Genomic DNA, 69,538 nt, shown 5'->3' with positions numbered 1-69,538 from the left:
CCTGTCACAGAGGAGGATTTAGGTATTGGCTAACAGTAGCATGCATGAGTAAATGCATGATTGAATTATGGTATGAATGCATGCTTGCTTGGATGGGTGGATGGATGGAAGGAAGGATGGATAGATGGTTGGGTGGACGGGTGGACGGGTGGACGGGTGGACAGGTGGACGGATGGACGGACAGATGGACGGACAGGTGGATGGGTAGGTGGGTGGGTAGATGAAAGCCATCTTAATTTTTTTCTTTTTTTTTCCACTTTGACAACTAAAGATGAAAAGATGAGGTTTGAATTCCATTTAAGAATCTACAAACCAGCTGACTCACTCTACAACTTGATAATTCTAAGAACTGAAGGTTCATAAACTCTAAGTCTTCATGATTCCAAGATACTAAGATTTTACAAAGGAAGGAACTTGGGTTTAGAAAGGTTCAGTAACTTGTCCAAGGTCAAGTGGCAAAGCTGGAATTACTCCAGAGGCAGCATGTTTTACTGCTATGCTTTTCTGATACCCAAACTGTAAGAGGATGAGCATTTACGATTTCAGGCTTCTGAAATTATGATCTAATGACTTCTAGAGTTTTTTCAACCAGATTTTCAGCTGTGCAATAGAATGTATTCATATTGAGAAATATTGGGATAGTGTTAAATACTATAAAACGTTAAATCTTTTATGGAAATAGTACGTTGTAGTCCTAACATTAATGAGGTCATACCAGAATAGGGTAGGTCCTCAACCTAACCATTTCTGAATTATGAAAAGAGCAGAGTAGACACAGAGACACACAGGGGGAAAACAGACCCCAAGGATCACCAGCAGACACCATAAACCAGGAGAGAGGCTCACAGATGAAATCTACATGGCTGAGATCCTGGTTTGGAATTTCAGCCTCCAGAACTGTGAGAAAACAAATTTCTCTTCTTTAAAGCAAATACTTGTAATATTTGTGTTACGGCAGCACAAGTTTACTAAAATGCCAACCCACCCAGATCTATAATTTTCTCTCAGTGATGCTGTTAATGGGTTGGAGAAAAAAAGGCAAAACACCATCCCTAGAAGCTCACTACCTGTACTCAGTCTTTCCCCATCAGCACAACAGACAGGGATTCTCAGTAATCAAAGAGCAGAACCCTGAGCAGAGAGGACCCAGGATTGTGAAGGCCTGGTAACTGGGTGGTGCCCAGGGAGAGTACAACAAGATAAGATACCACCAAGCAAGGGTGATAGGGGGCAGCAAGTCCAAAAAAAGGATAGGGAAACAGATGGCCCATTGGAGCCACCAGTGAGTTCTACTGGCTATACGGTATCTAGGAGCAGCGTCAGGGACACAGCTCATAGTAACTATTTCCATGCACTGAGTGGCAGTACTTGAGGCATTGTACATGTATTATCTCATTTAATCCTCACAAAACCAAATAAGGTGAATTACAGAAAGCTGCTGAGTATTGATTAGCTCCTGATGGAGCGGTGGTTAAGCACTCGGTTGCTAACCAAAAGTTTATTGGTAGGAACCCACTAGCCACTTTGTAGGAGAAAAATGTGGCAGTCTGCTTTTGTAAAGATTTACAGCCTTGGAAATCCTATACCTTGAAGTCCTGTGGGGCAGTTCTGCTCTGTCCTAGAGGCTCGCTATGAGTCAGAATCAACTTGGTAAATTGGGACAGTGAGGAAGTTGGTATAATTTTTTTTCCACAGAAACTCACACTCTGATACCAACGAATCCATTATTTTAAGTCCCATGTTCTCAGCGCAATCGTTGAAAGGTTATTTTTGAAGAAATATTTGAAATCATTTAGTGTTTTAGCAAATTTCACAGGGAAACTTTTTTTTTTACTGTACTTTAGATGAAGGTTTACTGAACTAGTTTCTCATTAAACAGTACACATATTGTTTTATGACATTGGTTAATAACCCAAGAACCTGTCACCACTCTCCCTTCTTGACCTTGGGGTCCCTATTACCAGCTTTCCTGTCCCCTCCTGCCTTCTAGTCCTTGCCCCTGGGCTGTTGTGCCCATTTAGGGTCATTTTGTTTTATGGCCTGTCCAATCTTTGGCTGAAGGGTGAACCTCAGAAGTGACTTCATTACTGAGCTGAAAGGGTGTCCAGGGGCCCTACTCTCAGAGTTTCTCCAGTCTCTGTCAGGCCAGTAAGTCTGGTTTTTTTTGTGTGTGTGTGAGTTAGAATTTTGTTCTACATTTTTCTCCAGGTCTGTTTGGGACCCTCTATTGTGATCCCTGTCAGAGCAGTCAGTGATGGTAGCCGGGCACCATCTAGTTGTTCTGGACTCAATCTGCTGAAGGCCATGGTAGTTGTGGTCCATTAGTCCTTTGGATTAATCTTTCCCTTGTATCTCTAGTTTTCCTCATTCTCCTTTGTTCCCAAAGTGGTTTGACCAGTGGGGTATCTTAGATGGCCACTCACAGGCTTTTAAGACCCCAGACACTACCCACCAAAGTAGAATGTAGAACATTTTTCTAATAAATGATGTTATGCCAATTGAGCTAGATGTTTCCTGACACCATAATCCCTACAGGCCTCAGCCCAGCAATTCAGTCCCTCAGGGAGTTTGAATGTGTCTATGGCTCTTCCATGACCTTGCCTTGTACAAGCTCTGCTGGCTTCCCCAGTATTGTGTGCTGTCTCACCCTTCACCAAAGTTACCACTTACCTATTGTCTATTTAGTGTTTTTCCATCCCCACTCATCCCCTCCATCATAACCATCAAAGATTGTTTCTTTTTGTGTGTAAACATTTTCATGAGTTATTACAGTAGTGGTCTCATACAATATTTGTCTTTGTGTGATTGACTTATTTCACTCATCATAATGCCCTCCAGATTCATCCATGTTATGAGATCCTTCTCAGATTCATCGTTGTTCTTTATCATTGCATAATGCTCTATTGTGTGCACTTACCATAGTTTGTTTATCCATTCACCTGTTGATGGGCATCTAGGTTGTTTCCATTTTTTTTGCTATTGCAAACAGTGCTACAATGAACATGGGTGTCCCTATGTCTATTTGTGTGAGGACTCTTATTTCTCTAGGATATATTCCTAAGAGTGGGATTGCTGGATCATATGGCATTTCTATTTCTAGCTTTCTTTTTTTTAGGGAAGCACCATATCGTTTTCCAAAATCGTTGTACAATTTTGCATTCCCACCAGCAGTGCATCAGAATTCTGATCTCCATGCAGCTTCTCCAACATTTGTTATTTCCTGTTTTTTTGATTCGTGCCAGTAATGCCTGGGTGAGATGGTATCTCACTGTGGTTTAGTTTTTCGTTTCTCTAACGGCTAGTGATTTCATTTCCTCATGTGTCTGTTGGCCACTTGAATGTCTTCTTTGGTGAAGTGTCTGTTCATTTCCTTTGCCCATTTTTTAACTGGACTATTTGTCTTTTTGTTATAGAGGTGTTGGGTTTTCCTCACAGGAACCTCTTTTAATCAAAGCATTCTCTTTTCAAGTGCCTACAGTATCATTATCATCGTAGATTTTGTTCTTCCGTTTTTTTTTTAGTCTGCTCAAAGATTTCGCCTGAGATCCCAGCACTTCCCCAACACTATTTGCATCAACTTTTTGAAACCCTACAACTTTTGCAAGATTTGTGATTTCACTTTACATCAGGTTTGGATTCTATTTCATGGTATCGTCTGGTGTTTACCACACTTCAATCAAGTGAGCCCCATGTCCTACAGCAGAGATTTCTGCGTCCCCACCACCTCCCCAGGCCAGCGATCTCGGGCCGCTGTGCTGGGCCATGCTGTATACACAGAGGCTCACCTTAAGCCCCTGCAATATCTCCCATCTTCTTCTCCATCTGAGGATTTCTCCAAAACCATGACCTGCCACCCCGCCCATGCAGACACAATCCCTATACCTGAGGTTATAATCCCATTTGGGAATGCATTTTCTCTGTTATGCTAATAAGGCAGTGTTAATGTGGGATGTGTCTTAAGCCAATCACTTTTTGAGATATAAAAACAGCAGATTGGGCACAGAGGGAGCAGAGCAGAGATGGGGGGGACGAGGGCAGGAGGGGATTAGAGACAGAAGCCAAGCCACATGAAGATAGCTGAGGAAGTAGAAAAGAGACAAGGGCCTTTCTCCAGAGCCAACAGAGGGAGAGAGCCTTCCCCTAGAGCCAGCACCCTGAATTCTGACTTACAGGCTCTTAACTATGAGAAAATAAATTTGTTTGTTAAAGCCATCCACTTGTGGCCTTTCTGTTATAGCGGCACTAGGAAACTAAGACAGTGACAGGAGGCAGTTGAGGAGGCCGTGAGAGCCTGTTCTCTTACCACCAAGCTCTGGTGCCTTCTGTGGGGTGCTTTCCTCTGAGCAGACGCTAATGGTACTCTCATCCCACCATGCACATTATCAAACACTTCCAGGTATGTGTGCTCATTTTCATCAGCGTCCCAACTGTGGGGTTGGTGTTATTGTCCCCACTCTCCAGAAGAGCAGAGGCTCAGAAAGGTTTAATGACTTGTTCAATGTCACACAGCCTGTCAGTAAAAGGAGGGATTTTAAGCAGGTCTGTCTGACTTTGGGTCCGAGACTCTTCCCTCAATGCCACAGGCTCCATCACTCAAAGGATTTCTCTCTCTCTCACTCTCTCTGACTTTCACACCCTCACAGCCTCTCTGACCCAGACCTGTTAGTTACCCAGACCAGAGCTAACATCAGAGAAGCTGGGTGGTAAGTAGGGCTCATCTTTCATCCCGGTCTTACCCCCCACCAAGCCCCTCACCTTAGTGTCACCTTTTCTACCTCCTGACCCCCAAGCTCTCATCATCTGTCTTTCCCCAAAAGATCCTCATTGAGAAGATGCAAACACCCTGGCATATGGGGAAATGGCACTGTGCCAGCCCCTGAGCCTCAGTAACACAAAGTGGCTGGGCACGATAATTGCTGAGGGCTTCCCTGCTTGCTCTGAGGGTCTCTGTGGGCAGGACTTACCTACAAACCCCAGGAGCAGGGTGGTCAGGTTGGCCCCCTGAGCCCACCCAGTTATGGCAGGCATGACAGGAGGCTCACGGTGTCACCAGCTCCTGGATGAGGCTCTGCTGAGCATGAATTCCGGCCTGGCTTACTGACAGCTTGGGGCGGGCCTTCCCTATTGCAGCTGCCCACCTACCCCAGGCCTGGGGCAGAGATTTGAGCCACAACGAGAGAAGTGAGCATTGTAGCCATGGCCTCCTTCCAATGCCCAAACCTTCAGGCTTGAGGTCTCCCTGGACCCCACACAGGGACCCCGGAAGGAACATGTTTGCTGCACTTCTGTACTGTCAATCCGGATACCCCATGAGCCAGAGTCCAAAGGGGCTGGGCTCTGCCTCTACTTTGCGCCATGGAACTTGCCTCAGGTGCTGTGAACCTCCGGGTCCCCTCTCCTGGGGCCTCCTCCACATTGAGCAGACGTCACTAGGAGCATGCTCTGTCCCAGGCCCAGGAATGGCTTCCAGGAATACAGAAATGGGTCTGGAGGGTTGGTGAAGTGACGAGCCTGGACATATATGACTAAAAGCTGAGAAAACAGCACAGACTCAGGAACTCAACCCCCACACTATAGGTAAGTAGGCTCCCACAGTGTCAGACCTGGCTTTTCCAGTTTCCCCAGAGATTGTCCACTGGAATCTGAGTTGGGGGAAAGTCAATTTTAAACAGAACTTCATTTCCCTGACTTCCCTGTTAAAACAGCCTCTCCCTTTGGCCACTCCCCTCCACTTGCTCTACCTACTTAGCTTCCTAATGCTTAGCCCTGACACGCGTACTTATTGTTTCTATCTTTTCCCATGAGAAACAATTTGCCATGAGGGCCGTTGCCTTTTGTTCAGTGCTCTAACCAGCACCCAGAATAGTACTGGACACACAGTAGGTCTTTGGTAATAATGAATGAAATTTTGGGGCCAGATATGTTCTTAGGACTGAGCAAGAACTAACTAAACCTGACCTACAATCAGGAGCCCTGGGTCATGAAAACAGTTAATGTGATCAGCAGCTAACAGAAAGGCTGGAAGTTCGAGCCCAGCCAGAGGCATCTTGGAAGAAAGGCCTGATGATGTACTTCCAAAAAATTAGCTGTTGAAAACCTTATGGAGCATAGTTGCACTCTGATACACATGGGGTCTGCATGAGTGAGAGTTGACTTGACAAGTAATTTTTCAACCCATCCAGCTCCCTAGCCATCCTGCCTTCCCCTTGATCGATGTTCTTAGCTATCTGTGGAGGAAGAGGATTGAAAAATGTGGTTGGTGTAGGGAGTTGTCAGCCATACAATAGAAATATAGTGTTATAAGTAGTTTTAAGTACTTTGGATGACTTTGGATGTGTTATCAGGAGGGACCAATCCCTGGGGAAGGACATCATGATAGGTAAAGTAGAGGCTGAGCAAAAAAAAAAAAAAGGAAGACCCTCAACGAGATGGAATGACACGCTGGCTGCAACAATGGGCTCAAATATAGGAAGGATTGTGAGGATGATGCAGGATCAGGCAGTGTTTCGTTCTGTTGTACTTAGGGTTGCTATAAGTCAGAGCTAATTAAAAAGCACCTAACACCAACATATAGTTTTAAATTTTTTCCAGTACCCACTTTAAAAACAAAAAAAAGTTAAATATGAATTAACATATTTTATTCAATGCAATAACAAAAATACTCTCATTTTAACATGTAAACAAGATAGAAATATTGAGATATTTTACATTCTTTTTTTCTTACTAAGTCTTTGAAATTTTCAACAGCTAAAGTGAAAATGTATTCCTACCACAACAAAAAGTTTTGTTTAACAAAAAAATCTTTTACACTGCTTCAGTTTTTCAATTTCAATTGAATAAAATTGGAATTTCAGTTCCTCGGAGGCACTAACTATATTTCAAGTGCTCCATAGCCACATGTGGCTTGTGGCTACCATGTTGGACAGCACAGTCTGGGATCAAACATTTCTTCCAGGAAAGCCTTCCCTACTCTGGCCACTGCTCTAAGTATAGATATTTTCCTTCCATAGCATTTATCACAGCTGTAATTAGATCTCTAATATGTAATTAGTTGCATAATGACTCTTTCTTGTTAGACTATAAGCTCCTCAGGGACCATGTCCTTGTTATTCGCTACTGTGGATAAACGCTTAGCGCATAGTAAACCAGTTGCTATTGAGTGGACTCCACTCATGGTAACCCCATGCATGACAGAGTAGAACTGTACTCTACAGGCTGACTTTTTTGGAAGTAGATTGACAGACCTTACTTCTGAGGTGCCTCTGGGTAGACTCAAATCTCCAACTTCTAGTAGCAGCCAAGTACATTAACCATCTGTGTTACCCAGGCCCTCCTGGAACATAGTAGGTGCTCAGTCAATGTTTGTTGAATGGATGGATGGATGGATGGACGGACGGACAGATAGATAAATGAATGAATAACCTGAAAGGCATAGACAGGTGCCTTGGCGTTAAGGGAAAAGAGGAAGCACTACCAATGAGAAAGCAGAGAAGGCTTCCTAGAGAAAATGAGTTTGCCTTCAAGGGTTCCTGCACTTGGCCTTCAGCTTCTGTCCCATCATCTGCATGAAAGGAGACTGGGGTCACCAGGACTGGGCTTCAGGCAGTGGAGAGCTATGGGTAGCCTGTCTTGTAAGGCTCAAGGAGAAGTGGGGAGACTAGAGCCCTTGTGGGGGTAGACTGAGGACTGCCAAGGAAACCACAGGCTCACGAGGCTGGGCCACGTGTCCACTGGGTGAGGCTCGGTTGCCATTGAGTGAAGCCAAGCCAACTTCTTCCTGATTCCAGCACCAACAGGAACTGAATCTCACAGCCTGTGAGCACAACCTCTTATGGGGCCCCTACTTGTAGTAAGTATGGGCCCAAATCCTGCCCTAATGATCTGAGGGTCAAGAGAGGGACAGAAAGTCCCTAGCTTCTCAGAATCTGTGTTATATGGGACATCAATGACCTCTAACATCCAACCCCTGGTTGAAAGGACCCCTGGGTCTTTCACCTTCGTCCCTCTTCTTAAGCTGGAGCTTAGACTCAGCTTAGCCCAGCCACTCATGCTATTCTGCCACTCTTTCAAACAGAGCTTGTCTTTCCCAAGGCGCTGCTCCACCTCCTTGAAGAAAGAGCCATCTCTTGTTCACTTGCTCCCAGTCCTCAGCACCTGGCACAGGACCTGATGCAAAACAGTCTCTTAACACATGTTCATTAAACAAATTTATTCCGTTGTCAGTTTATTCACTCATACAAATTTTCATAGAGTGCCAAGTATGTGCCGGACACCATTGGAGGCCCTGGGGTTACAGCAGTGAGCAAGACAGTCTCTACCCTCAGGGAGGGTACATTCTACAGGCGAGGCAGAAAATAAATGAATAACTATGAGATATAATTTCAGGTAGGGTTAACCTGTATGAAGAAAAATCAAGAAGGCAAGGGGTAGAGACTGACGCATTGTATTTTGGGAAGGTCTCTTTGGGGAGAGGATATGTGAGCTGAGACTTGAGTGAAGGAGAGAGGGAGCCATGGGGAGAACTGGAGGAAGTGTGTTCGAGAGAGAGGAGTATAATATGAAAGGCCAGTGTGAACTGGGTACATCTGTTCAACAGCAGGGCCACTGGGATGGGATCAGAGTGGTGGCAGGGAGGGCAGAGGTTCATGGGAGAAATGAGGGTCAAAGTCCGAGGTAGAGGTTAGAGTTTAGTCTGTATGCAATGCACTGGTGGGCTGAGATCAGGGCTATGGCACAATTAGATTGGCAACTGAAAGTGTACACTCTGGGGGCTGTATGGAGGTGCTGGAAGTGGGTTTGTAAGGAAATTTCAAAATTTGAGGTGTCTGAGAAGATCTGAAGTGGCCAACTCGTGGTTTGAGTGCAACTCCTTTGTGGCTAGCAACAGCCATTTTCTGTGCAGACATAATCATGAAACTAAGAAATGTCCAGCCATGATGATGTAACAACACTGCATCCCTCTCCACCCCATTCCTCTCTGCCCTGCCCCCCACCAGTCACATACCTTATTCATTGTCCAGGTTTTGCATGCATGTAAGACAGTTGAAAATATCATGATTTGGATCAGGCAGACCTTAGTCCTCATGGTGACATCTTTGCTTTTTAACACTTTAAAGAGGTCTTTGCAGCTGATTTGCTCAATGAATAATTTGTTTGATTTCGTGACTGCTGCTCCCATGGGCATTGATGGTGGATCCAAGTAAAATAAAATCCTTGACAATTTCAATATTTTCTCTGTTTAACATGATGTTGCTTATTTGTCCAAATGTGAGGATTTTTGTTTTCTTTATGTTGAGGTGTAATTCATACTGAAGGCTGTGGTCTTTTATATTCATCAGTAAGTGCTTCAAGTCCTCTTCACTTTCAGCAAGCAAGGTTGTGTTGTATGGCAGGTTGTTAATGAGTCTTCCTCCAATCCTGATGCCATGTTCTTCATATAGTCCAACTTCTCTGATTATTTGCTCAGCATACGGATTGAAAAAGTACTGTGAAAGGATATAACCCCGATGCACACTTTTCCTGATTTTAAACCAGGCAGTATCTCCTTGTTATGTTTGAAAGACTGCTTCTTGGTCTGTATACAGGTTCTGCATGATCACAATTAAACGTTCTGGAATTCCTGTTCTTCACAATGTTATTCATAATTTCTTATGATCCACACAGTCAAATACTCTTGCGTAGCCAATAAAACACAGGTAAGTATCTTTCTGGTACTCTCTGCTTTCAACTGAGATCCATCTGACACCGGCAGTGATATCCTTCCTTCCAAGTCCTCTTCTGAATCCTGCTTGAATATCTGACAGTTCACTGTCGATATACTGCTGTAACCATTTTAGAATTATCTTTAGCAAAAATTGCATGTATTATTTATTGTTCAATAATCCCCTCATTTTGTTGGATCATCTTTCTTTTGAATAAGTACAAATATGGATCTCTTCCAGCCTGTTAGCCAGGTAGCTGTCTTCCAAATTCCTTGGCACAGAAAAGTGAGTGCTTCTAGCATTGCACCCCTTTTGGAAATATCTTAAATTGTATTCTGTCATTTCCTGAAAAAAAAAAAAAAAACCAAACCCATTGCAACCCTATAGGAGAGAGGAGAGCTGCCCCATAGTGTTTCCAAGGAGTGTTTAGTGGATTCAAACTGCCAACATTTTGTTTAGCAGTGTAACACCTAACCACTGCACCACAGCCTTGTTTTCTGCGATGTCTTCACTGCAGCTTATTCTTCCTTCAGTACCATTGCTTCCTGATCATATGCTACCGTCTGAAATGGTTGAACATCAACCGATTGTTCTTGGTACATTGACTCTGTATATTCCTTCCATCTTCTTTGGTTGCTTTCTGCATCATTCAATATTTTGCCCATAGAATCCTTCAATATTGCAACTCGATGCTTGAATTTTTTCTTCAGTTCTTTCTGCTTGAGAAATGCCAAGCATATTCTTCCCTTTTGGTTTCCACTCTCCAATTCTTTACACATTTCATTACAATACTTTACTGTTTCTTCTACAGCTGCCCTTTGAAATCTTCTCTTCAGCCCTTTCAGTTCATCATTTCTTTCATTCCCTTTAGCTACTCTACATTCACGAGCAAGTTTAGAATCTCTTCATTGTTTTTTTTTTATTGTACTTTAGATGAAGTTTTATAGAACAAACTAGCATCTCATTAAACAGTTAGTACAAATATTGTTCTGTGACATTGGCCACTAACCACACGACATGTCAACACTCTCCTCTCTTGACGGGTTCCCTGTCACCAGCTTTCCTGTTCCCTCCTGCCTTGCAGTCCTTGCCCCTGGGCTGGTGTGCCCCTTTAGTCTTGCCTTGTTCCATGGGCCCATCCGATCTTTGGCTGAAGGGTGAACCCCAGGAGTGACCTCATTGCTGAGCTAAAAGGTTATCTGGAGGGCCATACTCTCAGGGTTTCTGCAGTCTCTGTCAGACCAGTACTAGTCTGGTCTTTTTTTGTGTGTGTAAGAATTTTGTTCTACGTTTTTCTCCAGCTCTGTTTTGGACTCTCTATTGTGATCCCTATTAGAGCAGTTGGTGGTGATAGCTGGGCACCATCTAGCTGTACTGGACTCAGTCTGGTGGAGGCTGTGGTAGTTGTGGTCCATCAGTCCTTTGAACTAATCTTTCCCTTGTGTCTTTGGTTTTCTTCGTTCTCCCTTGCTCCCGGTGGGGTGAGACCAATGGAGTATCATCCTAGATGGTTGCTCATAAGCTCCCAAGACTCCAGACAGATTCACCAAAGTCGAATGTAGAACACCTTTTCCACAAACTATGTTATGCCAGTTGAGCTAGGTGTTCCCTGAGACCATGGTCCCCATAGTCTTCAACCCAGTAATTTGGTCCTTCATGGAGTCTGGGTGTATCTATGGAACTTGTACAAGACAAAGTCATAGAAACTTCAGAATCTCATCTGACATCATTTTATTTCTTTCTTTCCTGCCTTTTAAATGATCTTTTGCTTTCTTCATGTATGATGTCCTTGCTGTCATCCCACAGCTTGTCTCGTTTTCTCTCATTAATGTCCACTGCATCAAATCTATTCCTTAGATGGTCTCTAAATTCAGTGGAATATACTCAAGTCATACTTTGGCTCTTGAGGAATTGTTTTAATTTTCTTCAGCTTCAACCTGAACTTGCATATGAGCAATTGATGGTCTGTCCCACAGCTGGCCCCTGGCCTTGTTCTGCCTGATGGTATTCAGCTTCTCTGTCATCTTTTTCCACAGGTGTAGTTGATTTGATTCCCATGTATTCCATTTGCCAAGGTTCATATGTGTAGTCACCATTTATGTTGTTGAAAAAAGGTATCTCAGTGCATAGGTCATTGGTCTTGCAAAATTTTATCATGCGATATCCAGCATCATTTCTACCAAGGCCATATTTTCCAACTACTGACACTTCTTTGTTTCCTACTTTTGCATTCCAATCACCAGTAACTATTAATGCATCTTGATTGCGTGTTTCCTCAATTTCGGACTGTAGAAGCTGGAAAAATCTTCAGTTTCTTAATCTTTGGCCTTAGCGGTTGGTGGTAAATTTGAAATGGTATTAAGTGGTCTTCCTTGTAGGCATGTGGATATTATCCTATCACTGAGAGCTTTGTACTTCAGGACAGATCTTGAAATGTTCTTTTTGACAATGAATGTGATGCTTTTCCTCTCATTTGTCATTCCCAGCATAGAAGACCACGATTGTCTAACTCAAAATGGCCAATACCAGTCCATTTCAGCTCACTAATGCCTAGAATGTTGATCTTTATTTATTCCATTTCATTGTAGAAGTCTTCCAATTTTCCTAGAATCATACTTTGTACATTCTATGTTCCAATTATTAATGGTTGTTCGCAGCTGTTTCTTCTCATTTTGAGTTGTGCCACATCAGCAAATGAAGGTGTCTTAGGTTGGGTTCTCTAGAGAAGTGAAACCAGTAAAGCGTATAAATATGTAGAGAGAGATTTATGTCAAGAAAACAGCTCATGCGATTGTAGTAGTTGGAACATGCCAAGTCCTTGGATCAGGATAGAGGACTTTCCCAGTTCACAGACCTGCAGAAGCTAGTGAACCCAAGATAAGCACATTGGAGAGGAGGCTCCCACTCAAAGGCTGTGAAGGTTGAGAAATCCCCAAGGTCGGCGGGCAAGACTGCAAGGTTTCTCCTGTGTCATGTAGCTGCAGGGTTTGGAGAACCCAAGATAGGCAGGCTGGGGAACAGGACTCTTGCTCGCAGGCTGTGAATATCGGCAAATCCCAAGATGGACAGGTAAGCTGCTCGCTCAAGTCCCAAGAACCAGAGGTCAGACAAGAGACAGCTGCTGGATCCAGAACAATCCAACAACTTTTGCAAGGTGAGCAGGAAGGAAGGAAAAGGCGGAAGGTGGAGACATGAAGACTGAGGGGGCAGTGAGCCACCACAGGTCCCACCCTCACCGGTACCACTCAGCAGATTCCATCATGGAGGTGATCACATATCATATTTCGACAGGGAAGTCATCACAATATTATACAACTGCCAAAACACTGAGAATCACGGCCCAACTAAGTTGACACACAATCTTAACCACCATAATATATGGAGGTCCCAAAAGCTTGACTCCATCCATCGCCATTAAGGTCGACTCTACTTTGGGAAAGCAACTCTTCTCTAGTCTTATTTTGAGTGCCTTCCAACCTGAGTGGCTCATCTTCTTACACTATGTCAGACAATGTTCAGCTGCTTTAGTAGGTTTTCACTGGACAATTTTTTCTGAAGTAGATCACCAAGTCCTTCTGCCCAGTCTGTCTTAGTCTGGAAACTCCACTGAAACCTGTCCACCATGAGTGATTGTTATTGATTGAATCGTGTCCCCCCAAAATATGTGTCACCTGGCTAGGCCATGATTTCCAGTGTTGTGTGGTTGTCCATCATTTTGTGATCTGATGTGATTATTCTTTGTGTTGTAAATCCTAACCTCTATGATGTTAATGAGGCAGGATTAGAGACAGTTGTGTTAATGAGGGAAGACTCAATCTACAGGATTAGGTAGTGTCTTGAGTCACTCTCTTTGGAGATACAAAAGGGAGAAGCGAGCAGAGAGGAGAGGGACCTCACACCACCAAGAAAGAAGCACCAGGCGCGGAAGGCTTCCTTTCAACATAGGGTCCCTGATGAGAAGCTCCTAGGCCTGAGGAAGATTGATGACGAGGATATTCCTCCATAACTGACAGAGAGAAAGACTTCTCTGGGAGCTGGTGCCCTGAATTTGGACTTCTAGACTCCTAAACTGTGAGAGAATAAACTTCTGCTTGTTAAAGTCATCCACTGTGGCATTTCTGTTATAGTGGCACTAAATAACTAATAAAGTGACCCTTCTGGCACTCAAAATACCGGTAGGTAACTTCCAACATCATAAAAAATTTTTTAACTTCCAACATCATAGCCACGTAAAAGCAACCACAGTACAACAAGCTGACAGATGAGTAGTGGTCTTTTGATTATGGTGCATATAAAAACATTTGCATATCCTTCAAAGATGACTTTTCTTTTATGTAAATTTAAATTAATCGGAAAGTAAGTAGGCAATCGCCAAGGCCTTTGTTAACTATGGTTAGCAGAAGTAGCTCTTAACCACTATACCACCAGAGTTTCCTTGCATCTCATAAATAGTATAAAACTTAAATAAAGGGTAGATCTTTCTGTTCCTTCACTGATTTGATAGGCCAGCCCTGAAGGTCTTCAGGGGCTGTGTAAGAGACACTCATAAACTCAGAAGTTCATCTGCCCTTCGTCAGGCTCAGATCACTGTTAAAGTTATTAATGTTTATAAAAATGTCCTTTAGAATGTTTCATCTTCAAGTTGAAAAATTCGTTCTTTGCAATCATATTGCTCATCAGTATCAGTGGGCTTCTTCGTTCCTGCAGCTGTTTTTGTTATCTGGCCAACATGTGCATATATTTATTCTGCTTCCTTTCCTGTCCGTGTTAAGTTGTGTCAAGGGTGATTTGAGGTGCATCAGGGAAGAACCCTACAGGGTTTTTCACAATGTACCATGTCAACCTTGGAGTGGTGCTTTCTTAATTTCATTATTATATCAAAATCATTTTGGTAGCCATTAACAACTTAAACATTTGTTTCCAGTATTTGCTCATTATAAATTCCTGTGCAGATTGATGTTTTTCCAGGAAGGCCCATCATTTTCTATTAATTTGATACATGTCTTTGATTTTTCTGTTTTCTTGACAGATTCCTGTTACTGTTGTGAACCGTGGTCAATGTCTTACAACTTTATTTTATTTTCGAATTTCTTCCTGAACCTGCTTCATCACTTCTACTCACTTGATGAGAGCTGTAGTTTTGGTAGTAGGAGATAGTGTTGCATTGTGGAATTTCTCAGTCTTTCCACAAGAGCTATGGCATCAGCAAATCCCTTCTCAATTGTGCAGTTCATTTCTAAGGAAATACCTGCGATCCTAGTATCATTCCTATAGCCTTCATACCTTTTTTGATTGTTGTAAAAAAATATGTCACAACATTAGCGAATTCAACAGTTTTCAAGAGAATATCTTTTTTTTTTTTTTTTTAAAGAAATAAATCGTATTGTTTTAAGCCACTGAGAATTGGGATTTATTCTTTAATGCAGCATAACCAAGCCTACCATGATTAATACAAGTAAGAGCAAGAAGTTACTCAGTGGCCATGGTAGATATATTGGTTTTGCCCCTTGTAGCCCAACAGTGACCTGCTACAAAGAGGTTAAGGCACTGGACTTTTAGTTTCTGTCCTGCCTGGAGGTTTCATTCATCCACTGTCAAGTTATACAATACACTGATGGACTTGCTCACAAGCAATAAGCAGGATTTCACTTTCCCATCCACCTTTTTGGTTCGTCCTTCATTTTCCATAAAAAGCTGTTAGCAAAGAGGCTACTGCATGAAGCTATCTCTTTGGAGACTCAAATTATAAAAGGATATGGCTTTCTATTTTCGGCAGGACTTTGCCCTTTTCTGTCCTGTTTGTGGTCCCTAGAGCATAGGGCTCTGGAATCGAATGCCTAATTATTTTTCTTTTGTTTTCTTTCTTCCCAGGTGACTTGACTGAACTTTAATTGAGTCACTTTATTTTCAGCAGAATTATAGCCTTGCATATTTGATTTATAAAGAACTTCTTTGAGTGTCTATACTAATTACAATTTTTTAAACTTTTTCTTTAGAGATAAATTGTAGATTCAAATGGAGTTGTAAGAAATTATGGACAGATATCCTGAACTCGTTATTCAGGTTTCTTCAAAAATAATACCTTGCCAAACTACAGTACAACATCACAATCAGAATATAATCCAGTGGCTGTGTTCAGGCTTCCTCAGTTATACTTGCACTCGTTTGTGATTGTGCCTGGGTGTATGTATTTTGTTCTATGAAATTTCATCACAAGTGTAGTGTCATGTATCCACCACCGCAATCAAGATATAGAACAGCCTATCAACACAAGAATCCTTCAGATTGCCCTTTTATAACCACACCCAATTCCCCCCTCCTCTGTCATTTTGTTGTTAGTGGCTGTCCACTGGATTCCAAATCATGGTGACCCGATGTGTGCAGATTAGAACTGCTCCATGGAAACCCCGTTGGCATAGTGGCTAAGTGCTGTGGCTGCTGAAGGAAGGGTCAGTGGTTCAAATCTACCACTTGCTCCTTGGAAACTCTATGGGGCAGTTCTGCTCTGTCCTATAGGGTCGCTATGAGTCAGAATTGACTCAATGGCAATGGGTTTGGTTTTTTTTTTTGGCATGGGGTTTTCAAGGCTGTGACTTTTTGTAAGCAGATCTCCAGGGCTCTCTTCCGAGTTGCCTCTGGGTGTGTCCAAAGCACTAACCTTTCAGGTAATAATCAAGTGCTTAACCATTTGCACCACCCAGGGACTCCTTCATACACCTGTTACCCATTAATCTATCCTCCATTTCTATAATTTTGTCATTTCATGAATGTTGTCAAAATGAAATCATAAGCATGTAACCTTTAGGGATTAGGTAATTCTTCACTCCTCATAATTCCTCAAAGATCCATGCAAGTTGGCATAAGAATCAATAGTTTGTTCTTTTTTTATTGCTGAGCAGTATTGCTTGGTATGGAGGTAGCATAGTTTAACCATTCACCCTTTGAAAGACATCTGGGTTGTTTCCAGTTTGGTGCTGTTATAAATAAAGACACTATAAACATTCAAGTACAGGTTTTTGTGTGAACATAAGTGGCTGTGTCATATAGTAGTTGCATGTTTAGTTTTTAAGAAACTGCTAATTTGTTTTCCAGAGTGGTTGTGCCATTTTACATTCTCATCAGCAATAAGTGGGTGATCCTCTTTCTCAAAATTCTTGTATTTGGTGTTATCATGTTTATTTTAGCCTTTTTGAAGGAAGTATAGCGATATCTCACTGTGGTTAGTGTGCTGTGCGTTTCCCTAACGGCTTGTGAGGTTGAACATCTGTTCGTGTGCTTATTTCTCATCTGCATTTCTTCTACAATGAAATGTCTATTCAAGCCTTTTGTCCATTTTCTCATTGTATTTCCTTTTTTTTTACTGTTGAATTTCGAGAGTTCTTTATATATTCTAGATAAAAATCTTTGTTGGATATACAGTTTGCAAATATTTTCTCCCAGTGCATAGCTTGTATTTTTGTCTTTGTTTCAGAAGCATTTTGTAATTTTCACAACTCAAATCTTGTTCATTTTTTAGGATTAAGTTAGATTAATTCCTAAGTATCTCTTTATCATTTGGGCGGTTGTATATGACACTGTTTTTTACTTGTTTGTTTTTAGTTTGTAGTAATGTAGTTGGTTTTTATGTGTTCATCTTGTATCCTACCATCTTGCTGATCTCACTTATTAGCTTTAGAGACTTTTTAGTAGATTTCTTGGGATTTTCAATGTAGACAATTATGTTATCTGCAAAGAGAGGAAATTTTATTTCTTCCATTCCAATCTATACGAGTTTTCTTTTTTTTTTTTTTTGTCTCATTGCAATGACTAGAACGTCCATCACAGTGTTGCCTTATTCTCAGTCTTAGGGAGAAAGTACACAGTCTTTCATCATTAAGTATGATGTTAGGTGTGGCATTTTCACAGATGCTCCTTACCAAGTTGAGGGAGTTTTCCTCTACTCCTAGTTTGCTGAGAGTTTTTATCATGAATGGGTGTTGGATTTTGTAAAACCCTTTATCTACTATAATTGCTATGATCATATAATTTTTCTTTTTAGCCTATTAATATGAAGGATTATGATGACTGATTTTCAAATGTTGAAACAGCCTTGCATGCCTGGGTTAAATCCCACTTGGTCATGGTGTGGAATTCTTTTCAACACTTCTTAATTTGATTTGCTAATATTTTATTAAGGATTTTTGCATCTAAGTTCATGAGATATATTGATTTGTAGCTTTCTCTTTTTTTTTGGATTGTCTTTGGTTTTGGTTTCAAGGTAATATTGGCCTCATAAAATGAGTTGGAAACTATTCTTCTATTTTCAGGAAGAGATGTGTCAAATTGGTATTCTTTAAATGCTTTGTAAAATTCTCCAATGGGACTGGGTGTCTAAGATCTTTTACTGTTCCTCAAATACCCACCTTCCTCGTACTCAGAAAATGGTCTTGCTTCCTGTTTCATCTGGTCTGAATCCCTCAAGATATGCACTGTGGCAATTGGTACTCAAAGCCTCTGCCAAAAACCAATGGCTCTAGGGGCGAGACAATACAGGCTTATTCAGCTTTTGTAGCAAGTACAGGCAGAACTGGGCAGACCCAGTAAGTAGCCTGTTGGGGCGCTAGTGGTGCTTAGCCCAGTCACTGACCTGGTGAAACTTCTATAGTGACCACTTCTGGCAAAGTGGTCTGTGAGCACATAAGCCTCTGCAACATATTAACAGTGAATATTTGTGGGTGGAGGCATTGTGGATTATTTTCTTGGTCTATAATTTCACATTTTCAAACATTTTTCTACATTGAGGAGGTAGCATTTGGGAGGTACAAACAGTTAAGCAGTCAACTACTAGCCAAAGGTTTAGTGGATCAAACCCACCCAGTGGCACCTGGTGATCTGCATTTGAAAAGCCACAGCCTTGAAAACTCTATAGACCAGCTCTACTCTGCATACATGTAGTCTGACGACTAGATGACAACTAACAACAACAATTAACTTAAAAGACAGATCCTCTGTTCCCAGGAACCTTTGAAATAGTGTGATAGCTGGGGTCAGGGTCTGTAGGACAGGAGTTGTAATGCGTGCTTTGCCCAGCCTTGTATCCATGGAAATGAGTCCATACTTGAACAAAGGGATGTGGAACAGGGGTGGCCATGGAAGATTTTGCAAGCTGGAAGTCATCAAAGTCTGAGTCCCCTAAATTCTGCCTTTTCTGGAATGACCTAGACTTCCAAAGGAAGTCTATGGCAATGGGTGAGGATAACACAGTAAATAGGCAGAGGGCTCCCACCACACGCACAGCCTGAGGCCCCCACTTAACTGTGAGTCCCAGGAACAGAGACTGGAGGAGAGAAGGCAGAGGAAGGTGGGGCAGGGGGTCAGGGATGGGGCATTGTGGTGGCCTGAGGGGATTTCTGTGTCTGAATGCCTTGGAAAGGCCTGGGACTCTGTGCTCTAAGGAGAGAGTACAGTTCCTGCCTCTGTGAAGTCAGAGAATGGGGATTGTGATGAGAGGAAAAGCCATTGGACTGTGGCACTTTCCCTTTGTGACTATAAATTAGACAGACAAGGTTGCTACAAGCTGAGAAGTTGCTGATGAAAGTGTCCTGGGGGCCAGAGCAGAGGTCTCGACACCCGCAGGCTTGTGCTCCTCCCAGAGCGTCTTCCCATCTCATGGCTTCTCTTCAATCTCACAGCCCTTGCTTATCCAGGAGCTCCAGAGACATAAGCTGGACCAAGGGCTTCTGGAACATTCTAATAGACAAGTGCTGGTCCAGCTTCTGGATGAGCCCAATACCTGGGCCACAGTGACCTGCACATCTGGAGGGAGAGGGCAGGATCTCTACACCTCACCTTCCTGGGGATAGAGTTGGACTCTGTAAGGACCCTTCCCTCCACCCTTTCTACCCCACCATTCTACTCTTTCTCCCACCCCACCGTGTCTTCTTACTTTCCATTGGACTCTAACAGTTGGAGGTGAAAAATGAGCCCGGTGCAATGCCTGCAGTGGGCCCCCAAGTTTACAGTGAATCCCTGCATACAATATGGAGAGCCACCTCCTTTCCCTCTCCTGCATAGGAATTAAGTTTGGTTGTGAAAGTGTTAGATTTTTGGAGATGGTGATGATTTGTGCTGTAGAAGATGGGGGGAGCTTGTGGGGGAAGGTGGGACTGTGGGTAACACTCTCCAGGAAGGAAAGCAACATACCTAGAGACATGCCTGGGAAAGTAAGAGGTGACTGGGTCTGGGGCTAGCTATGGGAAGAAGGGAGTGGAGGGGCCAAAGCAACATTCCCAGAAAGTGGGAGGAGCCAGCAAGTTGGCCTCCTTCTCTCTCACCTTTGGAATGGCTTTACCCAAGCACAAATGTGGTGTCCAGAGATTCTCAGACCATACTCAGTTGGTGACCTTTTAATGTCCAAGAGTCCATAGCCAGGCGCTGGTTGCCGTGGCTGGTTCCCTGCTCTCTCCTCCTCAGGGACAGACTGGATGTCAAAGCCAGAAGAGAAGAGGAAAAGGCAGAGTAGGACCTGAACGCCCTCATGAGATGACAAGATTCCCCTCCCATTGTTATGTCAGCATCTCATTCCATTGTTCTGGAATGATGAAATCCACACTGGGAGACCCATCCATGGCTCCTGCTGAGAATTGGACAGAAACTTTCCTCCAGCTTCTATCATTCTACCCTCCCTTCCACCCCAAGGAGTCTTCTCAATTTCTATTAGACTCTAAGCTCTTTGGAGGGTGGTATTCTTAGTGGCACAATTGTCAAAACACTGGCTTTGGAATCAGATACAATCCAGGTTCAAATTTTGCATCTACCTCTTAATAGTTAAGTAATCGCAAGACTATCACGTAGATCCATATATCCTACAATCTTTTTGATATCTTCATTTCTATGCCTCAGATATCCCAAACTGTGTTCATGATCTAGACTCACATTCTCTTCTCCCAAGAGGTAAAGTGCTAGTTTCATCACATCATATTTAGAGTACCTACTATAACCATGATTTAGGGCTGTTGATGTGGATTTTGATCACTTGGATGTGGTAGCGTTTGTCAGGTTTCTCCTCTGTAAATTTATACCCCCAGCCCCTTGCATTTTGTACTCTTTGGAAGGCATTCACAGCCCACATTTAAGGAGTAGTAGCTATGTCCTTCTCCTTTAGAGTGGAACATCTACATAAACGTTTATAAATAATTGGGTGGAATATTTGTCTCTTCTCACCAATTTACAGATTTATTCAATCATTTACTTATATCAGTATGGACTGGTGGATATTGACTATATACTTTGGGATACAATCCAATACTACTTCACTTATCTGTTGCACAAATTATCCTAGCTTTGGCCTGGGAACTCTTTCAGTTGGTTTTTGTGTCCCATTTGACATACCTCCATCAATGTAGGATTTGCTATTGTTGTTGTTGTTGTTGTTTTACATCTCCTTACTTTTGAAAGGATGTTGAATTTTTGATGGAATTTTTTTAAACACAAAGAAGAGAGCAGTCTTTATAGACAGGGCTTTAGAATTTAAGACCTAGGTGATTGAATGGGAAAAAAAGTTTAGTTTTGAAATCCAGCACCTAATATAAACCAATGTCTTGAATAAAATATTATTAATTTACTTATTTAAAAAAATCATAATCAGTGACCAGTCACTTCACTTCTTTCAAACTCTGTTGGTGATTGATTTGTGAATCATCTTCACTTTACACACAGGCAGCAAAGCATGGAGATCTGTTGCCTCGTTATCTCCCAGTCATGAACCCACATGATATTTTACAAAAATGAGTTATCTGAACTGGGAATTGGCCAATAAAGATTAGAGTATAAGAAGAAAGGAAAAGCGATAGCACTGGAAGTGAAATTCAAATCAAACATATAAGGAATTACAGAAGAAATAGTTGACCATGGAAATGCTGACATGGCTGCTGTTTGATACACTCTAGACATGCAGCCACAGGAACTTAGTGAAGGCAAACATATCAACATAATTGAGTAAAGTGGTAGTGATGAAAAGGGTGAAGATGTCCCACATGGGGTGATACCAGCAAAAAACTTCACATTAGAGGTACTCTTAGATTTTACAACATTGGAAGTGCAAAGGATAAAATATTGGAAGTGTATTCAATCTTCCAACGGAGTATGATAGCTCAACAAGGCAGGAGCAAGATGCTTCCTCTGTATTGTAAGTTATACAATGAGAAGAAGGCAAACTACTCTTAGGAAATTTTTTTTTTTTTTTTTTACCAAGAAGCAAAACACTGTAATTCCCAATGTTCCTAAGTTTTAAATTACAGTGTACTAAATAAATATGCTTTTTACTATTTTTTTTTCTCATTTCCCTGTATATGGATGGCCCAAGATGTTTGTGATAGGCTGCTAACCTAAAGGTTGGTTGTTCAAACCCACCCAGTGACTCCATGTAAGAAAGGTTAGTGAACTGCTTCTGTAAATATTGCAGCCTAGAAAGCCCTATGGAGCCGTTCTACTCTCTAACGCCTGTAGTCACCATGAGGTAGAATCAACTCAATAGCAATGGGTTTAATTTTTTTATGGATTTATAACTGACAGTAGGAAGGTTTTTAATGTTTTGACAAAAAATATATAAAGGTCATTGAGCAATCGTTATTTTTCCCATTTACTATTAAGATCACTTTCCATGGTTTTAATTCGCATGGTCGTTTTTATGATACAACACCTACCACACAAAGTGAAGACTGCTCACATTTACTACGTCAGATGGCAATAGTGCTATGACAAAAGACTAATCAGATTAAGACAAATTGTAATGCCAGGTGGGGGGGGGATTAATATTTTATATACTGCTGTTTACAGAAGGTGCTTTAATAAAGTAACATTTAAGCAGACACTTGAAAGAAGGGAGGGAGTGAGCCAGGCAGATATGTTGGAGAAGAAGCAGAGGAATGATAAGATCTGATTCACATTTCCAAAGAATCATTTTGGCATCTTCAGGAGCAAAGCTGAAACAGGGAAGCCAGTTAAAGAGTACCAATGACCTAGGAAGAGATGATGGTGGCTGGGCCCAGGGAGCGGTGGTGGACGTGAGGTGTACAGATGATAGATATAACTCAGTGATGTGCTGGACTCAGCTTGTACTGGCTCATGAAAGCCGGTTGTTAAATTTTCAGGAATTTTTCCATCTAGTTGCTAAACTGTTACTAGTTCGAAGTTGGCCATGATGGGAGTATTTGCACCTCAGAATTTGGCAAATGCCACAAATCAGGATTTTTTTCTTCTTCTTTTGAACAGTCAACTGTTAAACATTTATAAGTCTATCTCTGCATATAAGCATTTTAAAGGTAGAATTGAATGTGGAGTATAAAAAGCTCTTGGACAGTGACAACATGTTCACCATGAGCAACAGGGTAAGGAAGGATGCAGGATGTCTTAGTCATTTAGTGCTGCTATAACAGAAATACCACAAGTGGGTGGCTTTAAAAAAGAGAAATTCATATCCTCACAGTAAAGTAGGCTAAAAGCCCAAATTCAGGGAGTCAGCTCCAGGGCAAGTCTTACTCTCTCTGTCGGCTCTGGAGGAAGGTCCTTGTCTTCAATCTTCCCCTGGTGGTGCAGCTTCTCAGGCACAAGGACCCTAAGTTCAAAGGATGTACTCTGCTCCTGGTGCTGCTTTCTTGGTGGTATGAGGTCCCCGACTCTCTACTTCTTTCCCTTTCCTTTTATTTCTCAAGAGATAAAAGGTGGTGCAAGTCACACCCCAGGGAAACTCCTTTTACATTGGATCTGGGAGGTAAGCTGAGCAAGAGTGTTACATTCCACTCTAATCCTTTTAACCACAGGCAGAGATTATGATTTAAAACACATAGGAAAACCACAAAATGGAGGACAACCACACATGGCCTAACCAAGTTGACACATATTTTGGGGGGACACAATTCAATCCATTACACAGGATGATAGATGAACTAGCACTCCCATCACAGAGAGGGGAGGAAAAACTTCTTCTGGGTGTGAGTAGTAGGACACTTAGGCAAAAAGGGAGAAGAGAATAATTTTTCTTCTTTAAACAGATATAGGGATCCATTTATGCTCAGAAGGCAAGGCTGGGGAGTCAAGGGTTGGCAGGAATCTGGAAGACGAGAAGAATTTTGGCTTCACAAACTTCAGTATGTGGCATATGGTCGAACCGCACAGCAGTGGATGAGACATAACTCAATATGTTTAGGAAACCTCACTTTTTCTCATATCCTAGGGAAGTGGAGTGAGTCAGTCTTCAGAACCACTTATCAATACCTGGACCTGGAGGCACTAAGGGCTGTGAGAAGGAATAGCAAGAGGGTGTGGGCAGGCAGGTATCCAGAGCATTGAGGCACATGGAGAAGAGTCTGCAGAAGCTTCCATCAGGCATCTTCTCTCAGAGTGGGCCATCAGACGAGGAAGGAAGGAGCTGTGGGGAAACAGGCCACATTATCAAGAAAAGAGTGCATACTGTGTCCCCAGGGCTTCTCTCCTTCTGAGATGATAGTTGTGAGGGGAATAGGAAGCCTCTGGAATAAGACTGCTCGTATCTTCATCTTTCTCCCTGAGTCCTGACCCCCTTCCCCAGTCCTGTCCACTCAGTCATGTGGAGTGTCACTAGGACAACCCTCACAGCAGCCGATCCAGGGGTTCTCAACATTACTGTAACATGTGGATTCCTTTTGCTTCCATGGAGCCCCAGTGTTGAAATTATCTGGAGATGGTCTCCAAGGGAACCACCCACTCAGTTGCCAATTACTCAGAACCCTCTGCCATTTCCTCCACAGAACCTCTAGGACACTGAGGATGCCCTTTAAAAACGCTTGATCTTAACCACCTCCTGCAGGACCCCACGTGCTTCCTGGGAGCTGTGAACCTCTTAGAGGGTTCCATGAGGCTCCTGAGAGGAGGGGTGGGAGTGTCATCTCTCTTAACTCCAGGTGGTCCTGACGGAGACTTAGGACTTCCTGGGCTGGTCCTCCTTGATGACTTTGCCCCTTTGGGATATACATCGGACTGCCCTCCTCCCTGAAGCCTGAGTTTCTCCCAAAACTTACAGTCAGACCCTCTGTTTCCTGTAGACATAGACGGCAGAGACACCAACGACAAGCAGCGCCTTGAGGCCTAGAAGGAGACCTCCAAGGAGCAGGAATGGAGTTGACATCTCTGGAAGTCAACAGGCAAGAGGCACCATTAAAGAAGGCACACAGGAGTCCCCTTATTCCATCTGAGGCTCCCTGTGCCCACAGATGCTCTGAAGACTTTGAATCTATGTTCTGCCCGTCCTCATTCTCACTTACTTTCTCAGTGGCCAAGAGAGAAGGGGTGAGGAGAACATATACTCAGTGGCATCTATAAAAGTGTTATCTGCTTTACTTACTTGATCCTCATGAGCCTGTGGGACAGATATTATTATCCCCAGTCTGATGAGGAAACTGAGGCTCCAAGAGTTTATGGAGGGTCACAAGATGAATGGGATTCAATCTTTGGGATGTCCATCACTGTAGCCCCTTAGGATGGCCCCATAAACCCTGTTTTTGGAGTCAAGTCCAACCTCACAGTCATGGAAATGAATGTCAATGCTGCAGGCAAGGCTTTGAGGAGAGGTTTCAGTGCAAGAGCTTCAGCACCAAGGAGCTGAAGAGCCGTCAGGGTGGCCTGACCTAATGAAACCTGCTGGCTTGAAGCACCCTCCTAAGTCAAGGAAACACAGTCTCAGGCTTGGGAGGTGCCTCACACATGATCTAGTCCACCTGGCCCCAGAGCAGGTGTTGCCTGAACTCTTTCCGTTGGACACAGAAAGTTGGATCTGTGGAAGCATACTTTTAGATTGTTCATATTTTTCTAATGAGTAGTTTTTGCTTTTAAAATTAAACAAATAGAGATAGTAAACAATTCTTTTTTTTTAATAAATAAGGTAATGCTGGTGCCTCCTTAAAGAAGGAGTAGAGACCTCCCCATTTGTTACTGCTGGGGTATTGGAGGACAAGTCTTAGCTGAGTCACTTTCCAGAACTTTATCTCAGTTGAAGAGAGCTGCGTTGCTCAAGGTCACGTCTCCTTCTAGGGGGCAACTGAATCCAACAAACAGGCTGAATTGAAATATACAGGCTCAGTCCCAGCTCCTCAATTTGAAACAACTCTAAAAGTCCATCCTAGCTCTACAGCCCTCTGTAGCAATGGCCAAGTCTTTGGTTTTTCAACTGCAATTGTGGTTCCATTACAGTTCAATGTCCTTCCCCTAGTTCTGCTTTCTATACCCTCTCATGTGTATTGATCCTCACAGCACTCCCCAATGACCTTCCTGCATTCTTAGATCCATTTTGGAGTCTGTTGACCAGGGAAGCTGACCTATTTGTATTGGTCTGGGAGTGGTCTGAAAAGTAGACTCTAAAATGCAAATCTAGAATTGGATCACTCATGTTGAAAGGGACTTATGTCCCTCTGAAAATAGACCATATGTTGAAGTCCTAGCCCCTATTGCATGTAAATGTGGTTTCATTTGGAAAGAGTCTTTGCAGATGTAATCAAGTTAAGATGAGTTCATACTGGATTAGGATGGGCCCTAAATCCAATGACTTAGTGTCCTCATAAGGAGAGAGAGATTCAGAGACACAGAGACACAGAGGCACAGAGGGCCATGTGATCATAGAGGCAGAGGTTGCAGTGATGCCACTACAATCCAAGGAATGGCAAGGATTGCTGGCAACCACCAAAAGCTAGAACTAGGCAAAGAATTCCTCTCTAGAGCCTTAAGGTGGAACATGGCCCTGCCAACAACTTGATTACAGATTTCTAGCTTCCAGAACTCTGAGAGAACAAATTTCTCTTGTTTTAAGCCACGTAGTTGGTGACAATTTGTTACTGTAGCCCTAGGAATTGAATACGACCCATTAGCTGGCTGGCAACAAAGACTCTATCATTAATGGTAAGAGGAGCCTGGGTTGATGCTGTTATTAAAATTTTCACCAGTAGTGAACTGGAATGGTATATGCCAGAAGAAGGAAATGCCCCAACATCAGGCATTTGAAGAATTGTTGGGAAATGGTAATTATAAATTATAAGGACTATGAAATTGGATGGGTGTAGCTGGAGGATCATTCCTTTGGAGAAAGACAACGAAAAGGTGAGAGTAATTAATCTGCTTTTTTTTTTTTTTAAAAGCAAACCATGAAAGCTAGAGGACTTCTTAGCAGCACAGTAGATTCTTACCTGCAGGAACCAGAGAGCAGAAAATCCCAAGGACTGGGCCAAGGACAGAATTATAAGAGGTGCAGAGCTACAGAGGAGGTTGAATGCATTCTCAACCTCCAAGGGTCTGCTATGCTAAGGGCAGGCCTGCTATGCAAACTGAAGGGTCAGAGGTTCCAACCTACCAGCTGTTCTGCAAAAGAAAGATGTGGCAGTCTGCTTCCATAAAGATTTACAGTCTTGAGACCCCTATGGGCAGCTCTACTCTCTTCTACAGGGTTACTATGAGTCAGAGTCAACTCAACGGCAATGGGTTTGGTTTTGGATTAGGTTACTCTATAATGAGGATGAGTGAAGGCGCCCTTGTGGGGCAAATGTTAAGCCTTGGCTGTTAACCAAAAGATCACTGGTGTGAATGCACCCAGAGGCTCCATAGGAGAAAAATCTGGTGATCCACTCCTGTAAAGATTACAGCCTAGAAAACCCTATGGTGCAGTTCTAGTCTGTCACATGGGATCACTATGAGTTGAAATCGAGTCAATGGCACGTAACAACAGAAACCAACCCAGTGCTGTTGAGTCTACTCATAGCGACCCTGTAGGACAGAGTAGAACTGCACCACAGGGTTTCCAAGGAGCGCCTGGTGGATTTGAACTGCCGACCCTTTGGTTAGCAGCCGTACCACTTAACCACTATGCCACCAGAGTTTCCAACAACAGAAAGCATGATGTCTATTTCAACATTAAAACAATAAAAATAAAATTAAGATACACTTTAAAAATAAGCCAGGTCGGGTGGAGTGGAGGCCTCACCAGGGGATGGCTCTGTGGTCTGGTCCTTCGAGGGGGCAGTGAACTTCAGGGTCAGGCTTTTCGTGACTGCTGGCTGCCCATCATGCACCACCTGGCAGGTGAGCACCACATCCTTCCTGTGGGCAGATGAGTTCACCAGGATCCAGCTCTTCAGGTTATAGGTCCCATCCTTGTCCTCAGTGGGGATCGAGGCTGAATCTGTTCGGGACAGATTTCCGTTCTCCAACCAGGTCAGCTCTAGGCTCTTGGGGTAGAACTTCTTCACCTGGCAGGTGACGTTCACTTGGTTCCCTTGAATGGGGAGTTGGGTAACCTCCAAGGTGGGCGGAACTGAAACAGCAGGGCAAAAAATCTGATCTTATGGAACACACAGATTAAGGGGCGGGGGTGTCAATAGTGGCCCCACTGTCATGGCAAGGGATAACCGGGGGCAGTGCTATGCATGCAGTAGGTGCTCAAACAATATACATCCTCTTTGCATAATGGATAAAATCACTACGCACAGTGCCTGGAACACGGTAGATGCTCAAGAAATGATAGCTCATATAAGGGTAATAATGAGTGAAAGCAACAAGCACAATGCCTTGCATGAAGTTGGAACATAATAATGTTGGCAAAATAAATAAAATCACCAAGCACGTAGGGGCTTAGCATGTAGTTGGTGCTCAGTAATTGCCATTGCTATTGGTAAAACAAATGAAACTAACTAACACTGTGCTTGGCACATGGAAGGTGTTGAACTGGAAGCTCCCATTAAAATAATAAGTGAAAGTGCTGAGCAGTGTGACTGACACATTGTAGGTTTGTTTATGGTAATTAGGAGGGACTATTTTTTTTTTTTTTTTTTTTAGGAATTGGATTCCAGGTAGTTCAAGCCCTGTAGCAAACCCAGAGGGAGCAGCAGGCTTGGGGCTGGGTGGGGGTCTGGGCTGGTTGTGAGTGTCATCTACCTCGGATGGTCTCAGACAAGTTGGCTGTCCCACGAAGAGAGCCCTGCAAGGTACTGTGGGCCACCTCACAGATGACCTGACCGTGGACGTCCTCTCGGGTCAGCGTCACCTGGGTCCTGCTGGAGACATTGTAGGAGACGCTGTCGCCCGGCGGGACCACGTTGGTCTGGAGGACTGGGAGCTCATTCCCATTTTTGTACCACTTCAGGGTGACATCTCTGGGGGAGAAGCCATGGGACTCGCAGGTGAAGTTCACTGTCTGCTCAGGTGTGGTCCTCACTGAAGGGCCCAATACCACTGGGGGAGAGGGCTTGGCTACAAGGGGGAGCATTTGTAAACAAGAACCATCATTGCATCGTCACCGTGAACAATAAGCATGTGACACTGCTCAAACTATTCATGCTTATTATTTTCTAATCCTACTAATAATGCTGGGAAGGAGGGGTCACCGTCCTCACCTCACAGAGCCAGAAACAAAGGTTCAGAGAGGTGAAGGGACCTGACCGAGGACAGACAGTGAGTGGTGGGGCTAACATGGGATTCTAGGCCTGAGTCCAAAGTCCACTTTCTTTTCCCTGCACTGGGTGATTTCCCCAACGGTCTCAGCCCTGGAGCAAGTCTCATTCTTTGTATTAACCATTCCTACCTGGCCTCACCCAGAAACCTTCCCATGTCAGAGAAAGCATTTATAGAAGTAAATGAAGGGGAAGAAGTGCAGAGTTGGATCAGAAGAAAGGGGGATCGAGACTGATCAGCCACTGGCTTTGTGACCGCCACACGTCCCAGCTTCCCCGTTTGTAAAATGGTACCATAAGCATTCTCCCAGGGCTGGTCAGGATCAAATGAGCCAGCATTTCTGCTCTGGGCAAAGCACAGGAGGTGCTTAACAGAAATAAAACACAAACAAACAAACAAAAAACACAGACCAGACTTCATTTACATCCAGAGATCCCTTTCTTTTAGGTGTTTATTATTTCATACTTTTCATTCTTTCCACCCACATTCCTGCAGGGCCGAATCTGTGCCAAGCCTGGAAATTGAAAGGAGGGGGCAGAGAAATATTTTTCTGAACCTGGGGTCTTCCATAGGGTCAGTTTTAGGTGGGAAATGGATATCACTGAGTGCTGAGAAAGCCCAAAGAGGGCTTAACTATTAATTACAAGAGACACACAGACAGGGATACAAAGTCCAACAGCACATTTGGTGCCCTGAAAGCTTCCAGGAGTGGAAGAATCAGAAGAACCAGGGCAGTCTATCCCTGTGGTCGGGTCTCCATGGAGTGCCTTTGGGGTCTTCAAATCTTAATTATTACCCAAATTTATGTGCCAGGAAATAATACAAATATTTGGATTTTGAATATATGACTTGCCTCCTAACACCCATGGAACATTTTAGGGCACAGTATTTAAGGAGGGTGGCACTTGAATAAGTCAAGTCATGAGAACACCAGCTTTCTGGATATCCATAAAAGCATGACATGGTTAGAAGCTGGGGAAAAGGACATGAAAAGAGAGAGTGGAGGGAGAGGGCAGGCTGTCTCATTATTAGGGGGAGAGTAATTGGGTAGCAAGGTGTATATGGGTTTTTGTGTGAGAGACTGACAATTTGTAAACTTTCACGGAAAGTACAATAAAAATTATTAAAAAAAAAAAATTCAAATTCATGAAAAAAGACCAGACATACTGGTCCCACAGAGAACCCCTGAGACTATGGCCTCAGATACTATGCTAACTCAGAACTGAAACTACTCCCAAGGCCCACTTTTCAGAGAAAGACTAGAGAGGTCTATGAACAATAACACATGTGAGGTATGTGCTTCTTAGCTCAATCAAATATATGAGACCAAATGGGCAACTCCTGCCCAAAAGCCAGACAAGAAGGCAGGAAGACACAAGAAATGGACAAATGGACACAGGGAACCCGAGGTGGAAAGGGGAAGAGTGCTGTCACACTGTGGGGATTGCAACCAATGTCACAAAACAATACGTGTATAAATTTTTGAATGAGAAACTAACCTGAGCTACAAACTTTCACCTAAAGCATGATAAAATTGAAAAAAGAAAAAACAAAATACTAGAAATGAAAAAAAAAAAAAGAAAGCATGACATGGGATGGCCCTTGGCCATTTACTGAGAGTGTCCAGGTCCTGATGCCCGGCTGATCACTCCAGCCCCTCAGCTCTTTCATCCCCTCGCCAGCCCTGTGCACTAGACAACATGATGAGATGTCTCTTTTAGGAACAGGTTCAACATATCCTGCACTGTCTGCAGTATCTGTAGGATCTGGTTGCAAAGTGAGCCCCTCCTCACCCTGCGGTACGTTTTTTTTTAATGCATATTGCAGCTAAACAGAATAATACAAGATTTTAAAAGGAGAGGGCTAGAGCTTTCTCCACACTTTGACAAGCACAGCGGGGTGTGGCAGAGAGCAGGGCAGCACCCCTTCTCATCCTGGCCATCACTTGGGAAGACAGCGTGGCAGAGAGGTACGGGCACTCACTAGGAGTTAGCAGCGCTGCATCAGGGTTGAGTTACTTGCCACTGTGACTACTTCCACAAGAGAAAGGGACACACCATCTGGGAACCTTGGTGTCTGCACCTGTAATGTCTGTAAATCAAGACAAAGCCTCCTTCCCTGCCTGTGTCCAGGGTTGTGGGGAAACTCAGCTGCTGCGTCTGGGAGGGATTCTAGCCCTATCCACCTAAACTAAACTACCCACACTCTCTGATCCAGCAGTGCCACCCCCGGTGGATGCCCTGCTTGAGGAGGACAATGCAGGTGCAGGTCACCCCTGGCAGCACAGTGTAAATAGCTGGACACTGGGGACAGCCGATGCATCCATCCACAGGAGACTGTAAAATAAGTGCTGACACATCCCTACGATGGGGCGTTCTGCAGTCCTTAAAAACAATGGAGAAGCTCTGTATGTACTGCAACGGCCTACACAGAGTGATCTGGCTTAAGTTAGACAGAGGCTTTGCAGTCGCCTGTGGGCCTCAGGGTCTGAGTGCGAGGGGCATTCTCGACCTTTGGGAAATTGATGAGAAGCAGCACTGCTGGCTCCTGCTTAAAATTGGGTTCAAGGGGCTTTTATTTAGGACCTACTTTGTGCCAGGCTCTTCTGCAGACAGGGCATCTAACGGCAGAGCAGCAAGGAGCCTGGTTTGGAACCAGATCTTGGTTTGGGTACAGATCCCACCACTAACTCACCCTGTGAGCATGGTCAGGACCCTGTTGTCTCCCATCCTCAAGGGCCCTATCGGTAGGTGGGGGATGGGCTGGATGGTGTCTAAAGGTCCCTCAGGGCTGACATCGAGGATCCAGGAGTTGGGAAGTGGATTCTGGGCCTCTGGCAGAAAACCCCAAAGAAGCATGTTCTTCCCTGCCTCAGCTGGGTAACTCCTAAGTCACCCACATGGTGACCCTCGTACCCGGGGTAAGGGGCATTCTGAGATGACCAGCCTGGCTCCAAGCCTCTGCGCCCAGTGGGTGTGTCAGTTCTGAATCACTGGGTTTTCCCAACAGAGCCCTCTGCCAACCCAGCCCTCTCAGCATCTCCCCCAACCAGGGCTCTCAGATCAAACAGTGAGTCTCTGCCTCTTAGGACCTTCTGCTCAGTGTGACGTTTCTGAAGACTAAATAAAGAAACTCACACCCACTCTCTGCCCTGGACCGACCCTCTCCTCCTTGGAGGGGAAGAGAACGGAAGCTTCGTTTGAGGAGAGCTTTCGCCTGCCTTGTTCCTTACTGTTTCCAATGACAGCAGAGCCTGGCACACAGTAGGTCCTCTGCAAGTGTTTGTCGAGTAAGAGAAGACCCAACCACGATACAGGGTAAGAATCTGGTGGCAGGAGGTGAGGTTTCTCCCTGTGACTGGGCAAGTCACACAAACTGTCAGTTTTCCTCATTTGCAGGGACCAGATTGGGAAAGGCAAGGGGAGCCAGGCTGACTAGGTTTCTAGACTTTTCTCCACCTTTTATCAGCTGTGAGGCCTTGAGCAAATAGCAAGCCCTCTAGGCCCCAGCTCCATGATCTGTAAAAAGGGTTAGGTGACCATGAGTATAAACACCCACCATCACACCTGATACTTAGTTGTTGCTCAAAGAGCAGAGGGTGTTATTACTGAGTTGTGGTCACACACCAGGGGGAGGAGGCCCACAGTACTCACCACTCACAGTCACCTGTGTCCCAGGACCAGACTTAAACTCCACGTTTTCAGGGCTCCCCTTCCTGAACTTGACACAGAAGTAGGTGCCGGCGTCTGCTGGGGTGATGTTCCTGATGCGGATGGAATAGTCCGTGTTACCTCTTATTGTCTGGTCTGTAACATTTGTTACTCGGGGGAAGAGGCGTACGCGGTCTACGCCTCCTTGGAAACTGTAGACTAATTGCCGATCTGGTCCATTCCCCTTGAACCACTGGACGGGACCCACGGGTTGTGGAGAGGAGACAACGCAGGATAGAGTGACCGCCTCTCCAGCCGCAACTGACACCAATGTCTCACGCTGAGTCACCTGCAGCTCCTGCTCACCTGTCACTCCTGCAGGAAAACAGGCTGTTATTCATCCTGCGGGATCCTGTTTTCTCAGGTGTTTATCAGCAACAACTTCTGCTGACTGAGTGCAGACCATGAGCTGGGCTTGTGCTCAGCATGTCTCATGTACTATCTCATGGAATCCTCACCACAAGCCTCACCAGGAGACTGCATGACAAATGGGGAAACTGAGGCACACAGTGTTTAATGACCTGGCAGATGTGGGTGTGGACCCCGTCTGAGTGGAGCCCTGAGCCCTCTCTGGAAGAGTCCTGTCTGAGCTGGGCTGTCTGGTTCAAATCTGGGTTTACCAGGAAGAAAGGGACCCTGGTAAGGAGACTGGGGGAGGAGGGAAGGACATAGCCAGGACGATGAATGGGCAGGAGGATGATGAAGGGGAAGAAGAACGTTGTTGTGAGATGTGTAGGGACCGAGGGAGAACAGCCCAGGGCCTGATTCTGAATACAGTGGTGGCGAGGGGAGACAGACCACAAGGACCAGAGAGAAACAGAGAGAGGGAGCCTGCCAGACAGACAGACAGACAGAGAGAAGCAGAAAGACACACACAGAGAGAAAGGCAGACAGAGACAGAATGAGAGGGTGAGGTGGAATGGAGGAAAAGGAGAGAATGAGCCAGACAGAGACAAGGAGTGGTGACAGTCTGGTGTGCGGGGTGACAGTGATCCAGTCCTAGCCTGAGCTCTCCACTGCCCTGTGATGTGCCACTGGGCAAGTCCTGCCGCGACCTAGGCCCCTTTGCCTCGCATATCAGCCAGGGTTGCAACAAATGCCCTGAGCAGCCCATTCTGGCTCTGCCATGGGCAGGAGAGAGATCTTGTGGATTTCCCCCATCCCTGTGGGCCTGGCACTGCCCCGCCAGCAGGGGCAGACATCCAAGGGAAGGGAGGGCCAGAGATCCCAGTGTGCCCTCACTGGGCTAGCCCAGGGCCTGAGAACAGGTCTCATCCACCTGTCCCTCTTCCTGTCTCTTTCCCCCTTCCCAGCCTCTCCCCAGCCTGGCTCCTGGGCCAGGGATCACCTTTGGGACCAGGTTCTCATGGCAGGTGAGCAGAGTCTCAGAGAGGCAGCCTTGTCTTCACAGGATGGGGGGAGAAGCTAGGACCCACGGAGGCAGGGGCACTGCCAGCATCACCCAGCCTACAGTGGTGTGGCTGGTGCCGGAGGTGTGAGAGACACAGGGAGGTACAGGCGCACCGTGGCAGAGACAAGAAGCAAACCAGCGACATCAGAGGCAGCACTGCAGCTGCCAACAACAGTGAGCCAGGCACATTCCCGGTGGGTCAGAATTTCAGCATCAGAGACAGGACAAACTAGAAATACTGTTTGGAAGAAGGATAGACTCTGGGGTAAGTGGGCGGGGTGAGGACCTGGGCTCCCTTCTCAGCGAGCCTAGTGCCCACCATCTCTGAGCATCATCATCTATAAAGTGGGGGACCTGCATCTACCTCCTGGTTACTCCTGAGGACTGCATGGCCCAGTAGTCCACACTGCCCGCCGCGTTTGGTGGTGGTGGCCACCTTCTGGCTCCTGTCCCACTGTTATCATCACATAGATGCATTATTTATGTTTGATTTTCTCTCCATCATCATATCCCCCCAATAGCTTGTAAGATCCATGAGGCACTGTTTCCACCCCCTTGCCTGGAACAGTGTCTGACAAAATACTGAAAAAAACCAGGAGCCGTTGAACTGATTCAGACTCACGGCAACCCCACATGTGTCAGAGTAGACCTGTGCTCCACAGGGTTTTCATGGCTGAGTTTTTGGAAGTAGATCGATCACCAGGCTCTTCTTCTGAGGTGCCTCTGGGTAGATTCAAACCATTAACCTTTCAGTTAGCAGTTGAGTGTATTAACTGTTTTACCATCCAGGCACACAATAAACCAAAGAAAACCTGTTGCCATTGGTCCGATTCATAGTGACTCCATGTGTGCAGAGTAGATCTGTGCTCCAAAGGCTCTTCAAGGCTGTAAATTTTTGGAAACAGATTGCCAAGCCTTTCTTCTTAGGTACCTCTGGGTGGGTTCAAACTGCCAGCCTTTCAGATAGTTGTAGAGTGCTTAACTGTGCACCGCCCAGGGACTCCAGGCACATACACTAGGCCCTCAGTACATATATGCTGCAGGAATGCATGAATGAATGGATGAGTGAGGGGTTGTGCTTGTTCCGTTGTCCTGGGCAAATCCCGCCTCTGAACCTCTCCGCTTATCTGTGAAATGGAGCTAAGGTTGGCATTTCCAGGAGACAGTGCAAGCCTGGAGCCTGGGCTAAGTGGCTCACAGATCGAGTGTAGTAACTGGCAGTTATTATTATTCTTATCAATAACACCACTCTGGCTGTGAGTCAGCAGTCAGTGCAGCGAGAGGGGAGCCGCAGAGTCCACAATCTTCAAAAAGTTGGGAAAAGTTCAAATGGCCAATGATAGGGAACAGCTAAGTGAATTATGGCCTAACCCCTACGTGGAATTATAAGCAGCCATAAAAAGTCATCGCCATGAAAACCATGGTAAATATAGACATTTTTATTGTATAATTTTAAATAATATTGTGATTACACAGATAAAAGATGTTCATTGCAGAGCATCTAGAGAAAACAAAAAAGCACAAAAAGAAAACGATAATCTCATACAATATCATCAAAGGCAACTGTAGTTAAAACATGAGTGAAAATGTATAGTATAGGCAATACATTATAATTTCTATAATACCTTGCAGTTGTTATATACATATCATCCCATCAGGTGACTAAGGATATGTGCAAACGTCTAACTTCATTCATTCAGGTGTTCTTATAAAAAGGAAGAATTGAGAGTAACTTAACATCCAAAGAAAGGCTAATTGATCCCATGGCAGTGAGTCCACAGGATGGCCAAGTCTACAGCCATGAAAATTGACAGTGTAGACTTGTAATGATCATCGTGGAAATACAGTACAAGAATACCGTTGGTTGCCAAGTGATATAAAAACAAACAAACCCGTTGCCATCGAGTCGATTCTGACTCATACTGACGCTATAGGGCAGAGTAGAACTGCCCCATAGGGTTTCCAAGGAGTGAGGGGTGGATTCAAACTGCCAACGTTTTAATTAGAAGCCTGAGGTCTTAACCGCTGTGCAACCAGGGCTCCCCAAGTGCTATGTTCCGTGTGATCCCAAACTTCTATTTTTTTTAATGAATGTTAGTTAGCAGCCTGAGCTCTCAGTCATTGCCCCACCGGGGCTCCATATGACATTAAGAATTAAAAAAAAAAAAAGGATGATTAATTCTGAGTAGTAGATTCATAAGGGATTTTGCTCTTGTTTATTTTTTCTGTTTAGATAAAGTGTGCACAACTCACACAATAAGAAAAGAGGAAGGAAAAACTGTGTTTTCAGCATGAGCATGACTGTAAAATAAAGCTATTAACTATTTTATCCTGTATGTATAAATTACATACACAATACAATGCTATAATTACACACACATAATTTTATATGTATAAAGTACAAATAAAACTATGTGAATAAGATGCGTATAGTTTTATTTTACAAATATGTATATAATATACGCACCCACAAGTATATAAACAACTACAAGGTATTAAATTATAACCTATTACCTGTACTGTGCATGGAACTTCTTTGGATCATGAATCTAAAACTCATGGAAGTTTTTCTTTTTTCCCTTCTACTTTGGGTATTTTTCTGATTTTCTAAACTGGATGACCATTAAACAATGTTCTAGAATCTCATTTTGTTTCTGTAGAAAGCTGTGCAGATACGTGTGTTCCTTGTGTGTTTACTGTCTGAATGAGCTGTCCCGAGTTTCTGTGTCTTGCTCACTGCATTTCCCTAGCTCCTGATAGGGGGTTTGGCACAGAGTAGGTGCTCCATGAGTATCTGCTGACTGACCAACCACTGAATGTACAGAGAAAAGGGTCTAGAATGGAAAAACGCCTAAATGTTTCAGTGTGTTGCCTTTGGGAAGTGGGACAGGGAGGACGGCAGGTTTTCTTTTCATATCTTTTATTTTGTAGTTAAAAATATATTAAAGTCTTTTTTTTTTTTCCTCATCGTGAGCATTTATTGCTTTTCGGAAAAAATCAAACTAATGAAATAAAACACTTGACAAATGGGAGGAGTCAGCAAAGTGGATGGTGACAGCCCCTCTATTTGTTGTAGAGAAACCAGTGTCAACAGGATGCTGGGCGCCCACAGCAGAGGACCAGTCAGGACTTCATTCCTGGAGCCCACTGTGCGCCAGGCACTGCGCTAAGGGCTGTGAAGTGGCTATGGTCCCTGCCCTCATGGAGCTGACGTGCCAGCTGGGGAGACAGAGGTTGAGGAAACAATTTGAATGATTACATTTGGAAGGAGCCCCCAGCCCCCATAGCCATGTGGCTCTTGCTGAGGTCTTGACCCCCATCTCATGCCCCCTTCCTGTAAGACACTGAGCTCCCCCCACCCCATTTTCCTTCCTTTTCCTCAAATAGGCCAAGTGGGGAGGACCACCTGCAAATGCTGCTGAGAGATGCAGTCAGATGGGACCTGACAGTACACAATACTGGGGAAGTCAGCACAACATAATGAAAGCAAGGACATGGAAGCTTCATAGACACATCCAACTCCCTGAGGGACTGAATTATTGGGCTGAGGGCTGGTGACCATGGTCTCGGGGGACATCTAGCTCAATTGGCATAACATAGTGTATAAAGAAAATGTTCTACATTCTTCTTTGGTGAGTAGCGTCAGGGGTCATAAAAGGTTGTGAGCGGCCAACTACTGGTCCCACCCCATCTGGAGCAAGGGAGAACAAAAAACCCAAAGACACAAGGGAAAAATTACTCCAAAGTACTAATGGACCACAACTACCACAGCCCCCACTAGACTGAGTCCCGCACAACAAGATGGTGCCCGGCTACCACCACTGACTGCTCTGACAGGGATCACAATAGAGAGTTCCAGACAGAGCTGGAAAAAATGCGGAACAAAATTCTAACTCACAAAAAGAGACCAGGCCTTAAGAGGAACCCAAGGTTGAGAAGGGAGAGTGTTGACATGTCGTGGGGTTATTAACCAATGTCATAAAACAACACGTGTACTAACTGTTTAATAAGAAACTAGTTTGTTCTGTAAACTTTCATCTAAAGTACAATTAAAAACAAACAAACAAACCAGACTTACTGGTCTGACAGAGACTGGAGAGACCTCAAAAGTATGGCCCCTGGACACCCTTTTTTAACACAGTACTGACATCACTCCAGAGGTTCACCCTTCAGCCAAAGATTAGACAGGCCCATAAAACAAAATGAGACTAAATGGGCACACCAGTCCAGGAACAAGGACGAGAAAGCAGGAGGGGACAGGAAAGCTGGTAGGGGGGAACCTAGGGTCGTGAAGGGGAGAGTGATGACATGTCATGGGGTGGGCAACCAATGTCACAAAACAATATGTGTATTAATTGTTTAATGAGAAACTAATTTGCTCTGTAAAACTTCATCTAAAGTACAATTTAAAAAAAAAAAAGCTGGGGGCTGAGAAGTGACCATCAGGCTTCGGAAAATGTGTTTGATGCAGTGATCCTGTGAGAGCTGGACCTCGACGGGTCTGTCTTATTTGTCTGGGTCTTGGAAGTTTTTCAGCTTCAACAGGGTGCAGCCTTACCACTTTTCTATTGCTCATTTTAGTGGAAAATATTTTAGTTTTCCTTCTCTGAGAGGTTTCTGCCTTATACAGGTTCTAGCTTTCTCAGGTTTTACTGTATATATGTGTTCTGCAATGGGCATTTTTGGCTTTTGAGATTTAAAAAGATTACAACAATTTTTATAAGTGAAAAAATAAGCATGGATACTTTTTCCAACGCGAAAGAAAAAACCAACTTAGAGCCAAAACAAAATTCTTCAGAGTCTGTCTTATCTGGGGCACAGAGAACAAGCTGAAATTGTCCTTCCCAAGAATCAGCCTTGTCCAGGATGGAGCTCCCTGTCGCTTGTATGAACGGGAAAGCAATGGGTAGCAAGGTGACCGCTCTCAGCCGGCCCACGAGCCAGCCGGGCCAGGGGCCAAGGAAGAGTAGGCCACCGTCGCAGGGGCCAAAGAAACAGGCTGGAGGCCACCCCTCAGGTTTCTACAAACTCAAGGAGCCCAGGTGCATGGAAGTCTGCAGTAGAGCTTGGCAGTGCCCAGCACTCAGCATCCTAAGATGGCCAGAATGACACCTCACCCAGCACCCACAGCAGGGGTAGCTTGGCACCCACCCTTCCCCGACCACAGTCATTATCCACATGCCCGGGGGCTTATCATCATGAGCATGGCAGCACCTCGTCACGTGTTACCTTTCATAGCTTTTGGATTGTGATTAGTGGCTGTGTGTGAGTGTGTAGAGCAGGAGTGTGCAAAGTACACATGCACATAAGTGTGCTGAGTGTGTGTAAAAGAGTATACAGGCAGAACAAAATATAGTACAGGAGTGTGCAAAAGGACATGTGAACACAAGAATGTGTGAAAGAAAATGCAACAGGATGCAATGTAGGAGTGTGCAAAAACATACACGCGAGCGTGCTGAGTATGCATGAAAGAGTGCGCACACAGGAGAGACATTGGATGCCAGTGTGCACACATGTGCACGAGTGTGTGGAGCAGCGTGAGCACACGTACACACGGTAGTGTGTAGGCATGTGAGCATGTGTGTACAGCAGTGTGCAACAGTGCAGTACAGAAGCGTGTCCAAACGGGGGCCAGTGAACAGGGCATGCAGGGGTGCGAGTCATGTAAAGACAGTCTCTGAAGCTGGCTGGCCTGGGTGTGCCTGAGTGTGTCAGTGGGAGTGAGAGGGTGTGCGAGAGTGTGTCTGTGCCCGAGGTGATGAACACCTGTTGGGGGCGTGAGCATGTGGGTGTGTGTGAATGTGTGGGTGAAAGAGTGACCACAGGAGTAGTATGCGAGTGAGTCATGTGTGCACAAGTGTGCGTGTGTGTGAGGGGTGGAGAGTGATGTGGGCACAACTGTGGATGTGTGTGAGGGGTGGAGAGTGATGTGTGCACAAGTGTGGATGTGTGTGAGGGGTGGAGAGTGATGTGTGCACAAGTGTGGATGTGTGTGAGGGGGTGGAGAGTGATGTGTGCACAAGTGTGGATGTGTGTGAGGGGGTGGAGAGTGATGTGTGCACAAGTGTGGATGTGTGTGGGGGTGGAGAGTGATGTGTGCACAAGTGTGGATGTGTGTGAGGGGGTGGAGAGTGATGTGTGCACAAGTGTGGATGTGTGTAAGGGGTGGAGAGTGATGTGTGCACAAGTGTGGATGTGTGTGGGGGTGGAGAGTGATGTGTGCACAAGTGTGGATGTGTGTGAGGGGTGGAGAGTGATGTGTGCACAAGTGTGTGTGTGTGTGAGGGGGTGAAGGGAGCGTGTTGAGGGTGTAGGTGAGATGGGAGTGGGTGTATATGTGTGTACAGATGTGAGGTGCATGTACCCAGATAAGTACTGGGGGTAGGGGTGGGCCCATTGTTTGTGTACACCCTCGTGTGCCAAGGCATTCATGCCCATCTGTGAACTGCCTGGCGTGGTTGAGTTTGCCATAGGAGTGTCCACATGCAATGAGTGTGTGAGGAGAAAGAGGAGGAAGGGACATCCCCTCAAGTCCCAGCAGCTGCTGGTGGGCAAAACCCTGTGCAACACCTGGTACAGGGTCCTGCCCTTGATAGGAGGCGCAAACCTTTACTGAGCACCTACTGTGTGCTTACCCAGAACACAGCAGCTGTGAGCAGGTTTTGCTGAAAATGCCCTGCTAAAGTCACAACCCCAAGGAAGTATGCAGAGGGTGCTTGGGGCTGGATACAAAGGGAGCTGCAAGGGGTGGGTGGCCATGTGGACTCCACAATTCCTAAGTGGGGAGCTCTGGGCCCCGCTAGCCATGCAAGCCACTGACTTCCCTCTGAACTTAGACTGATTTATTCATGTCCTCCCAAACCTCAGTAAGACCTCACTCTGCAGCTTGACCCTGTCCTCGATGCTGACAGCACAGAGCTGAGTAAGACACATCCCTGCCTCTGAGCTTTTCTTAGTCTGCTGGGGCAACAGGCAGTCACCATGCACAGAGTGATCAGTGCGGCAAGGTGAAGCTTGGGGGGGTGGGTCTTGGGATGGGAGTGGTATCAGGGAAGGCTTGCTGGAGGTGGTGACACTTGAGTTGTGCCATTGAGCAGCAGAGACTGGGAGAAGGGAAGGCATTCCAGGATGAAGGAGCCACATAGTCAAAGTAGCAGAGGGGAGACAAGAGCTCAGGTAGGTTCGTTTGCTGTGAGCAGGCAGGGATGGGGCTAGCCTGGTCTGGGTTAACCTAGAGGGATGGCTGGGTTGACCATCTGAAGAGCAGGCTGTCAGTGGGGGAAGAATAAACCCAATAGGTAGAGAGGACCCAGTTACTGTGGCAGAAGCTACCACCTGCAATGGAGCCAGCACACATGGGGTGCACTTGGCCTGGCAAATAATGTGGGGCTGGGTCCAGGTGCTTGCACCTCCAACTACTCCAGGCAGCTCTGAGAACTGGGTAGTGTGCGGCAGCCTTGCAGGGAAAGGGTCCGCCCATCCCTGTAGCAGGTAAACTCTTAGGGTACCAAGATGGGCCAAAGTTGGATTTACATGCCTGTTCAGCTCGTCCCTACCAACGTGACCAGGCCAAGTAGCTTTTTGCTAAGGCTCCGCTGCCTCACCTGGGATAGGGGATACAGCTCCGACCGCCTGAGATGGAGGCTTGGGGGTTAGAAGGACCGGAGTGGGAACTATACGTCTCTTCGACTCCTCGCTCTCCCATGTCACACACACCATCTATTAGCAGGTCTTGCCACTTCAACTTTGGAGACATGACCAAACTCTGCCCTCTTTTCACCATGTCCACTGCACCACCATCCCTCACCTACATCATATCGCAGCTTCCAAACTGGCCTCCCTGCACCCACCTCGCCCCTCTACGCTGCACACTGTCCTTGCAGCCAGAGGAGCCTCTAAAACCTGAGTCAGGTAGCATCCCTCCTTTGCTGAAAACCCTCCTGCAGACCCCACAAACTCAAAGTGAGATCCAGAATGCTTATGGTGGCCCAGAGGACCCCACTGCCCTGCTCTTCCACAACCATGCCAGATCTCCACTCACCTCAGGGCCTTTGCACGTGCCATTCCCTCTGCCTGCAACTCTCATCCCCTAGATATTGACAGGGCTGGCCTCCTCGCCTCCTTCAGGCCTAGCTGAGATGCCTTCCCTTAACACCCTGTATAAAATACTTCCCACTATGTGCCCCTTGATCTGCTTTATTTTTCTGCGTATCACCCACCACCAGTCATATAACGTATACAGTTGCTAACTTCCCTTAGTGTCCACCTCCTCTCCCTACACTTACTCGTACCCAGCATGAAAGCAGGGCCTCAGTGTGGTCCCTGCAGTGTCTCCCAGGCTTGGACCAGTGCCTGGCATTTGCTGAATGAATATTTTGATTAGAATTTCAGCCACGAGACCTGAGGACATTTCTTAACCTCTGGGCTTCTGCTTCTTCATCTTTAGAGTAGGGATGATGATGATGATGATGATGATGATGATGATGATGATGATGATGATGATGATAAAAGGGCTGTTCTGAGAATGAAATGGGCTAATACATGTCAAGAATTTAGTGCCACAAGCATTCAACACAGGGCAGCCGTTGCCATGCAGCCGGATATTTAAGGCTGAAGGGATGACAGATGATCACAGCCTTAAGCCCAGGAGGCTAAGGATTCTCACAAGGCAGAACCAGCCCTCCCCAGAATATGCTCAAGACTGCTGGGGAGCAGAACCTGCGAGCAGGCTGAGAAAGCTGGTGGCAGGAAGCCAGGGAGGCAGGGATGCCAGAGACCCCAGTGAGCACCTACTGTGTTGGGACAGAGCTGGGAGATGATGAAGCAATGTTTGCAGTGTGGCCCCGTTTGCAAGGTGCCAGGGGAAAAAAGTATAAAGACATCTGCACTGGAGACACCCTTCTACTCAACAGGCCTAGGAGGACCGGGAGAGGCTTGGAGAGTGTCCAGGGGATACCAGCACCCACTAGTCCCTGAGCTTGTTGCCTTGACAACCTGAGGACCTTCTGTCCCACCTCGCCATTTTGGTTTAGTGAAGGTAGCTAACGAACTTTGACCCCTGCCACTGCTGAGAGCACAAAAAGCCTCACCTAACCACCGCAGTGACCCAGCAAGACAGTGCTGTCACCACCCTACTTCAGAGGACAAGACTGGGGCTCAGGGGAGGTACAGTCCCTTGGCCAAGGTCACAGGGCTGGCGAGTGGTCTGACTCCAGTTTCGTCTGAACCCCCACACACCACAGCTTTGTTCAATGAATTTTTGTGAGGAGGGTGACCCCGAGTTGGGCCCTCCAAACCAAATCTCGAGAAGAGAGTTCAGTGCCAGTTGCTTCCTGTTTGATGGTCTGCACAGCACCTGCTCATTCATCACACTTTCTAACCTGGGGAAGAAGTTGTGGGAAGCTGCAGTTTTCAGGACAAAATTTGGAGTTTCTTGGTTTCTCCCCTAACTCCATCTTTCACTGATGTTTTGTGTTCTCTGATGTTTTGTGGTTCCGTATTGCATAACAACAGGCAGGGATTTGTGTTGGTCACCAATCTGGTCACACAGGCAGGGTGGTGTATTGGTTAGAGCACAGGTTCTGCTTTCAGACCAGGTTCATGTCTACATGACCTCATGATGCAGAGCTTAGTACCCACCTTTTTCTTTCATTCAACCAATATGCATTAACCCACCTACTATGTGCCTGCCACTGCACTAAGGCTCTGGGAGGCCCCACCAAAAAACCCGATGCTGTTGGGTCAATTTGAACTCAGAGCAACCCTATAGGACAGAGTAGAGCTGCCCAATAGAGTTTCTAAGGAGCACCTGGTGGATTCGAACTGCCGAACTTTTGGTTAGCAGCTGTAGCTCTTAACCACTACACTACCAGGGTTTCCTCTGGGAGGCCCAGCACTGAATAAGCCAGATACAACACCTACCGTCACAGAGCTTATATCCTAGTAGGGGGACAGGGCTGAAATAATGAAACAAACATGCAATTGACTAGAAGAGCTAGAAAGAAAACAAATTTGGCATGGTGATAGAAAATAACAAGTGGGAACCTCATTTAGAAGGCAGTGGTCAGGGATGGACATCGTTGAGGCCTGAAAAACGTAGAAAAGGCCAGGAAGGGTGTTCCAGGAGGCAATAACAGGAATTGCAAAGACCCTGAGGTAGAAAAGAAGCTACATACAAAGGCCACAAAGAAGGCCATCATGCTGAAGCCCATGAAGCAAGGGGAATGTGGAATGAGAATAGGCTGGCAAGATAGATGGGGCCCAGATAACACCACACTCCATAGGCCATGAAAAGGAGTTTGGTTTTACTAAGCATAGAGGAAACCACTGGAAGGTTCTGAGCACTGCAACTGCTATGGAGTGAAGAGACTGAAGGGGGCAAATGCGGAGCAGGAAAGCCAGTGATGAGAAAGATACAGGCTTCAGAGGCCTGGGTTCAAATCCTACCTCTACACTTACATGTTGTGTAAGCTTGGATGAGTTAGTTCACCTCTCTGAGCCTCATTTACTTCATCTGGCTAATGGGTATAATAATCGTTTCCATCTCACAGAACTGTGATGAGAATTCACTGAGATAATGCAAAGAGAAACCAGCCAGCACGTGGGCTGTCATGGTCAATGCCAAGTGCTCAGCAAAGAAGATCCAACCTGGACCGGGCCTGATACCTCTCCTAACCCTCCCCACCCTCACCTCCCTCCCCTCCAGCCACACTGGTCTCATTGCTATTAATGGAACATTCCAAGATCATTCTGGCTTCAGGGCCTTTGCACATGCTATTCCTTCTGCCTGCAGTGCTCTTTCCCTGATACCCCATGGGTGCTCCCTCAGTTTTATTCAGGCCTCTGCTCCTCAGAGAGGCCCTTGACTGTCCCCATCCTCCCCATTCTCTATTCTCTCATCCTGCTTGAGTGTCTTTCCTGGAACCTGTCTTTCCACCTGACATGATTTGTTCACTTGGGTTTGTATTTTTCTTCCCTATTAAATGCCACCTCCTTGAGGGCAGGTGTTTTTGCATCTTCTTCATGGTTGTATCCACGGCACTGAAAACCATGTAGCAAATGCTCAAAAATGTTTGTTGAACGAATGATTGTAACTGAAGTGACCACCACAAGGACAGCACAGTGGTTAGGGGCAAACGGAGGCTGGGAGCCAGGCTTTCACTCTCACCAGCTGTGTAGCTTTAAAAGCGGCCTAACTTGGCTTTGAGGAGCCTCAGTTTCCTAATCTGTAAAATGGGGTGAAGGACTCCATGCTTCTTGGCTCACTGTGAGGATCAGAGTACGATGCATACCCAGAGATGCACACTGGAGTATTTATGGGTGGAATGACCCATAGTATCTAGCACCACTTTAGAATGTCCCAGCGAAGTGAAGGGCAGGTAGAACAAGGATGGCGGAGTGTGATAACTGTGGTCGTCACACCATTTTTCTAACTTTGCACATGTTTGAAAGTTTCCAAAATAAAAAGATAAGGAAGAGCTAATAGGTGCTCAAGCCTCAGCCCGGTCCTGGCACACAGTGGGTGCTTCACATGCACTAGTATTTCCCTCCACTTTGGGCTTCCATTTCTGGACACGGCGGCTTGAAGCTCAGAGGCAACAGAGCCATCCTGACAGCCGTGCCCACCCACTATCCCAGCCATCCTCCTGGCTGGAGCCCCTTCGCTCACTCCGTGATTCCAGCCTCTCTCTCCTGAGGGTACACTGATCTCCTCTGGCTCCTGGTGACGATGGGCAGCATAGCAGCCTGCCCCCTAAGTGGATGTGCCAGGAAATCTCACAGACACAGAAAACCAATTCTGTAGCAGCGCCAGCTCCCACCTGAGGTGTTTTGCATCTCCCTGGACGAGAGGCTGGTGAGACACGTGGCAGGGAAAATCCATCTCACAGAGGGCCCAGTCAGAAGACCTGCCCAGGATGGCCTAAAGTGAACAGGAAACCAGTCTCAGGTGTAAAAATAGGTCCTTCCTTCTCTGGTACAAGGCCCCAAACACATCTTGGGAATGAGCACCTACTGTGTGCGAGCAGTTTTGCTAGGCACATTAAAATACCAAAAAACAAAATAAAACAGAAACAAAGAAATCCCATCGCATCCAGTCCATTGTAACTCGTCGCGACCCAATGTGTTTCAGAGTGTAACTGCACCATAGGGTTTTCAGTGGCTGTAATCTTATGGACATAGATCACCAGGAGTTTCTTTTGCTGCACTAATGGGTCGATTCAAACTGACAACACTTTGGTAAGTAGACAAGAACAGTTCATTTGTGCCACCCAGGGACCTACGTGCCTTACAAAGGGTAGTCTCAGTTTTATAGATAACGGAATTAAGATGGAATCAAATAATGGAGATGATTACAACACTGTCTAACTGGCATTTTTTTTTTCTTTCATTCTTTCCACTTCTTTTTTTCCCCTGGTTTCTAGTTTTTCTCTACCACCCTTCCTTTCCTTCCTCCCAAATATCTAGCATCTTTTTTTTTCTCTCTCTCTCAGTTTCTTGTCTCTCTCTACATTACTTCTCTCCCTTTCCTCCAACCACCTAGCCACATGTGCCTTTCTCTCTCCTTTTTTTAAAAAATCTAGTTTCTTATTTCTTTCTCCCTTCCATTCCTTTCTCCCACCCATCTAGCTGCATGTGCCATATCTGTCCCTTCTTGATGGTCCGTGCCTCACAGCCTGGCTACAAAGCCACTGGCACACAGATTCCCCAGTCTGTGCCACTCCAATGGCAAGCTCACTCAGCATATTTTTTTTCCTGTTTCTCTCTCCTCTTTCTCTTCTTTCCCATACTCATTTAATTCCATACATCACGACTTCCCCGCTCCCTTCTGACTACCTGCACCATGAGCTGAACATTACACCCCCAAGCAGCACAGTCATGGTCCACTGAAAACTACCCTACACTGACCCAAGGCCCTGTCCTCTCAGCCCCAGTACGTGACTCAAACAACCCATCCCAGCACTTCCCTTTCAGCTGGACCTGCTCTGCAGCACCATAGCTGAGCGACTGATCCTGACCATTGGACAAGGTGGTGAGAAGTATCATGCCCAGACATGAGCAAGCAATAAAGAAAGCATAGCCTCCCTGCTGAGACATAACCAAATGAAACAAAAAAACAGGATGGAACATCTACAAAAATAAATGAAGAAAATAACTACTGAATGTCCAAATACAGCAGACAATATCAAAACAAAAACACAGGACAGGATGGTTTCAGTGGGTGTCCAAAATAAAACACCAGATGAGTTTCCAGTAGAAGAAAAGGCACTGGACCTACTCAATAGGGAATTCTACTCTCTAATATGCAGAGTTATCCAAGGGTTGAAGAAAACAGCAGACAAAATGAGGAAGAAATAGACAAAATTATGGAAAAGACACCAAAAAATGGAAGAATTCAGGAAAATAATACAGGAACAAAATGTCCAGATAAATTCACAGCTACAAACCATACAAGAACAGCAGTTAGAAATCCAAAAGATAAACAACAAGATTTCAGAAATGGACAGCGTCATAGAAGGTCTGAGGAAGACAGGATTGACAAAATTGAAAACAAATACTTGGGTACCACTTTGAGGAAAAATCAGAAAAAAAGAATGAAGAAAAATGCAGAAACCCTGAGAATGATGTGAGATACAATCAAAAGCAAAAATTTGTTAGCCATCAGAGTTCCAGAACGGGGATGAGAATGGAAAACACAGGGAGGATCATAGAAGAATTGCTGGCAGAAATCTTCCCTAATATCATGGGAGATGAAAAGCTGACCATTCAAGAAGCTCAACAACCCCATATAGGATAAAACCCAAAAGAAAATCACCAAGGAATGTCATAATCACACTCACTGAAACCAAAGACAAAGAAAGAATCCTGACAGAAGCTCAAGGAAAAAAGCCACATATAGAGGGGAAAGAATAAGACAAAGCTCTGATTACTTGGCAAGAAAATATGCAGGCAAAAAGGCAATGTGATAACATATATAAAACCTTGAATAAAAAAAATTGCCAAGCAAGAATAATTTATCCTGCAAAACTTTCATTCAAATATGATGGTGAAATTAAGCCATTTCCAGATAAACATAAACTAAGTGAATATGTAGAAACCAAAGCAAACTTACAAGGTTTATTGAAGGGAGTCCTTCGGTTTGAGAACAAACAACATCAGATGACAGCCTGAATCTGGGATGCAAGATCATACAAGCCAGATACAAACCTAGGAAATGAACTCTCAAGGATTAATCAAAACTAAAAGATTTACAACAGGGAACCAGAGAGATTAATCTGTAAAAGACAACAACATCAGAACAATAAAAGAGGGAATAAACATTGTAGGAACAGGACCTTCCATTGGAGAGGAAGGCAAGCAGACACTAAGTAATAAAAGACGGGCTCAAACTTAGGAAGATAAGGGTAAATTTTAAGGTAACCACAAAGAAAGTTAAGAAACCTACTCATCAAACTAAAGAAGAAAAACATAAAGTCTCAGTAAACACAAAAACTACAAAAACAAAGGAAAGGGAAAAAAAATCCACAAACAAAAGGAATTCAGCACAGGAGACTAAGAGGAGCAAAGAAAACATCAGCACCAAAAAAAAAAAAAAAAAAAAAACCCTACAAAATGACAACAATAAACTCACACCTCTCAATTACACTGAATGTAAATGGCCTAAATGTATCCATAAAGAGAAAAAGAGTGACAGACAGATTAAAAAAAAAAGACCCATCAATATGCTGTCTACAAGAGACACACCTTAGAAACAAAGATGTAAATTTATTAAAAATCAAAGGATGGAAAAAATATATCAAGAAAACAGCTACCGAAAAAGAGCAGGAGTGGCAATACTAATCTCAGATAAACTAGACTTTAAAACAAAATCCTCCATAAAAGACAAAGAATGGGAGGTGGGGCCAAGGTGGCTGACTAGGTAGAAGATACCTCTGATCCCTCTTGCAACAAAGACTCGGAAAAACAAGTGAATGGATCACATACATGACAGTCTACGAACCCTGACCATCAAACACAGGTCTAAAGGGTTGACCTGAGTGACAGGTGAGTGAAAAGCTGCATCCTGAAGCAGCAACTGCCTTTATAGCCTGCATCTGGCGCCACAGCCTTGAGCCCTCGAGGCTCCCTGGTGCCGAGTGGCAGGGCTGATTGCGGCTTGCTGAGGTGCAGCAGGCACCTAACCCCTAGCCCCCTGGGATAACCTCCGTAGAGACTCAGCAAGCACAAGCAGGCTGCATGCTGACGCTGCTAACGAGAGAACAAGCAACCACGGGGAAGCAGTGACTGTTTTCGGAGCCTGGAGCCAGCGTCCCAGCCAGAAAACCTTGGCGCTGGGCTTTGGACTGGGCGCAGGGGAGCTGAGCACTGAGCACGGCATCCTGAGATGGCGCAAACACGGGACGCAGCCCTAGCTTCCTGAAGTGACCGCGGGGGAAGCCCAGCCAGTGCATGCAGACAGCGCAGCGACGCGGCTGACAAGAGGAGAAGTCACTGAGAGGCAGCGACTGGTTTTGGAGCCTGGAGTTCGGCATCCCAGCCGGGGAACCTTGGCGCTGGGCTTTCGACTGGAAGCGGAGGAACTGACCACAGCTTCTGAGACAGCACAAGCACAGGATGCAGGCCTGACCCTCAGGGGCAATCTCAACCCAGCCAACGCACACAGGCTACAGGCCCCTCGGGAAACTCAGATAAAACAGTCATCACCAAGCAAGATAAGTAACTTCCTCTGTATTCCTGGGCGCTACTTTCTCCTATCTATCTGACCCCTCCCCTCCCTTCCCAGGCAGCTTCATTAACATTGGAATTTCTTGTGCCATGGAGTGAAGTGCTCTGCGGTTTTGTTTTGTTTTGTTTTTGTCTTTTCCTAACCCATTCTCCTGGCCTGAGAGAAGCAGCTACAAAAATCCAGGGATCAAGAATCCTTCCCTGACTTCCAGAAATTGGAATAAAAATACAGAACCAGCTCCAACCAAGCATATGAGATCCACAGTCTTGGGCTTTCATCCCTACAGGGAACAAGGTGGCTATTATAATGCAAAGGAAATTCTGATAGTGATCTGACTGTAATTGTTTTCCCAGATTACTGGAAAGACAAGTTTTCCAGGTCTGATATCTCTACCTATTAAACAGAGCCCTCACTGACCCACAACGGGGAACTGGGGACTGAAGCTCCACCCAACCCACCTAGCCTCCTACCAAAGGGGTCTGAGGATAGTGACACCTACCGATCTGTAGAGGTACATGCATTGGGTGCCTAAGGTACAGCTGCAGAGCCCACCCACAAAATTGCTTTAGGAATAGAGATACACCTACCTCACTGGCACATGGGGGATGGCTGTCAGCATCCTGCCCCCACAGGAGTGTGACCCCCTGCTGCTACTAGAATCTGGTGCACTCAACTATCACCACTACTCCTCTAAGTTGATAGGTGACAGTCTATTCCACACACTTGGTGATCCAAAATCAGATTCTAATGAAGAATAGTGAATGGACTCTTAGGCTTATATTCCTGGTAACAGCCCAAACCAGCTGGTAATGGGACATAAGTGATTCAAAGGCTGCAACAATCAAGACAGCACAATCTAGTAGCCCATCTATGTATACTGAAAGAAAACAAAACAAGATAAGATTCAGTGAGCAAATATAAAATAAATCATCACAATATCTTATAGATGGCTCAGAGACAGCAGTCGATATCAAACCACATAAAGAAGGAGACAATGATTGCTTCTATGACTCCCCAAATTAAAGAATCAAAATCTTTCCCAAATGAAGATACAATCCTGGAATTCCCAGATGCAGAATATAAAAAACTAATTTACAGAATGCTTCAAGACATCAGGGATGACCTCAGAAATGAAATAAGGCAATCTACAGAAAAAGCCAAGGAACACACTGATAAAGCAGTTGAAGAAATCAAAAAGATTATTCAAGAACATAGTGGAAAAATTAATAAGCTGCAAGAATCCATAGAGAGACAGCATTCAGAAATCCAAAAGATGAACAGTAAAATTACAGAATTAGACAACTCAATAGGAAGTCATAGGAGCAGAATTGAGCAATTGGAATGCAGAGCGGAGGAGTTGGAGGATAAGACAATTGACACCAATATAGTTGAAGAAAAATCAGATAAAAGAATTTAAAAAAAATGAAGAAACCCTAAGAATCATGTGGGACTCCATCAAGAAGAATAACTTGCGTGTGATTGGAGTTCCAGAACAGGGAGTGATAACAGAAAATACAGAAAGAATAGATGAAAATCTGTTGGCAGAAAACTTCCCTGACATCATGAAAGATGAAAGGATATCTATCCAAGATGCTCATCAAACCCCATATAAGATTGATCCAAAAAGAAAAACACCAAGACATATTGTCACCTAACTTGCCAAAGCCAAAGATAAAGAGAAAATTTTAAAAGCAGCCAGGGAGAAAAGAAAGGTCTCCTACAAAGGAGAATCAATAAGAATAAGTTCAGACTACTCAGCAGAAACCATGTAGTCAAGGAGGCAATGGGATGACATATATAGAGCACTGAAGGAGAAAAACTGCCAGCCAAGGATCATATATCCAGCAAAACTCTCTCTCAAATATGAAGGCGAAATTAAAACATTTACAGATAAACACAAGCTTAGAGAATTTGCAAAAACCAAACCAAAGCTACAAGAAATACTAAAGGATATTGTTTGGTCAGAAAACCAATAATATCAGATACCAGCAAAACACAAGGTCACAAAACAGAATGTCCTGATATCTACTCAAATAGGGAAATCACAAAAACAAACAAATTAAGATTAATTAAAAAAAAATACACATAACAGGGAATCATGGAAGTCAATAGGTAAAAGATCACAATAATCAAAAAGAGGGACTAAATACAGGAGGCATTGAACTGCCATATGGAGAGTGATACAAGGCGATATAGAACAATACAAGTTAGGTTTTTACTTAGAAAAATAGGGGTAAATAATAAGGTAACCACAAAAAGGTATAACAACTCCATAACTCAAGATAAAAGCCAAGAAAAACGTAACGACTCAACTAACATAAAGTCAAACACTATGAAAATGAGGATCGCACAATTTACTAAGAAAAACGTCTCAGCACAAAAAAGTAAGTGGAAAAATGAAATTGTCAACAACACACATAAAAAGGCATCAAAATGACAGCACTAAAAACTTATTTATCTATAATTACGCTGAATGTAAATGGACTACATGCGCCAATAAAGAGACAGAGAGTCATGGACTGGATAAAGAAACACGATCCATCTATATGCTGCCTACAAGAGACACACCTTAGACTTAGAGACACAAACAAACTAAAACTCAAAGGATGGAAAAAAATATATCAAGCAAACAAGAAGCAAAAAAGAAGAGGAGTAGCAATATTAATTTCTGACAAAATAGACTTTAGACTTAAATCCACCACAAAGGATAAAGAAGGATGCTATATAATGATAAAAGGGACAATTGATCAGGAAGACATAACCATATTAAATATTTATGCACCCAATGACAGGGCTGCAAGATACATAAATCAAATTTTAACAGAATTGAAAAGTGAGATAGATACCTCCACAATTATAGTAGGAGACTTCAACACACCACTTTCGGAGAAGGACAGGACAACCAGTAAGAAGCTCAATAGAGACACGGAAGATCTAATTACAACAATCAACCAACTTGACCTCATTGACTTATACAGAACTCTCCACCCAACTGCTGCAAAATATACTTTTTTTTCTAGTGCACATGGAACATTCTCTAGAATAGACCACATATTAGGTCATAAAACAAACCTTTGCAGAGTCCAAAACATCGAAATATTACAAAGCATCTTCTCAGACCACAAGGCAATAAAACTAGAAATCAATAACAGAAAAACTAGGGAAAAGAAATCAAATACTTGGAAAATGAACAATACCCTCCTGAAAAAAGACTGGGTTATAGAAGACATCAAGGAGGGAATAAGGAAATTCATAGAATGCAACGAGAATGAAAATAGTTCCTATCAAAACCTCTGGGACACAGCAAAAGCAGTGCTCAGAGGCCAATTTATATCAATAAATGCACACATACAAAAAGAAGAAAGAGCCAAAAGCAGAGAACTGTCCCTACAACTAGAACAAATAGAAAGTGAGCAACGAAAGAATCCATCAGGCACCAGAAGAAAACAAATAATAAAAATTAGAGCTGAACTAAATGAATTAGAGAACAGAAAAACAATTGAAAGAATTAACAAAGCCAAAAGCTGGTTCTTTGAAAAAATTAACAAAATTGATAAACCATTGGCTAGACTGACTAAAGAAATACAGGAAAGGAAACAAATAACCCGAATAAGAAACGGGAAGGACCACATCACAACGGAACCAAATGAAATTAAAAGAATCATTTCAGATCACTACGAAAAATTGTACTCTAACAAATTTGAAAACCTGGAAGAAATGGATGAATTCCTAGAAAAACACTTCCTACCTAAACTAACACATTCAGAAGTAGAACAACTAAATAGACCCATAACAAAAACGGAGATTGAAACGGTAATCAAAAAACTCCCAACAAAAAAAAGCCCTGGCCCGGACGGCTTCACTGCAGAATTCTACCAAACTTTCAGAGAAGAGTTAACACCACTACTACTGAAGGTATTTCAAAGCATAGAAAATGACGGAATACTACCCAACTCATTCTATGAAGCCACCATCTCCCTGATACCAAAACCAGGTAAAGACATTACAAAAAAAGAAAATTATAGACCTATATCCCTCATGAACATTGATGCAAAAATCCTCAAGAAAATTCTAGCCAATAGAATCCAACAACACATCAAAAAAATAATTCACCATGATCAACTGGGATTTATACCAGGTATGCAAGGCTGGTTTAATATCAGAAAAACCATTATGTAATCCATCACATAAATAAAACAAAAGACAAAAACCACATGATCTTATCAATTGATGCAGAAAAGGCATTTGACAAAGTTCAACACCCATTTATGATAAAAACTCTTACCAAAATAGGAATTGAAGGAAAATTCCTCAACATAATAAAGGGCTGCCCAACAGCCAATATCACTCTAAATGGAGAGAACCTGAAAGCATTTCTCTTGAGAAAGGGAACCAGACAAGGATGCCCTTTATCACCACTCTTATTCAACATCGTGCTTGAAGTCCTAGCCAGGGCAATTAGGCTAGACAAAGAAATAAAAGGTATCTGGATTGGCAAGGAGGAAGTAAAGTTATCACTATTTGCAGATGACATGATCTTATACACAGAAAACCCTAAGGAATCCTCCAGAAAACTATTGAAACTAATAGAAGAGTTTGGCAGAGTCTCAGGTTATAAGATAAACATACAAAAATCACTTGGATTCCTCTACATCAACAAAAAGAACATCGAAGAGGAAATCACCAAATCAATACCATTCACAGTAGCCCCCAAGAAGATAAAATACTTAGGAATAAATCTTACCAAGGATGTAAAAGACCTATACAAAGAAAACTACAAAGCTCTACTGCAAGAAATTCAAAAGGACATACTTAAGTGGAAAAACATACCTTGCTCATGGATAGGAAGACTTAACATAGTAAAAATGTCTATTCTACCAAAAGCCATCTATACATATAACGCACTTCCGATCCAAATTCCAATGTCGTATTTTAAGGGGATAGAGAAACAAATCACCAATTTCATATGGAAGGGAAAGAAGCCCCGGATAAGCAAAGCATTACTGAAAAAGAAGAAGAAAGTGGGAGGCTTCACTCTACCTGATTTTAGAACATATTATACAGCCACAGTAGTCAAAACAGCCTGGTACTGGTACAACAACAGGCACATAGACCAATGGAACAGAATTGAGAACCCAGATATAAATCCATCCACGTATGAGCAGCTGATATTTGACAAAGGCCCAGTGTCAGTTAATTGGGGAAAAGATAGTCTTTTTAACAAATGGTGCTGGCATAACTGGATATCCATTTGCAAAAAAATGAAACAGGACCCATACCTCACACCATGCACAAAAACTAATTTCAAGTGGATCAAAGACCTCAACATAAAGACTAAAATGATAAAGATCATGGAAGAAAAAATAGGGACAACGCTAGGAGCCCTAATACAAGGCATAAACAGAATACAAAACATTACCAAAAATGATGAAGAGAAACCCGATAACTGGGAGCTCCTAAAAATCAAACACGTATGCTCATCTAAAGACTTCTCCAAAAGAGTAAAAAGACCACCTACAGACTGGGAAAGAATTTTCAGCTATGACATCTCCGACCAGCGCCTGATCTCTAAAATCTACATGATTCTGTCAAAACTCAACCACAAAAAGATAAACAACCCAATCAAGAAGTGGGCAAAGGATATGAACACACATTTCACTAAAGAAGATATTCAGGCAGCCAACAGATACATGAGAAAATGCTCCCGATCATTAGCCATTAGAGAAATGCAAATTAAAACTATGATGAGATTCCATCTCACACCAACAAGGCTGGCATTAATCCAAAAAACACAAAATAATAAATGTTGGAGAGGCTGCGGAGAGATTGGAACTCTTATACACTGCTGGTGGGAATGTAAAATGGTACAACCACTTTGGAAATCTATCTGGCGTTATCTTAAACAGTTAGAAATAGAACTACCGTACAACCCAGAAATCCCACACCTCGGAATATACCCTAGAGAAATAAGAGCCTTGACACAAACAGATGTATGCACACCCATGTTTATTGCAGCTCTGTTCACAATAACAAAAAGCTGGAAGCAACCAAGGTGTCCATCAACGGATGAATGGTTAAATGGAGGGAGGGAGGGAGAGGGTTTTTTATTGATTAATCAGTAGATAAGAACTGCTTTAGGTGAAGGGAAAGACAACACTCAATACACGGAAGGTCAGCTCAATTGGACTGGACAAAAAGCAAAGAAGTTTCTGGGATAAAATGAATGCTTCAAAGGTCAGCGGAGCAGGGACGGGGGTCTGGGGACCATGGTTTGAGGGGACTTCTAAGTCAATTGGCAAAATAATTCTATTATGAAAACATTCTGCATCCCACTTTGAAATGTGGCATCTGGGGTCTTAAATGCTAACAAGCGGCCATCTAAGATGCATCAATTGGTCTCAACCCACCTGGAGCAAAGGAAAATGAAGAACACCAAGGTCACACGACAACTAAGAGCCCAAGAGACAGAAAGGGCCACATGAACCAGAGACCTACACCATCCTGAGACCAGAAAAACTAGTTGGTGCCCGGCCACAATCGATGACTGCCCTGACAGGGAGCACAACAGAGAATTCCTGAGGGAACAGGAGATCAGTGGGATGCAGACCCCAAATTCTCATAAAAAGACCGTACTTAATGGTCTGATTGAGACTAGAGGAATCCCGGCGGCCATGGTCCCCAGACCTTCTGTTGGCACAGGACAGGAACCATCCCCGAAGACAACTCATCAGACATGAAAGGGACTGGTCAGTGGGTGGGAGAGAGATGCTGATGAAGAGTGAGCTAATTATATCCGGTGGACACTTGAGATTGTGTTGGCATCTCTTGTCTGGAGGGGGGATGGGAGGATAGAGAGAGAGGGAAGCTGGCAAAATTGTCACAAAAGGCGAGACTGAAAGGACTGACTCAATAGGGGGAGAGCAAGTGGGAGTACGGAGTAAGATGTATGTAAACTTATATGTGACAGACTGATTGGATTTGTAAACGTTCACTCGAAGCTTAATAAAAGTTAATAAAAAAAAAATTGGGCAAAGGATATGAACATGCACTTCACTAAAGAAGATATCCAGGCAGCTAACAGATACGTTAGAAAATGTTCACGATCATTAGCCATTAGAGAAATGCAAATTAAAACTACGATGAGATTCCATCTCACTCCAACAAGGCTGGCATTAATCCAAAAAACACAAAATAATAAATGTTGAAGAGGCTGTGGAGAAATTGGAATTCTTATGCACTGCTGGTGGGAATATAAAATGGTACAACCACTTTGGAAATCTATCTGGCGTTTTCTTAAAAAGTTAGAAATAGAATTACCATACAACCCAGAAATCCCACACCTCGGAATATACCCTAGAGAAATAAGAGCCTTTACACGAACAGATATATGCACACCCTCATTTATTGCAGCACTGTTTACAATAGCAAAAAGCTGGAAGCAACCAAGGTGTCCATCAACGGATGAATGGTTAAATAAATTATGGTATATTCACACAATGGTCCCCAGACCTTCTGTTGTCCCAGGACAGGAACCATTCCCGGAGACAACTCATCAGACATGGAAAGGACTGGACAATGGGTTGTAGAGAGATGCTGATGAAGAGTGAGCTACTTGTATCAGGTGGACACTTGAGATTGTGTTGGCATCTCTTGTCTGGAGGGGAGATGGGAGGGTAGAGAGGGTTAGAAACTGACAAAACGGTCAGGAGAGACTGGAAGGAGGGAGCGGGCTGACTCATTACAGGGAGAGTAAATCGGAGTATGTAGTAAGGTGTACATAACTTTATATGTGACAGACTGACTTGATTTGTAAACTTTCACTTAAAGCACAATAAAAATCATTAAAAAAAAAAAAAAGACAAAGAATGCAATTATGTAATGATTAAGGGGGCAATCCACCATGAAGACATAACCACAATAAATATCGACATACCCAATGACAGGCCTCCAAAATACATAAAACAAACTCTAACAGCACTAAAAAGAGAAATTGACAGTTCCACAATAATAGTAGGAGACTTCAACACACCACTCTCAAAAAAGGACAGAACATCTAGAAAGAAATTCAAGAAAGATACGGAAGGCCACAATCAGCCAACTTGACCTCATAGACATACATAGAACACTCTTCCCAACAGCTGCAAAGTACATATTCTTTTTCAACACGCATGGAACATTCTCCAGAATAGACCACATATTTGGCCACAAAGCAACCCTCAACAAAATCTAAAACATTGCCATAATACAAAGTATCTTCTCTGATCACAATGTCATCAAAGTAGAAATTAAAAACAGAAAGAGCAAGGAAAAACATCAGTTGCATGGAAACTAATAACACCCTGCTTAAAAGCCAATGGGAAATAAAAGAAATCAAAGATGGAATAAAAAAATTCCTAGAATCAAACAAGAATGAAAACACATCATACCAAAACTTTTGAGATATAACACAGGCAGTGCTCAGGGGTCAAATACAGCAATAGATGCACACATCAAAATGGAATAGAGGGATGAAATCAAAACATCAGGGCCACAATCAGCAGGACCACTTTATGTATTTGCACTTACTAAGCCCTGGAGGGGTGCGACACCCAAAGCCTACAAAGACACTGCTGCGCAGCACACATTATTCTGAACACTTGACTACATAGACTAACTTTTTAAGTTTTCACCACAACCCTATTAGAGAGGAATTGTTATTTATTCCTATTTTATAGACAAGTAACTTGCCCAAATTTTAACACCCTATATAGTAATGGAACTTGGAATTGAACCCTGGCAGGTTGGTTTCAAGAAATATTTGTGCTTTTAATCAGTTTACTAGATGGCGTTTCAGCTGAGATGTTAGCACTTCTGGGAGGAGGAGGGGTGCTCTCCTGTCTGCCCAGAGGTCTGTGCCCAGCTCTGAGAAGGGAGTGGATGGGTGGGAGAAACACCCACATCCAGAATGTAACCCTAGGATGCTGGATTCTGGGTGACTTCATACCGTGCAAAGCACTATTTACCACTTTTTTCTATTGTTGTTGTTAAGTGCCGTCCAGTTGATTCCAACTCATAGTGACCTTATGTACAACAGAGTGAAACTCTACCTGGTCCTGTGCCACCCTCATAATTGTTGTTGTGCTTGAGCCCGTTGTTGCAGTCACTGTGTCAATACATCTCATTGAGGGTCTTCCTCTTTTTCACTGACCCTCTACCATGCGTGCATGATGTCCTTCTCAAGGGAGTAGTTTCTCCTGATAATGTGCCCAAAATATGTGAGACAAAGTCTCACCATCCTCACTTTTAAGAAGCATTCTGGATGTCCGTCTTCAAAGACAGATTTGTTTGTTCTTTTGGCAGTCCATGGTATAGTCGATATTCTTCACCAATGCCATAATTCAAAGGGGTCGATTCTCCTTTGGTCTTCCTTATTCATTGTCCAGCTTTTGCACGCATATGAAGCAACTGAAAATGCCATGTCTTGGGTCAGGCACACCTTAGTCCTTAAAGTGACATCTTTGCTTTTTAACACTTTAAAGGAGTCTTTTGCAGCAGATTTGCCCAAAGCAATGTGTTGTTTGATTTCTTGACTGCTGCTTCCATGGGCTTTGATTGTGGATCCAAGTAAAATGAAATCCTTAACAACGTCAATCTTTTCTGTTTATCATGATGTTGCTTATTGGTCCATTTGTGAGAGTTTTGGTTTTCTTTATATTGAGGTGTAATCCATACTGAAGGTTGTACTCTTTGATCTTTATCAACAAGTGCTTCAAGTCCTCTTCAGTTTCAGCAAGCAAGGTTATGTCATCTGCACATCACAGGTTGTTAACGAGTCTTCCTCCAATCCTGATGCCACATTCCTCATATAGTCCAGCCTTCTCAAATTATTTGCTCAGCATATTGAATAACTATGGTGAAAGGATACAACCCCGACACACATCTTTCTTGACTTTAAACCACGCAACATTCCCTTGCTCTGTTTGAAAGACTGCCTCTTGGTCTAAGCAGGAGGTCCCTCATGAGCACAAATAAGTGTTCTGGAATTCTCGTTCTTTGCAATGTTATCCATAACTTGCTATGATCCACAAAGTCAAATGTCTTTGCATAGGCAGTAAAAGACAGGTAAATATCTTTCTAGTGTTCTCTACTTTCAGCCACCATCCATTTGACATCAACAATGCTATTCTTTGTTCCATGTCCTCTTCTGCATCCAGTGCTTTCTCTACTAGTTTTGTTATATGGATATATATATATAAGAAACTATTAGAAAAATACAAGTATTTTAAATAAACATATTTAGAATATAATATATATTCATATTACATAGTATATAATACAACATATATATAAAGCACAAGCACACACACACACACACGCACACACATCCATGGGAGCTACGAGTACTTAACCTGGTCACTGTTAACTGGAAAATTAGAGGTTCAAGTCCACCCAGAGGGGCCTTAGAAGAAAGGCCTGATGATGCTGAAAAATCAGCCACTGAAAATCCTAAGGAACATAGGTAGTTCTACTCTGACACACATGAAGTCACCGTGATTCAGAGTCAAGTCCACGGCAATTGGAAAAAAACTACATGTGTATAAATACATATACATAGGAGCCCTGGTGGTGCATTGGTTAGGCTCTTGGCAGCTAACCAAAAGGTTGGCAGTTTGAACACACCCAGCGGCTCTGCGGGCAAAGGTCTGATGATTACTTCCATAAGATTACAGCCAAGAAAACCCTATGGGGCAGTTCTGCTCTGTCACACAGGGTCTCTATGAGTAGAAAATCAACTCCACAGCAGCCAGCAACACCTATACATATACACATGCATATAATATACACATGCGCATACATACATATATCACCATTGCAGTTGAGTGGATTCGGACTCATAGCGACCCTATGGGAAAGAGAAGAACTGCCCCATCGAGTTTTCAAGGAGCACCTGACGGATTTCAACTAAAGGCCTTTTGGTTTGCAGCTGTAGAACTTAACCACCATGCCACCAGGGTTTCCACATACATATGTACACACATACGTATACACATGCTGTTGTTGTTGTTAGGTGCCGTCGAGTTGGTTCCGACTCATAGCGACCCTATGCACAACAGAACGAAACACTGTCCGGTCCTGTGCCATCCTTACAATCATTGTTATGCTTCAACTCATTGTTGCAGCCACTGTGTCAATCCACCCCGTTGAGGGTCTTCCTCTTTTCTGCTGATCCTGTACTCTGCCAAGCATGATATCCTTCTCCAGGGACTGATCCCTCCTGACAACATGTCCAAAGTATGTAAGACGCAGTCTCGCCATCCTTGCCTCTAAGGAGCATTCAGGCCGCACTTCTTCCAAGACAGATTTGTTTGTTCTTTTGGCAGTCCATGGTATATTCAATATCCTTCGCCAAAACCACAATTCGAAGGTGTCAACTCTTCTTCAGTCTTCCTTATTCATTGTCCAGCTTTCATGTGCGTATGATGTGATTGAAAATACCATGGCTTGAGTCAGGCGCACCTTAGTCTTCAGGGTGACATCTTTGCTTTTCAACACTTTGAAGAGGTCCTTTGCAGCAGATTTGCCCAATGCAATGCATCTTTTGATTTCTTGACTGCTGCTTCCATGGCTGTTGATTGCGGATCCAAGTAAAATGAAATCCTTGACAACTTCAATCTTTTCTCCGTTTATCATGATGTTGCTCATTGGTCCAGTTGTGAGGATTTTTGTTTTCTTTCTGTTGAGGTGTAATCCATACTGAAGGCTGTGGCCTTTGATCTTCATTAGTAAGTGCTTCAGGTCCTCTTCACTTTCAGCAAGCAAAGTTGTGTCATCTGCATAACCCAGGTTGTTAATGAGTCTTCCTCCGATCCTGATGCCCCGTTCTTCTTCATATAGTCCAGCTTCTCGTATTATTTGTTCAGCATACAGATTAAATAGGTATGGTGAAAGAATGCAACCTTGACACACACCTTTCCTGACTTTAAACCAATCAGTATCCCCTTGTTCTGTCCGAACAGCTGCCCCTCGATCTATGTAAAGGTTCCTCACGAGCACAATTAAGTGTTCGGGAATTCCCATTCTTCGCAGTGTTATCCATAGTTTTTTTATAATCCACACGGTCGAATGCCTTTGCATAGTCAACAAAACACAGGTAAACATCCTTCTGATATTCTCTGCTTTCAGCCAGGATCCATCTGACATCAGCAATGTTATCTCTGGTTCCATGTGCCCTTCTGAAACCGGCCTGAATTTCTGGCAGTTCCCTGTTGATATACTGCTGCAGCCATTTTTGAAATGATCTTTAGCAAAATTTTGCTTGCGTGTGATATTAATGATATTGTTCAATACTTTCCACATTCGGTTGGATCACCTTTCTTGGGAATAGGCATAAATATGGATCTCTTCCAGTCAGCTGGCCAGGAAGCTGTCTTCCATATTTCTTGGCATAGACGAGTGAGCACCTTCAGCGCTGCATCTGTTTGTTGAAATATCTCAATTGATATTCCATCAATTCCTGGAGCCTTGTTTTTCGCCAATGCCTTCAGAGCAGCTTGGACTTCTTCCTTCAGTACCATCGGTTCCTGATCATATGCCACCTCTTGAAATGGTTGAATATCGACTAATTCTTTTGGCAGAATGACTCTGTGCATTCCTTCCATCTTCTTTTGATGCTTCCTGCATCGTTTAATATTTTCCCCATGGAATTCTTCACTATTACAACTCGAGACTTGAATTTTTTCTTCAGTTCTCTCAGCTTGAGAAACGCCGAGCGTGTTCTTCCCTTTTGGTTTTCCATCTCCAGCTCTTTGCACATCCCATTATAATAATTAACTTTGTCTTCTCGAGATGCCCTTTGAAATCTTCTGTTCAGTTCTTTTACTTCACCAATTCTTCCTTTTGCTTTAGCTGCTCGACACTCAAGAGCAAGTTTCAGAGTCTCCTCTGACATACATCCTGGTCTTTTCTTTCTTTCCTGCCTTTTCAGTGACCTTTTGCTTTCTTCATGGATAATGTCCTTGATGTCATTCCACAACTCGTCTGGTCTTCCATCACTAGTGATCAGTGTGTCAAATCTATTCTTGAGATGGTCTCTAAATTCAGGTGCGATAGACTTAAGGTCATATTTTGGCTCTTGTGGATTTGCTCTGAGTTTCTTCCATTTCAGCTTGAACTTGCATATGAGCAATTGATGGTCGGTTCCACAGTTGGCCCCTGGCCTTGTTCTGGCTGGTGATATTGAGCTTTTCCATCGTCTCTTTCCACAGATGTAGTCGATTTGATTTCTGTGTGTTCCATCTGGCGAAGTCCATGTGTATAGTCACCGTTTATGTTGGTGAAAGAAGGTATTTGCAATGAAGAAGTCGTTGGTCTTGCAAAATTTTATCATTCAATCTCCAGCATTGTTTCTAGCACCAAGGCCATATTTTCCAACTACTGATCCTTCTTCTTTGTTTCCAACTTTCGCATTCCAATCACCAGTAATTATCAATGCATCTTGATTGCATGCTCAATCACATACATATACATTAATACGGAAACCCTGGTGACATAGTGGTTAAGACCTATGGTTGCAAACAAAAGGTCAGCAGTTCAAATCCACCAGGCGCTCCTTTGAAACTCTATAGGGGCAGTTCTACTCTATCCTATAGGGTCGCTATGAGTCAGAATTGACTCGAGTGCAATGGGTTTGCAGTTTTTTTTGGTTTATACACTAATACATATATATTACGTTTTTTATACACATACATATATATATACACACATACACGAGTACATACATGTGTAAATATACATATGTATATACATATACTTGCCTATATACACACATAAACACATGCATATGTATACACACACAAACATATAATACACATATGTACAGATGCATATACACATACGTGTATACACATATATATGTCATATACACAAATACATACATATGTATGTATACACACGTGCATATACACACACATACTTGCGTATGTATTTAGGCAGCCAGCCTCCCAAGATCTATGGTCTTCAGCAGGAAGAAAGAGTCCGATGCTGCACCCTCACATCCTCCTTCAAGATGGTGCCAGAGCCTGCAGGTTAAGTCCCAGGAGGGCATGAAGCCTTCACAGGGTGCCAGGTGTGTGGGAGGTGAAGGACAAAACAGCAAAAATCAATTTCTGTCATATGGATTCTGACTCACAGTGACCCTGTGTGTGTCAGAGTAGAACTGTGCTCCATATGGTTTTCAATGACGGTGATCTTTCAGAAGTAGATTTGCTAGGCCTTTCCTCTTAGGTGTCTCTGGTGGAATCGAACAACTAAACTTTCTATCACTTAGTAGCCAGGCTCCACCCAGTGACTCTGTGGGAGGTGAGGAAGGACTGAATGAAGGACTGGAACTGCTGTGGGGTAAACCCTGCTGGATCTGGTTGGGATAGGAAAGGACCCCTCCAAGCAGTAAGACCTCCCTGGGGAAAAAGTAAGGCTTCTATGGGGATTTCTTTAGGAGTTTCTTGTTTTAAACAACTATTTAAGGAAATGTCTTAAAGATGAAGAGGCAGAGGAGAAAGAAGCCTGAGGACTGTGAGGTAATTTAAGAAGAAGGAGGGCAACAGGAGGTGAGGGGATTGGGATCCATCTGCCCCACTGCCAAGGAGGGAGGGGCACCACTGTCAAGCTCAGGCTCAGGTGAGCATCCCTGCCGGGTGGTGCCGCAGGGGGGCCACACTTACCTGTGAGTCCCAGCAGCAGAGGCAGCAGTAGGGAAGGCCGAGGCAGGCAGGGCTGGTTGGCAGAGACAGGCATCGTGGTGGTCCCTGGAGCTTGCTCTTTTTGCTAATGTTGCCCTGGGGAGGCCCTGGACTCTGCTCTGCAGGGAGAGATGTAGCCTTTTCTCCTGTGGTGTCAGAGCAAGTGACTGTGATGGGAGGAAAGGGCTGTGAGACTCTGGCAGTTTCTGCTTCTCGATTGTGAAAGAGAAACCACACACCAACTAAGAGGTTCCTGAGATGAGGGTTCAAAGAAACAATGATTTTTGGAGAGGTCCTGGCCAACCCGTTCAGTGCCCACACTCTGTGCCCTAGGCCCTACATACCATCCCAGGGACGCCGGTAGCCCTTCCTCATCCAAGAGCACCAGGGGCATGGGCTGGATGAAGGCTTCTGCCCCAGAACCTCTCAGTGATGGAAGGTGTGTCAGCCTCCTGTACCTACCCAACATCTGGGGTCAGATGAGCTACACAGCTGGAGTCAGGAGGAGAGCTCCATAGGGCCAACATTCCCTTTGGGTGGAGATCCCAGGGAGGGGGGGCCCTGTTTTCCCCACTCCAGTGCTATCTGTGGTTTCAATATGCCTGAGTCAGTGTCTATTGAAAGATCCTGGATTTGCAGCCAGTCCCTGCCAGGGGTACAGGGATCTCTTCCTTTCTCCTTCTTGCTGGGAAGGTAGCTTTGACTGAGCAAGGAGTTAAAATCTGGGAGGGGCTTGTGGTTTCTGTTTTAGAGGATGGAGGAAGCCTGCGGTGGGAGGAAGGAAGAAGGGGACTAGGGTTGATCAACCTGCAGGGAGAGCAACACAGCTAGGACCAGAAGTACCTCTCCTGCCTGCCCCCCAGCCTGGAGTCAGCTGTGGGGAGAGCAGATAGCAGGAGCCATGCCTACACCAAGAATGTGCCTCCACTTCCCACTTGTGAACAATCATGTCCACCTCACACCATGGTGTCCAGAGTCTCTCAACCCTGAGCTCTTCAATTCTGTGGGCCCATCGCCAGGCACTGCTGTCTGTGACTTAGTTTCTTCTCTGCTCCAGGCCCCTGCCTCCTTCCTAGAGGCTGACTGTACATTTGTGATGAGAACGGACAAAATCAGTGGGGAAATCTGAGACATGACAAGTTTCCTCTTCCCTTGAGACCGTATTAGTCTAGCTTTTTTTTTTTTTTTTCCTTCTGAGAGAGATTCCATACAGGGGTCTTGACAAGAAGCTGACAATAGGGTTCCCTGTGACGTCCATCATCCCAACCCCAACCCCTCTTTTGAAGAACGACAGATTGTATTTTCCAGAGATGACCACGTTGCTATCCCTGTCCCACACCCTCTCGACACCACTTCCGTGTGTTGTGGGTGTCTGTTCCCCTCCTCCTGAACCTGGGCAGTCTGTGTCTACCGCCGAAGTGATGCTCTGTGACATTTTAGGCTAGATCATTCAATTTCTCTGTATTTCCATCTTGCTCTTTTGGGATACTTATTGTTCGAATCTCAGCTGAGATGCCAGCCCATAGCCAGATTCTATCACCATATAATTATAGAAGTTTCCAGATGATTCTTCGGAAACCCTGGTGGGGTAGTGGTTAAGCGCTATAGCTGTTAACCTAAAGGTCAGCAGTTCAAATCTGCCAGGAGCTCCTTGGAAATTTCACGGGGCAGTTCTACCCTGTCCCATAGGGTGGCTATGAGTCGGAATGACTTGACGGCAACAGGTTTGGCTCTTTTTTTTTTTTGGTTTCCAGATGATTCTAGCCCACGCAGTCTGAATCTTTCAATCTGAGGTCCTAGAAAAGATACAGTAGACACAAGCCATTCTTGTGCCCTGTCTGAATTCCTGACCCACTCTATCCGTGATCATAATAAAATGGTAGGTTTTGACCCCTACGTAGATTCAGAAAACAAACCTAAATTGGAGGAATTGGTACTCGAGAAGAGGGAGAGGAGTAGGACATGCAAGAACTTAGACACGAGGGTGGGATTCAGGCCCCCTATTCTCCTTCCCCAGGTGGAATTAGCTGGATGAGCCCTCAGCTTTCCTATTGGGCTTCTCCACGCCTTGTACTGAGACCCCGCACTGTGGTGTAGAGAGGAGGGTGGGAGGCAGGCAGGCAGCAAGGGAAGGCTTATAAAGCTCATTGCTCCATATTTCTCCTCTCTCAGCTAGGAAGGAAGCAGCAGAGCCTGAAGCTCCCTCAGTGCAGGGGAGGGAGCTGCTGTGGTGAAGCACGTCCATCCATCCACTCACTCACTCAACACCTGTTTCCCGAGGGTTTGCACTTGTGCTCAGCATGGGAGGCAGAAGGATTGGATGCCCTGCTCGGTGAGGACAGACACAGCCCCCTCCCAAGACTTAACCCCTTCTACTGACTCTTGGACATCTTTTGAAAATCCTTGATCAAACCCCATTTTCCTCATTACTATACATGAGATGGAGGCTCTTAGAGAATGTAGGGAGGTTTCTGGGGAAGTAATGCCCCTGGGTGAATTGGCTTGCACTCAGCTAATAACAGAAAGGTTGTTGGTTTGAATCTGCCCGGTGATGCCATGGAAGAAAGGTCTAGTCATCTGCTTTTATAAGCTTACGTCCAAGAAAACCCTGTGACACAGTTATGCTTTGTACCACATGGGGTCATCATGAATTTTAATAGACTCAAGGACAATAATTATTATTATTATTATTTGCTGGGTAAGTAGGCAGATGTGTCCCTTTCTGACCTCCAGATGAATCTTACTACCATGTGACCTTGTAGGCCCTTCTTGACCGGGTCCTTTCTAATTTCACCTGCTCCCAGATCAGGCTCTGACCACCATCTCATCCATCTCCTTGAAGCCTGAGCCTCCTTTCAACTTGAGCTCAAGCCCTCCACATCCTGCAGAATGGAGTGTTGAGACCTTTCTCATCAGCAGCACCTTGTGGCCTGTGAGGAGATCCAGGAAGAGAAGGGTGGGCAAGAAGAGCCTCCAGAGGGTACCTGGGAGCTCATCTGACAGGGCCTCCTCTCTCCCACCTGAGGCCACAGGGGCCCATCAGTGACAACTCTTCCCACTGCTCTGGGCCCTGCCCAGACACAGTAACCTGAGGCAGGAGCCCAGGCAAACATTCACCTGCATCTCACACTGCTGAGTGGGGTGTCATTTAGGGAAAAGGAAGAAAAACCTCAATCATTTGATTTTCTTGCATGACCTCCTTCACTCCTCAGTCCTATGAGATGGATATTACTGCCTCCATTTTGGTAAGAAGATCCAGGCTCAAAGATTTTAGGAAACTTTCCAGGGTCAAAAGGTAGCAAGAGTCTGTCAAATACAATGCTCATTCTTGTCCCTCTAGATCAAGAAAGAACATGTACCAAGGACACCCAGAGTCCCTTCTGGGGACTAGGAGGGGCTAGGAGGGCAACGACACATCAGGGCCAAGGAGTGATCATCTGCACCGGTAATATGTGGAGTACAGACATGATCCCATGGAGAGAACATCAAGGCTGCCCTGCTCAGCACCACAACCTGAGCTCAATCAGGACCTAAGCAAAGATTGAAACACCTCCTGTTGTTAGGGGACAGTGAGTCAGTTCAGACTCATAGTGACCCTATGTACCACAGAAGAAAACGCTGCCCGGTCCTGCTCCATCCCTACAATTATTGTTATACTCGAGCCCATTGTCGCAGCCACTGCATCCATCTATCTCATTGAGAAAGAGTCTTCCTCTTTTTTGCTGACTCTCTATTTTACCAAGCATGATGTCCTTCTCAAGGGAATGGTCTTTCATGATAACGTGTCCAAAGTATGTGAGATGAATTCTTGCCATCCTTGCTTCTAAATAGCATTTTGGTTGTACTTCTCCCAAGACAGATTTGTACGTTCTGAGGGCAGTGAATAATACATTCAATATTCTTCACCAACACCATTAATCAAAGGTATCAATTCTTCTCTGGTATACTTTATTCTTTGCCCAGCTTTTGCATGCACGTGAGGCAATTGAAAACACTATGGATTGTGTCAGGCACACCTTACTCCTTAAAATGACGTATTTTCTTTTTAATGATTTAAAGAGATCTTTCACAACAGATTTGCCCAGTGCCATGCATTGTTTGATTTCTTGACTGCCGCTTCCATGGGCATTGATTGTGGATCCAAGTAAAATGAAATCTTTAACAACTTCAATCTTCTCTTTAACATGATGTTGCTTATTGGTCCAGTTGTGAGGGTTTCTGACACCTTTATGCTGAGGTGTAATCCATACTAAAGGTATGGATTTGATCTCCAACAGTAAGTGCTTCAAGTCCTCTTCACTTTCAGGAAACAAGGTTGTGTTATCTGCATATCACGGGTTGTTAATGAGTCTTCTTTCATTCCTGATGCCCCATTCTTCTTCATGTAGTCCAGCTTCTTGGATTATTTGGTGATCATACAGATTGAATAAGTACGGTTAAAGGATACAACCCTGACAAACACCATTCTTGACTAAACAATGCAGTATCCACTTGCTCTCTTTGAACATCTGCCTCTTTGCCTACATACAGGTTCCTCATGAGCACAATTAGCTGTTCTGGAATTCCCATTCTTCACAATGTTGTTCATAATTTGTTACAATCCAGACATTCAAATGCCTTTACATAGACAATAAAACACAGGTAAACATCTTTCTGGTATTCTCTGCTTTCAGACAGGATACATTTATGATCACCATGTCCTCTTCTGAATTCAGCTTGAATTTCTGGCAGTTATCTGTTGACGTACTGCTGCAGCCGCTTTTGAATGATCTTCAGCCAAGTTTTACAACAGTAGTTGAAAAATATGGCCTTGGTGATAGAAACGATGC

At 44.2% G+C, this 69,538-nt stretch overlaps 1 protein-coding gene across 2 annotated transcripts; it reads right to left on the bottom strand.

The window, feature by feature from the left end:
- Nucleotides 1–10,609: 10,609 nt before the first annotated feature.
- Nucleotides 10,610–64,899, bottom strand: LOC100673190 (signal-regulatory protein beta-1-like). 2 transcript variants are annotated; one of them, XM_064275884.1, is made up of 6 exons: nt 64,692–64,899; nt 32,801–33,172; nt 28,632–28,946; nt 27,682–28,011; nt 24,737–24,845; nt 10,610–24,108 (listed from the first exon to the last, which is right to left on the bottom strand). In XM_064275884.1, the coding sequence occupies exons 1-5, from the start codon at nt 64,762–64,764 to the stop codon at nt 24,739–24,741; spliced, it is 1,197 nt and encodes a 398-aa protein (XP_064131954.1). In that variant the 5' UTR covers nt 64,765–64,899; the 3' UTR covers nt 10,610–24,108; nt 24,737–24,738. The 2 variants fall into 2 exon arrangements, with proteins under 2 accessions (XP_064131954.1, XP_023405871.2); XM_023550103.2 differs by lacking the exon at nt 24,737–24,845 and having other exon boundaries at nt 64,692–64,898.
- Between the last annotated feature and the right edge of the window lie 4,639 nt (nt 64,900–69,538).

This window comes from Loxodonta africana, chromosome 24, assembly GCF_030014295.1.
Source record: "Loxodonta africana isolate mLoxAfr1 chromosome 24, mLoxAfr1.hap2, whole genome shotgun sequence".
Lineage (NCBI taxonomy): Eukaryota > Metazoa > Chordata > Mammalia > Proboscidea > Elephantidae > Loxodonta > Loxodonta africana.
Note: the sequence above shows the minus strand (reverse complement) of the source record. Positions and strands in the feature narration are given on the sequence as shown.

Bases quoted from the DNA above. Each gene is read 5' to 3' on its own strand.
- LOC100673190 (XM_064275884.1), bottom strand. From the start codon at position 64,764: ATGCCTGTCTCTGCCAACCAGCCCTGCCTGCCTCGGCCTTCCCTACTG. The intron at 33,173-64,691 runs GTAAGTGTGGCC...GTTTTCCTGCAG, and splicing joins TCTGCTGCTGGGACTCACAG to GAGTGACAGGTGAGCAGGAG. The intron at 28,947-32,800 runs GTGAGTACTGTG...TCCCCCTTGTAG, and splicing joins GACACAGGTGACTGTGAGTG to CCAAGCCCTCTCCCCCAGTG.